The sequence below is a fragment of the Sebastes fasciatus genome, chromosome 14 (assembly GCF_043250625.1).
Source record: "Sebastes fasciatus isolate fSebFas1 chromosome 14, fSebFas1.pri, whole genome shotgun sequence".
Taxonomy (NCBI): Eukaryota; Metazoa; Chordata; class Actinopteri; order Perciformes; family Sebastidae; genus Sebastes; species Sebastes fasciatus.
Window position 1 is genome coordinate 2,646,019 of NC_133808.1, and position 72,089 is coordinate 2,718,107.

Genomic DNA, 72,089 nt, shown 5'->3' on the forward strand with positions numbered 1-72,089 from the left:
TTGAAATAAAAGAGTCTACTTTTGGTGTTGAGTGTTCTCGTCTGTGGTTTCTAACAAAACACTCACTTAAAGCTGAAGTAGGCGAGATTGGAGCAAATATGATTAAAAAAACTTATTTTTTGTGTGTGTATAAAACTCTGCTCCGGTGCTCCTAACGGCATCTGCTAGATTTCACAGACCGGAGGAAAACAAGCAGTAAGAGCTGATCTGAGGTCTGCTGTCCAGCTGCCGTCTATGAGAGGCGGCTGTCAATCACTCACAAACTCCAACCAAACGGTCAAACTAGGCAGCGCTGATCAAATATGAATCAATATCATGTTACTGTAATGCCTATTTCTCTCCTCAGATGTTTTCAGAATCATCTTGTAGAGTACTGTTTAGCTGTAAAATGAGAAAGTTTGTGATGCCGCCGCCATTGTGAAATCTGTTGAAGGAACGCCAAGTTCTGGTCACATGACCAGAGCACAGCCAATAGGAACGCTCTCTCTCTCAAATGACCTGTGATTGCTCAAAGTCTCTCGTCACAGGCTAGATTTTCTAAAGCCTGAAAACAGAGCCATGAGGAGGAGCAGAAGTCTAGTTTTCTCTCAGAACACTTGAATTACAATATGCTGAAAGGTTATTATGGAATTTTTGCCCAATAATGCCAAAGATATTCTGCCTACTGCCACTTTAATGACAAAAACAAATCATTAGCCTTACTATGTGACAAATATTCAACAGAATAGGTCATGTGGTACAAAACTATTGATGTGGAAATCCTATTAATGTATCATTTTCACATCTATAACGTTATATCGACATTTCCAAAGTGTTTTAACTAAGGCATATTTACTCTTCAGAAAGACAAGTCATGTGACAGGTACAGATGGATCCTCTTTAAGCTTTACAAAGCACTTAAACATTAGTTTCCATTATATCATTAATAGGTTGACATAAGGCTTGTAGTGGTTAGCTGGCCTCAATAAACTGGGATTTTATTTTGAAAAGAAACCGGAAGCATCACTGCGTCGGTCAATCATATGTCGGCTAACTTGTCTGTAGCTCTGACCGCTAACGTTAGCTTCTCTACTATAAGAGGATCACGGTAGACATCAGCTCATTAATATCATCTTTCAATATACATCATGATTACCTTACTGCTCCTGAAGGAAGCGCTCTAGCTCAGCTCAGCTCAGAGGTTCACAGATGATCAGCAGGACACTGTAGAGCAGTTTATTCACAGCTAGTCAGCTAGTTAGCTATTGTAGAGTCAACACACGAGCTGCGACTATGCTGTTACCATGGAAACATGATATATCCGCCTACGTACAGGCTTAACCACTAGGGGAGGGGGGGGGGGGGGGGGGGGGGGGGGGGCATTTATAAACTCTCATTGAGGATAGTGATGGGAATTCCGTCTCTTTTTAGTGAGCCAGATCATTTGGCTCAGTTCACCAAGAAGAGCCGGCTCTTTCGGCTCCCAAACGGCTCTTCGTTTTACCACTTCTGCGTTTTATAATTTAGCCAAATTTAGCACTGTTTTAATTTTTGATCAGTATGTGTGCAAATATATCACTTAAATTATTTAATATATTATGTTTATACTAAACTTTATAATTTACAGAATACCATAATTTTACATGCTGCTTCGTTTTCGACTGTCACTCATCTTGTCTGCTATTCGCGCACCAAACTCCTCTCTCTCTTTCTCTCCTCCTCTCCCTCCTGCTCTGTACCTGTAGACCGTCAGCGCGCCGTCCCTCCCTGCCCCTCCCTGCTTGATGGTATGATCCATGTCTGTCATCACCTGATTGGTGGCACGGACATCATTAACACAACATTAAGTCACAGTCAGGGTATGGAGTGCCCGTGGCGCGGAGAAGATCATCCTATCATTCTGCCTTAAATTAATTAAAGAAAAGAAAAAAAAAAACGTCTCTCGGACGGGAGCGGGCTCTTATCGTTCACTTAAAAGAGCCGGCTCGTTCGCGACCGACACATCACTAGTGTTGTGTGTTGTAGCAAGAAGAGGAAAGCAGTGATGAAACATTAGCCAGGGAGGTTACCAACTTTCAAAAACCAGCTAGAGTGAGATTCTGATTTTTAAAGGAGGTAGCTAACCCTACTATATATATTTCAGGTGAGCTTGACCAGCTACAGCAGTAAAATGCTCAGGACATTAATGCATCAGAAATAATAATCCAATAACACTCACATGGGCCATTTTCTGAATTGAGTACTTTTACGTTCGGTACTTTTCCTATTGTGACATGTGAAAATGACGTCCTTCAAAAATGCCTGTGTGAATACTTCCCCCATCAGCACTGCCCTCACACAACTAGTCCATGCATTTATCTTCAGCCGACTTGACTACTGTAACGGCGTCTTTACTGGTCTTCCTCAACAATGGATCAGACAGCTGCAGTTGATCAGAACGCTGCTGCTAGAGTCTTCACTAAGACCAAGAAAGTGGATCATATCAGTCCAGTTCTGAGGTCTCTACACTGGCTCCCTGTCACTCAGAGTCCTCACTAAGACCAAGAAAGTGGATCATACCGGTCCAGTTCTGAGGTCTCTACACTGGCTCCCTGTCACTCAGAGTCCTCACTAAGACCAAGAAAGTGGATCATACCGGTCCAGTTCTGAGGTCTCTACACTGGCTCCCTGTCTCTCAGAGTCCTCACTAAGACCAAGAAAGTGGATCATACCGGTCCAGTTCTGAGGTCTCTACACTGGCTCCCTGTCTCTCAGAGTCCTCACTAAGACCAAGAAAGTGGATCATACCGGTCCAGTTCTGAGGTCTCTACACTGGCTCCCTGTCTCTCAGAGAATTGATTTCTAAATACTGCTGCTGGTTTACAAAGCACTAAATGGTTTAGGGTCAAAATACATTTCTGATCTTCTGCTATGTTCTGAACCATCCAGACCTCTCAGGGGGTCTGGATTAGGTCTGCTTAGTGTCCCCAGAGTCAGACCTAAACATGCAGAAGCAGCGTTCAGTTTTTATGCACCAAATATTTGGAACAAGCTCCCAGAAAACTGCAGGACCTCCAACTCTGAGTTCTTTTAAATCAAAGCTTAAAACTTTCCTGTTTGCTGCTGCCTTTTATTAAACCAGATAATGATCTTATACTGCACTATAACTTTTACTCTTGTGTGGTATACTCTATTTTAGCTTCTATTCTAGCTTTTATTTTTAGCTTGTTTTTATTTTCTAATCTTTAACATTTTTATGACTGTTTTAATTATGTCTAAATGTTATTTTGCACTTTGTCACAATGTTCTTGAATGTTTATGTAAAGCACTTTGAATTGCCCTGTTGCTGAAATGTGCTATACAAATAAAGCTGCCTTGCCTCGCCTCGCCTCGCCTCGCCTCGCCTCGCCTCGCCTCACAGGTATTTATTCTGGCTAATTAGACCTCTGCTCAGGTTATAGTTGCTGGAGCTCTGTAGCAAATTACCTGATGGCACCAATCTCTGTGCCTATTAGAAAATGTAAGTTGTCCCACCCTAACAAGTTCAATGATTGAATGATTTGGTGGAAAACAGCTCCATCTTCTGGCGAGAAGGGCCTTATGTCTAATGATATGGGATGGCCTCATCTCATTTAAAGTGGAAATGAAACGTTGAACCAAGTTAAGCTGGTTTACTAAATGGATTTCCACTCTAATGAACCATTTTAAAACAAACATGACAAATGTCAGCATTTAAGAGAAAAAAGAAGATCTGTTTCATCTTTCCTGCAGCTTTCGTGACAATAGCGCCGCCATGTTGCAGTGGCCTGGCCTGTGACGTCACCAGGTCGGTTGGCTCAGCTGAGTTACACAAATACAACGGTAGAGACCATGAAAGACGAGGACTGAGGAGATACAGAACAGAAGAAAATAAAAAAGGGGACACTATTGTGTTGTTCCTGGATCTAAAGATGAGTTTTACAATGTTAAAAACCAAGGACAAAACAATTAATTTCATAACCTGCTGCTGAAACACAGATCAGTAACGTTATTGCAGCGCTGGCTAGTGGCACTGAAAGAGTCCTCCAACAGGTACTGAGTCCAGCTGCAGCTGACTGTCTCTCCATCTCCCGTCCTCTCCCCTCCATGATCACCTGTCTCTGTCTCCCCATCTCCCGTCCTCTCCCCTCTCTGATCACCTGTCTCTGTCTCCCCGTCTCCCGTCCTCTCCCCTCTCTGATCACTTGTCTCTGTCTCCCCTTCTCCCGTCCTCTCCCCTCTCTGATCACCTGTCTCTGTCTCCCCGTCTCCCGTCCTCTCCCCTCTCTGATCACTTGTCTCTGTCTCCCCGTCTCCCGTCCTCTCCCCTCTCTGATCACCTGTCTCTGTCTCCCCATCTCCCGTCCTCTCCCCTCTCAGATCACCTGTCTCTGTCTCCCTGTCTCCCGTCCTCTCCCCTCTCTGATCACTTGTCTCTGTCTCCCCGTCTCCCGTCCTCTCCCCTCTCTGATCACCTGTCTCTGTCTCCCCGTCTCCCGTCCTCTCCCCTCTCAGATCACCTGTCTCTGTTTCCGACTGAGGAAAGACCACACATGGTTTAGGGTTTAAGGATTTATTCTAATCCAAGCATAAATCTACATTTCATCTGCTTTTACAACCAGTACTATTTTTTGCACTACCAAGCCATTTCTATAAGAGTTCCATACTGTATATTAGATAAATGGGAATTTGTAAGTACACTACACATACATGTTGGGTTATATATCTTAAAAATTGCATTTCAGCATAACTGAACACTGAACTATTAGAAATCACTCAGAAAAGTAGGCTTTATTAAACTTGTTGTTTTAATGAGTTTTGCAGAAACAGCAGAGCATAACAGAATAATGATTCATATGATTAGACAATAACATTCCACCCCTTCCATGTAATTTGTTTCACAATCATGACAACTGCACAATTTCTCATGAAGAAACCCTTCTTCTCTGTTATATCAACCACAGAGCCACCCACATGCACACACACCATAGCCACACATAGCCTACTACCTGCACATGACAACATACCCATGTGATCGGATAAGCATATATCTTGCATTTGTAAGAAAAAAGTTGCTGGACAGTGAGAAAAAGCAGTCATCAAAGAGACAATCACTACCTGGTTTTTGAAATCCGAAAGCTGATTTCACCACTTCTTCCTGTTTGAAAGATTGAGATGTCTGATTATGAAAAAAATACTTTTGTTTTCACTTCTGTCTGGCGTAAGGACAAAAACAAGAAGTTGTTAACTTCTTTTTCTTTTTGTTCGAATTAAAAGATTGCAAAATAAGAAGATGGCTCTCCAGTGATGTCCACAATGTCTCAGAATCCAAAAATTATATTATTAAAAGACTCAAAGGGCTTTCTTTTCATGAAAAACTACACAAATGTACGTGTACGTGTACACGTGGTGGGCCACATCTTCCTCCATTGACAACTGATTTATATTTTTGAGGATGAACAACCAGGTTTTCTTTTTCTGGAGTGCAAACTTGCTGGACTCAATAATTACACTTCAAACATGGTTAAATCACTCAGCATCAAAAGACATCAAGGCAAGGTTCTTTCTTAAAAAAAATACCCTCTTGAGCTAAAGGGTACACATCTGGGTTGTGACCGGATCCTAAAGCAAGCAGACATCCAGCTAAAGCTTTGAAGCGACGATCCACTTTTAAAGGGGACATATCATGCTCATTTCCAGGTTCGTACTTTTATTTTGGGTTTTTACTAGAACATGTTTGCATGCTTTAATGTTCAAAAAACACATTATTTTTCTCATCTGTCTCTCTGAATTGACCTGTATTCACCCTCTGTCTGAAATGCTCCGTTTTAGCGCCTGTCTCTTTAAGCCCCCCTCCCAAAATACCCAGTCTGCTCTGATTGGCTTGCAAGAAAAATATGGAAAGGTAGTTCTCAAGCCATGGGTGGGGATCAAGCCCCCAGGAAGAGTGCCGGGCATTGAAGCAAAATTTTGTAGTGGCCAAACGGTGGTACTACAACTTCCGTGTTCATCATGTGATGCCTTTGGGCCCAAAAATACTTTTTCCCATAGACTTACATTGGGAAAGACACATCTGCAAGTCGGCGGATAACTTTTTTGAGGTAAATCAACTTGAGCCCTCATTTTAAATCATTAGGTCCTAAAAGTTGCAAAATGCATTAATTGCTGAAACCAGAGTTATTTCCCTTCCTCCGTTCATGTGAATGAGACTGAGGCTGGAGTGAGGGCTGGGAGGCGGAGTTAAAGAAAAACACTACTGCTCCTGCTCTATGGGCCCAATGGATGTGGAAGATCGCCGGAAGATCCGGGTACTTTATCACTCGGCAGTCGAGCCATTTTGGCTTCATGCGCCACTGAGCAACTCTCATAGGAATGAATGGGAGCCCGCTTCCAACGCTGTATCCAGTTAGTGGAGATACTCAGATGGAGAGCGGTATATTCTAATGAGCCTGCATGTGACATAAGAAGGGGAGCCACATATGAATGTCTTGTTGAATCACATGTTTTCTGATCTAGACAGCCCACAAAAAACTGACTGGGTTGTCTTATGTCACAGTTTGTGGGTTGGTAGACGCTCCAGATACCCAAATGTATGTGCACAAGCACTGAAAAAGAGTTTTTCATGATATATCCCCTTTTTACTTTAGAACCAGCCATGTGAACCATGTACATCCTTGGTATTATTAGTTAAGGCAATAAAACATTAGGGGATGGCATGGTTTAGTTTGACATTTTGGGAAATAAGCGTATTCAATTTTGAAGAGTTGTTTGAGAAAATACTCCTCTCATGTCTGTCTATTCAACATAAGGCTATACAGCCAGCAGCCAGTTAGATTAGCTTAGCTTAGCTTAGCATAAAGACTGGAAACAGAAGGAAACAGCTACCCTGGCTCGGTCTGAAGGCCCTGACACACCAAGCCAATGGAACAGTTTGGGGCCGTCGGTGAGCATTCGTCGGCCTAGTCTAGAATTCACTCCGATTGTTGATTCAGCTCAAACTAATCAGTGCTCGAGAAGAGAAACAGAAGTGAGGAACGCTGCTTATTTCATGTACGTATCGTAACAACGGCTTGTATATCTGCAGTCCTCGGTCTTCCGGTTTCCCTTTTTGAATGACAAATACAGACTACCGCCACCTGTTGTTGTGGAGAGTTATTTCATGTCACGCAGGAGCAGAACGTACGTGGTAGTTGGCCTTCGGCTGCTGTCTTTGCGGTGTGTTCGAGTGAAACTTTATAGCCGAGACAAAAGGTGACGCAACTGGTGGCCTTTATCGCCGCTTGTTCTTTGATGTCGGGTTGGTGTGTCTGGGCCTTAATGGGAACAAAATCTACCTACCAGCACCTCTAAAGTCAAAGGATGTTACTGCTCCAGGCCAAGAAATACTTTGGTACATAAACACCTGTAAAACAGCAATTTGCCATTTTTAAACTTAGGTTTTTGTACGGATTAAACACAGGAGATATAACTTGCTAATTAGTGACCTTTAGAGGTGTTGGTAGGTGGAGTTTGTTACCTTTGGACAGAGCCAGGCTAACCCTGTTATTTACATGGTAGCAGAGGTGTTTCTAGATCTGGTGCTCCCTGCACTGTTGACAGATCCCTTCCTGTAAGCCATCTGGAGCCTCTTGCTGATGAGCCCTTGTTTGTGAAGAGCTGAGAGCAGCTGGTTACGGAACTTCTCCCCAATGAAGGCGTACAGCACTGGATTCACTGCACAATGCATGAAGGCCAACACTTGGGTCACCTTTAGCACCACTTCCACCGTGTAGACAGTTTCACATGTCTTCACTGCAAGTGAGCTGCCTCGTATGAGTGTGTCGATCAGTACGGTGATGTTATAAGGCAGCCAGCACAGAACGAATGCAAACACCACCGCCAGGATGACGCGTATGGCCTTACGCTTTTGTTGATTACGTGTGTGAAACAGCGTCACCACGATCCAGCCGTAGCAGACCGCCATCACCACAAGTGGCAGGAAAAAGCCCATCGTATGGTGCAGAACACGCATGCCCACACGCCAGTGGTCGCTGCTCTCGCCAGTTAGGTTTTCGTAGCAAATGGTCTGGCCCAGGTCTACATAATGCAAGCTCTCCCTCTGGATTGCCGTGGGTAAGGAAAACAATCCCGCCACCAGCCAAGCCACACTGCACACCCCTTTTACCACCCAGTGATGGGAGGGCAAGACACGTGTAGCTCTCACAATGGCAAAGTGACGGTCTACACTGATGCATGCCAGCAGGAAGACCCCACTGTATACCGACGCCTCCTGGAAGCCTGAAAGGAGTTTGCACGGGAAGTTGCCGAAGATCCAACCAGAATGAGCGTAGACGGCCCAGAACGGGAGGGTAAGACAGAAGAGAAGGTCCGCCACCGCCAGGTGCATCAAGTAGATATCTGTGCTGGATCTGCCTTTCTTCATTTGACAAACCACATAGACAACTACACTGTTGCCCACCACGGCGACGACGAACACGACGATGTAGGCGATCATCAGGCCAAAGTTGTTAAATCCAGGCACAGTTGTACTGCAAGGAGCAGATGGTTCATCCTCATACTCGTATGTAGAATTGTTAATGGGATTGAAGAAATATTCAAGGCCAGGTTCCTCTGTTGACAGCAGCTAAATAAAAACAAAATCATTACAGTTTGTACAGTTTGTAGCGGTAGAAGAAGTAGCATACAGTTCAGTGTTGCCACAGTGGCAATAGAGAATAAAAAAACACTGTTAAAGCAGCACTTGGCAACAGGTAATGGATCTTATAAGCCTAAATCACCAAAAAAGCGACTTACCAAATTGAGATAGTTAAGTTTTACCCTATAGAGCTCAACAGTGAGGTCCCGGAAGTGAAAATCCCATCCATATTCTGATTTGATTATTAGCCATAATGTTGTAACCATCCAAGGTAGCTTTAACACGAGCTACGAGATCGTGGAACAATGGTATATGCTCCTGTAGAAGCCACATGTCCGTATGATATCAACCTTGTTTTCAGAAAAACATGTTTTATTTGCGACGTCATGGACAATTACTACACTACCCATGATCCTAAGTGTAACAGCGATATCTCTAATTGGTGGAGCTCACTATTACCATGGAAATGTTTACTGCACCTGCAAACGGCTACGGTAGGGGAGAGTGGGGTAAGATGAGCCAATTTTTACTTATGCTGTCCTCGAGGTTAGGAAAAATGAGACAGAAGCAGAATGAAAACTTGAACCTTAAATTCAGGATCTCTCCTATCAAATGAAATGATCAGCATGCATCCATCACAAAGTTGTCTGGAAAAAATGACCTTCCCAAAAAAAGTGCTCCTGTGGCTCAACTTGCCCCAGGTAAGGGGTAAGTTGATCCGAGTCAGTGGGTAAGTTGAGCCATCGTGGGGTAAACTGAACATCTGAGTTTTTAAGTTTAAACCTCAGCATAAGTGTGTTAACAAACAGTTTCACAGTTATGAACTTGTGAGAACAAACCACCTGTGAGTTTCAAGACCATTGAACAATCAAAATATCATTCAATATTCGACAATATTCCAGTCGTCAAGGTTGCAGTGAAATATGAACTGTTGCTCCCTCCTTGCAGTTCCTCCAGCCTTTTGAGGTTGAGGTAGCTCCTTCAGCACATCACTCAGTGGAAAAGATGCCTCATCCTTTTCCTTGAATACAAAGGTGGGCTTCTCACGTCAAGTGTTCCCCCGGATTCTTCTGAGAAATCTTGCACTCACTTCGTTGCCCTCCAGGCTCTCAACCAAGCCAATGTAATGGTAGCTTCTGCCTTTGGATACAAAGTTTACTATGACAAAGTCACCAACTGACAGATCTGAGATGTCTGATTCACTTCTCTCATCATTAGAACTCTCATGCTCAGAAGTGTCATCAAATGGGATGGCATCACACTCTCCTCAGAACTGCTGTACGCTGTGATTTTCGTCTTGGTCTTTGGTTTGACCTAGGCCTACCTGCTAAACCCTGCTCTTTCCAGTTGTTGGGGACAGGAAGGTTGTTCTTTCTGCCAATTCCAATGCCAGTTCACAGCATTTCTTTGGAGTAAGGCCGTGAAACTGTTCAGCCAGCTTCTTGATATGGTCTGCAAGCTCCTTCTCTACCTCCTCTGTGAGGACCCTCTTTGCCTCTGCTGTTCCACTATAACCAACTGTTTTTACTTCCTTTATCTCCCTCTTCTATAAAGGTTAACACATTAAAAAATCAAACCAAGTTGTGTAACACTCAACAGTAATACCATTTTATACATCAGAGAATTAATTTGGTTAATTTATGGTGGGGTAAATTGAGCCAGTGGCTCGGAATAATAGTAGAATATTAGTGAGCCAGTGGCTCAACTTACCCCATAACCTTTGGCTCACTTTGCCCCATAGCTACCATTTTGTTAAAAAATGGCCCAGTTTAGCAATTCAGGCTAATCTTTAGCGAAGGGATTAACATGGTGTTATATCTTAGTAAATCACCAACATGTATAATATATTTTTTTAGACCTGGATAAATTTGCTTTGACCTAACATTCATTATTCCTGACATGCAGAACATTTATTTTGATAGGGAAAAAACTGTTTTTGGTGTAAAAAAGTACTTACTACTTCTCCCATGTGCTTCACTTCATCACAGCAAGATAGAAATGATGGGTACTTCCTGAATTTATGGTCACATGACAAAACATAATCACAGTTGCCAAGATACAGGGGGTGGGTCAACTTACCCACTGGCTCATTTTACCCCACTCTCCCCTACATGCTCATATGTGCTGCTCCGTTGTCTGCTCCCGGATTTCAAACCGGGCCACCACGGTGGCTCGTTTGGAAACTTTCTCTTATAACAAAATTAGTTCACCGAAATGTGTTTCTGAAAATATTTGAGGCGAGAAATAAGGCCTGCAGTGACTGAATCTGTCTTCATTTAAGATCGACAGGTTTAGTTTAAATGTTTTTTGGGAGTTTCCAGGGGCGGTGAGTTGTCATTCGCAATGGTTTATGGAAAGAGTAGTTTTTTCATTCTTAAAATAATTATGTACACAGTCTTATACCTGTGCCTTTTTTTTTTTCGTTTTCCAATTATTATTATTTTTTTGCTCTGATTCAAATGTTTTATGGTAACAATTCATCTCGTAGCTGGTTGGCTTGGTTCCATGCTTAAAAGTCCTTATATAAGGATTTTCTGAAACGTTAATGGAGTCAATGAATGGGAGGCATTCAAAAAGTGGACAGTCATTGTTGAGCTGTATTTGCACAAATTATTATTATTATTATTAGTAGTAGTAGTAGTAGTATTTTAGTAAGGTATGGTCACTTGTGAGGTATCTTCTTGATACAGTATCAGAATGAAAGTTAGCTGCTGTAAAGGAATGGTTTGCCACTTTGGGAAATACACTCACTGCACTTTATTTTTCTTTAGAGTTAGCTGTTTCCGTCTTTGTGTGAAGCTAAGATAAGCTAAGCTAAGCTAAGCTAAGCTAAGCTAATCGACTGCTGGCTGTAGGCTTATCATGAATGGCTAGACATGAAAGTGGTATATTCTCATCTAACTCTCAGTAAGAAAGTGAATAAGCGTACTTCCCAAAATTTAAAACATTCCTGCAACTTTCCATTGTAAAAAAAGAAATGTATATACAATTTCACGCCTGACTGATGTATGAAATTGCAAAATGCAGCTTTAATTGTTTAAGATTTGACAAACTTATTTGGAAAAAGCTGAATATTTGAGTTTGAATTAGAATGAGCTTAATATCACCACTTTAGACGACAGAATTACACATCACTGTATCATAATAGCATATATTTACCATACAATTGTACTGAAAGTCAAAACAAACAATTTCTTAGCCTTATGTGTGTAGGTCTTATATCATTTGCTTGTTTACAACAAAAGTGAATGAAAAATTTGAATTTGAATGACAGTTCAATACCTTAACTACAACCTGACAATAACACAAACTCAGAAAGAATCATTGTTTACCTGTTTTTCCTCTTCTTGACTGATTACAACCAAAACACTGATGATCAAAAGTTGCAGCTTCATCTCTCCTATCTTGTTGCACACAGCTTAACAAGAATGAAACTATTTGGCAAGGACTGTTGTCTATACTAAGAGATGTGGTAACATGTGTGCTGGTGTTGGTATTGCTGATGATCTATTTGCAATTTCCTTTAAGGGAAGTAAGCAAACCATAGATATTATCTGTCTTTCAAAACATAAATGCTTGATCTCACAGTTAGATGTTGGACGTGACAGGATGTTGATAAGTTGAACCTGCAGAACAGACGTGATAATTGGATAACAAAGAACTTGTTATGATCTGATGGTGTGTGAAAATTTCTTCTAACACTGTGTAAGATGCCCAGCTAGGAAATAAAGCAATTTACCTAGTAGAATATATCCATGTTGCTATACCATAATCACAAGAGTCCAACACAGTTACATCCATTTGTAATACACTATAGAGTAAGGCTGTCAATCGAGGCGCTCTAGACGCCCGTATGACATGTGTGGCTTGTTTGTAATAAACTCTATTTTACCAGCAAGAACAGTGTCCTCGGAGCATCCTTCATCATCACTTCAACAGCACTGTCGCAGAAAAGATACGACACGTCCAAACATAGACAGAGTGTGCACCTTTCTAGATGTGTTTTTGAACAGTATTAGTCATCATATCTGAAGCAAAAAAAGTCAAATGTCAAATGTTCTGCTTTTTGAAGTCTGTCACAATAGTATTCAGTCGTAGAGAAACATCATGAAGAAAAAAGACGAGGCTCTATGAAAAAGTCTTAAAGTTTGTTCACTAACACCATGTGATACATTGGCATAAAATACTAGATATACCTTCATACTGTCTGATTGCACAAGTACATTTCCAAATGACAATGTTTTGTGATTACGGAGCCCCCCTAGACCCCTAGGAGAATATTTTCATTAAGTCGTGCCCTCAAGTTAGTAACTCTTTCCCTCACTCGAGGCAACGAGTTACTTCTTACTACTTCTTACTACCACGACCACTCGTCTCACAGCCTACTGCAGCCATTCTCAACCAGTGGGCCGCGGCCCACCGGTGGGCCTCAGAGCGCCATCTAGTGGGCCGCGGAGGCAGTGGTACTAGATTATTTTTTTATTATTATTTAGCAAAGTGAACAGGTAAAACCTAAAGGAGGTAAGATGCCAGCTGCCGTAAAACCAAAGCCTATTGAAGGAGGCTGAGACACGGGCGGACACGGGTCTTGTATTGGGTATAACACATGCGCAGTGTAACTGGAGCAGTAGTAAGAAGTAACCCGTTGCCTCGAGTGAGGGAAAGAGTTACTAACTTGAGGGCACGACTTAATGAAAATATTCTCCTAGGGGTCTAGGGGGGCTCCGTAATCACAAAACATTGTCATCTGGAAATGTACTTGTGCAATCAGACAGTATGAAGGTATATCTAGTATTTTATGCCAATGTATCACATGGTGTTAGTGAACAAACTTTAAGACTTTTTCATAGAGCCTTGTCTTTTTTCTTCATGATGTTTCTCTACGACTGAATACTGTTGTGACAGACTTCAAAAAGCAGAACATTTGACATTTGACTTTTGTTGCTTCAGATATGATGACGAATACTGTTCAAAAACACATCTAGAAAGGTGCACACTCTGTCTATGTTTGGACGTCATAGGACCTCAGAAGGCTCCCCCTAACCAACCAGACACCTCCAGAGCTCTCTGAAATTTAAACCTGGCTTAAGTCAAAAGAAAGAGGATTAACACTTTGTATTCTTAAAGGGACTGTTTGTAACTTTCAGAAATGCTTGTTAACAGCGACACCTGTGGCCGTTAAGTCAACTAAAGTCAGTGTCGGGCTCGCGCTTGTGCTCGCTCTACATAGACGTGAACGAGCATCGCTCAAAACAGTGAGGCGACACACGTCAGCTAAAACCACAATATCACTCTATATTTCAGCTGCTTGGCAGTAATGTTAGCTGACCAGACGAAGGTCTCTCCATGAATCACTGCTGATACTAGTGTTGGCTTTCCTGCTTCAGCCTCCGGGGCTGAAGCAGGAAAGCCAACACTAGTCCGTGGCTGAAGCAGGAAGAGAAACGTTATTGTCTCCGGACTGCGCCCGCAGGGAGACACCGGCACCCGGTCGGAGATGATAACGTTTCTCTCTGCGGAGCCCCGTCACTTCACAAGACACGGGAAACCTCTGTTGGTCTGGAGGAGCTACAGCAGTTATTTCTACACAAACGTCACCTGTACATTCACTAGATATTCTCAGAGCTAAACTAACTCTTCTGCAGTGTGTAGTGTGCGCGCGTTCACGTGTAGAGGTGGAGCGAGACAGCGAGAACGTGCATACGGAGCGTGCATACACGAGCGCGCATGGGATCCTGACCCGGTAGATTTATACGTGTAAAAAGTTACCAACAGTCCCTTTAAATGTGTGAGTAGCAGTAAAAGTGAGGGATTTTAAACGTCATCTTTTATCTTTCACTCCACTTTTAGCAGTTTGATGAATACAGACCTTGATTCTTGGAACTGACCCAGATTCTCGCAATCGACTTAATGCAATCAATATTTCTGAGGTTGTAGCGGGCTCAGTTTTTAAAGTTACAGTGAAGATACCAACAAGTCTCCCTTTTACAGACATGCCCACTTTATGATAATCACATGCAGTTTGGGGCAAGTCATAGTCAAGTCAGCACACTGACACACTGACAGCTGTTGCTGCCTGTTGGGCTGCAGTTTGCCATGTTATGATTTGAGCATATTTTTTATGCTAAATGCAGTACCTGTGAGGGTTTCTGGACAATATCTGTCATTGTTTTGTGTTGTTTATTGATTTCCAATAATAAATATATACATACATTTGCATAAAGCAGCATATTTGCCCACTCCCATGTTGATAAGAGGATTAAATACTCCCTTTAAGGTACATTTTGAAAAGATACAAAATGTGCGATTGATTTGCAATTAATCGTGATTAACTACGGACAATCATCGCGATTAAGAATTTGAATCGATTGAAAGCCCTAATTCTTACATATTCTTCCCTTAATTTTTTTTTTGTATTGCTGTGTTTGACTATTTGTCCAGTGGAGGGCAGCAGCAGTCCTGATCCGATGTGTTCACTGCAGACCTTCTCTGTGACTTACTGGAATAAGAATAATAAAAACAAAATAGTTGTAAATGTCCTGTCTGCTTAACAAACTGGAGGTTTTGGGGTTTGAAATAACTGGGAATTTATGAGGCAGGTTCTACCCAAAGATGTAATAGAGTTGCAATATGGGAAATGTAGGATCCAATGTTTCTGGAGCTTTACCCGTGACAGGGACTTTTTATCTGTCTCTTTTTTTTTTTTTTTAACTTAATTTTTATTGCAGTTACAGCAACTTACACAATCATAATAACATTCTATACCACTGTATTTTCATTTTGATAGCTGTCTCATAGTTTTAACACAAAATCTTACAGCTTAAAACAAGGGGGAGAGAGAGAACACAAAAAAGACAATCCAAATAATTAAAATAGAGTAAAGTCAAATAAATAAATAAATAAATTTAAATAATGATAACTGTGGTAAGGGGTCGGAGGTAAGGGAGGGGGAGTGTGTTGTATGGGTGTGTGCTGTATGAATGCGTGCACGTGCCCAGAGAGGTGACCTGGGTCAGGAAGACAAAGACACAAGCATGATCCAGGATATACAAGAACACTCAGATCACCGAACTAGTACAATCATGGCAGGGCTCCACCTTTTAACAAATGTGTCTTTTTGGAGTCTTAGGGAATAGGTTATTTGTTCCATGTGGTAGATTTCCCATACCTTCTCGATCCATAAATTGTATGTTGGGGGCTCAGGTTTTAACCACGTAATTGTGATACATTTAATTGCTGCTGTAAGCAATATTTGTAAGAGATATTTTTTGGCTCTTCCATCAATGCCTTCTGGTATTGCTCCCAGCAGTGCCATTTTTGGATCTTTGGTGAAATTTTGGTCGAATACATCTTCGAGTGCCCGAAATACCTCTTCCCAAAATGTTTTTAATTTGGGGCATGTCCAAAATATGTGATTATGGTTGCCAATATGTGTACCACAATTTCTCCAACATTTATTCGAGTGTTTAGGGCCCATTTTAGCCACTATTTCTGGTGTACGAAAGAATCTTGAAATTACTTTCCATTTGAATTCCCTCCAGCTATTAGAGTTGGTCACTAGATGTGCTTCGGTGCATATTTCTTCCCATATGTCCTGTGGTATGTCTGTATTCATTTCAATTTCCCATCTACCTTTTATTTGAAGCGTATTGTTCAAATTCATGCCTAAAAATATTTGGTAAAAATGGCCTATAATTTTCTTATCCTCATTTCCTGTTTGTAATTTCATCAGGAACTCTTCAATTGGAGTGGGCACCAGAAATTTATCCCATTCCTTGTGTTTCGTTAGGAAGTCCCTTAATTGTAGATATCGGAAAAAATCGGTATTGGGAAGTTTAAATTCCTCTCTCAACTGCTGGAATGACTTAAGTCTGCCATCCTTCAGGAGTTGGTGTAGGTTAACGAGTCCCTGTTCTGACCATTTTCTAAATCCTGTATCTAAACTGGAGGGAACAAAATCCTTTATGAATCCAATATTGGTTAATGCTGAAATTGCTTTGGGCAATCCAAATGCTAGTTTGATTTTTCTCCCGATTGTTAGTGTGACTTTAGTCCATTCGCCCATTTGAGTTTCTCGTAAGGGGACATCTAAGAAAGGCAAGATCTGTAGGGGCCTCGCACAAAGGCTTTTTTCTATGTTAAGCCAACGTGTATGTGTACAATCCTCGGTCCATATTGTCAAAGGTTTTAACTGTGCAGCCCAGAAGTAATATCTTAGGTTTGGAAGTTTGAGCCCTCCCTTTGGTTTAGATAGCTGCAATGTTTTTAGTCTGATTCTTGGCCGCTTTCCTTGCCATATGAATTTTGCAATTAACCTGTCCAATTTATCAAATGTGGGTTTAGGAATATCAATAGGCAACATCTGAAATGGATAGAGAAGCTTAGGCAGCACATTCATTCGTACACTCTCAATTCGGCCTAAAAAAGATAGGGGGAGCGTTGCCCATCGGTCCAAATCCTTACCAACATTATCAATCAAACTTTTGTAATTTGCATCGAATAAATTTCTTAATGATGGGGGTATTTGGATGCCGAGGTGTTTGATGCCATCTTTAGGCCATCTGAAACCACTCTGGAGTTTCACAGATTGTGAAATTCCACCACTTATATCCATAGCCATTGTTTTATCCACATTAACTTTATAACCCGAAAAGTACCCATATACGGAGATGAGATCCTTTAAGTGTGGGATTGTTGTTGCAGGTTCCGCTAAATATAAAAACACATCATCTGCGTACAGTGATAATTTATGCTGTTCTCCATTTATTGTCAGTCCTTTTATGTTATCGTTGTCCCTGATAAGCTGTGCCAAAGGTTCAATACTAATATCAAACAGAAGGGGCGAAAGAGGGCAACCCTGTCTGCAGCCGCGCTCTAGGACAAATCGGTCTGATAAAAACCCATTCACTTTAACAGTCGCCTGCGGATTGGAATATATTGTTTGTATCCACTTAATGAAATTGGGGCCAAATTGGAATCGTCTCAGTGTTTGAAATAAGTATTGCCAGGACACTCGATCGAATGCCTTCTGGGCGTCGAGGGATAATATCATTGCTTCGTCTTCTTTTACTTTTGGATGTGTCATTAGATTTAGTAACCTTCTAATATTGTCTCCATAATATCTTCCGGTAATGAACCCGGTTTGATCCGGATGAATAATTTTCGTGATAATTTTATTGACACGTTTTGAAAGAATAGCAGTTAATATCCGCAGGTCTGTGTTGAGTAGCGATATGGGCCTATATGATTGGCATTTGGTCGAGTCTTTGCCCTCTTTATGTATAACTACTATTGTTGCGTCCCTCCAAGAGGGGGCCATAGTACCAGATTGTAACGCATGGTGATAAGCTTTTAACAGTAAAGGTGATACTTCCTCTTTAAACATTTTATAAAATTCATTTATGTACCCATCTGGCCCAGGGCTTTTATTGTTTTTCAATGTAGAGATTACCTGCTGTATTTCCCATTCATTGATTGGTTCATCTAGCTCTTTTGCCATAGGCTCAGATAACTCTCTTAATTTAATGTCAGTAGTATAGGACTGGTGGCTTTGCGCGTGCATGTGAAATGCGCGTGCACGTGAGCATGCGCGTGTGTGTGTGTGGGGATACAGGTGAACCCTTGGTGACCCTGGTGTCCTTTTTGTAACCCTAGGGCTGATGTTAATTATTGGTAGTTGTCCAAAGGTGTCTGCTGTAAGGTGTTATCAGTTGCTCCACAACAAAAAAAGAAAGACCCCATCCTGTGGATCCTGATGCAGATAAAAAATACAGTTGTATCCCAATATGTGTCTTTTATTACAGTATCATTAAAAGTTCAAACAAACCCCTGGTCCCTGTGACCAAATGTTTTTGCTTTTTGGTGTTTCCACAGAAGACCCATACTGTTGATCCTGAGTCAGATAAAAAAAAAAGTAGGTTGTATCCAAGATGTTATCAGTTGCTCAGTAAACAAAAGAAGACCCCCTCCTGTTGATACTGGTTCAGTGAACAAAACACAGTTGTATCCCTATATGTGAACTCCGTTGTATCCAAGAGGTGTCTTTTTTATTACAGTATCATTAAAAGTTCAAACAAAGCCTAGTGTGCTGTGGTCAAAATGTTTATGGCTTTTGATGCTGTGGTGGTTGGTACTGTTTGCAGGCTATAGCAGCATGGATCCTGTAACCATATGTTTGTTTGTGAGAGGGTGTATGGATTAGCGTTGTTCGTAGTCGATATTAACATGTATCCAGGACAAATGGTGTGAGAAGGGAAGTATGTCATCTCCTTCATGTCATCTCCTAAAATTCTTTATGAGATGTATCTGTGAGAGGGGGTGGGGTATGGGGTGGTATTGTTTGTAATAGATATCAGCATGTATCCAGGGACAAATGGGGTGGATGTGAGCGGGATGGGGGTCATCTCTTGTATGCCATCTCCTAAAATTCTTTAGGAGATGTATCTGTGCTGTAATGATTTGTTAACATTTTAAATTGGTAGATGTGTGTTAGTACACCACTAATTTTGCTTGTAGTCATCTCCCAAAAAAAAAAAAGCGGTGCAATGTCGGTAGAGTTACAATATAGTGGGTTTTTAAAAAAAAAAAAAAAAAAAAAAATGTATGTAGTGTGAATGGGGCAACCTCAAGGCCTGTCAACCATGCGTATTCATGAGATGTCACTAGCTCCATCTTTTACCTACACTTTGTGTATATAGTCAGCATTCAGCTGAGGTCGTGTTTACCAAACTTCACAACTTTTGAAGAGGACGCTTTTCCTAACGCCACTCTTGCATTTTGCACATTAGGTACAGTGTTCTTTTCTTTGGATGCTTCATTTTTGGCGTCTGTGAACATAGAGCTGATGTGACTGGCCAAAAAGCCCCAGTTTTGTCTCATCTGTCCAAAAGACATTCTCCAAGAAGCTTTGTGGCTTGTCAATATGCATTTTGGCATATTCCAGTCTCACTTTTTTATGATTTGGTGTCCTCCGGGGTTGTCTGCCATTAAGTCCACTTTGGCTCAAACAGGAGAAAATGGCTCATGGACTACTACTAAAACACTATGAATACTATAGAACTAACTAGCATTGTTAGAAAAATAATTATTAATGGGACAAATTTCTTGGGTATTTTAGCGTGCGATCAACTGCCTAAACACATCAGGCTGCTTGGAGATGGTCTTATAGCTTTTACCTTTAACATGCTTGTCTATAATTTTCTTTCTAATCTCCTGAGACAACTCTCTCCTTAGCTTTCTGCGGTCCATGTTCAGTGTGGTACACACCATGATACCAATGTTTAATGTGTCCCTATGGTCAAATTATTTTCAATCTTTTCTAGGGGTACCATCATTTTTGTCCAGGCCAGCTTCATTAGTTTGTTTTTTTAAATGATTCTGAACCAAAATTCAAAAACATTAGCTGATTTTCATTAGTTCATTTTCAATACATTTTTATTTATTATTACTTTTTTGTCAGTTTCAAGTTATTTCAGTGACCATTGTTTTTTTTTATTCTTTCTTTAACGGAAGGGTACCAACAATTTTGACTATGTGTGTAGATACACACACACACACACACACACACACACACACACACATACAGTATATACATATGTCTATATCCACACCCGCTTACATATAGATATCCACTTAGACACAGCCAATGTTTAATGTGCCCCTATGGTCAAATTATTTTCAATCTTTTCTAGGGGTACCATCATTTTGTCCAGGCCAGCTTCATTAGTTTTTTTTTTTTTAAATGATTCTGAACCAAAATTCAAAAACATTAGCTGATTTTCATTAGTTCATTTTCAATACATTTTTATTTATTATTACTTTTTTGTCAGTTTCAAGTTATTTCAGTGACCATTGTTTTTTTTTATTCTTTCTTTAACGGAAGGGTACCAACAATTTTGACTATGTGTGTAGATACACACACACACACACACACATACAGTATATACATATGTCTATATCCACACCCGCTTACATATAGATATCCACTTAGACACATTCGCTTACACAGTTATCTATTCTATTTTACACACAAAAAAAAAAAAAAAGGACATATTTACATCCCTTTAGTTGACCTTTTTGTCGACATTACTTATTAATTAATTTTGTTTAACTCCAATCCTCACCCTGACTCAAAGTAGCCCACCCATGATCAAAAATTATATTCTGTTCTTTTATTTCTATTAACATCCCTCTCAAGAACCCACTGATGTTTCAAAAACATTTTGAAATGTTCAGTGTTTAACTGTTGTCTTTTTATAGCTTTAAATATAAATGCTTTCCCCATCGTAATGATGATGTTGTTCAGGTCTTTTCCTTTTTTTTTTTTCATCACCCCTTAAATCACCAAACATTATAGATAAAGGACAACTATAGAAATTTGATTTGTAGACTGAGATCCACTTTTTTTCAACGTTAATCCAAAATAATGTAACTTCCTTACAATACCAAAAATAAATGAATGTCTGACTCCTCTTCCTCCTCACACAATCTACATATGTCACCTTGTTGGATGCCCCATTTTAATTTTTTTTAGCATTCTCTTAGTAGGCAAGAATTTGTAGATTAGTTTTAGTTGTAAAATTCTAATGGAGACATCAAAAGAAGTTGTGTAAATACATGCATATACTTTCCTCCATGGGATACATTTGTCTAACAAATACCCCCATTTTTGACTGGATAGCTACTGGTGTAGCAGAAATGTGTTTAAGTTGCATGTATAACTGATATATTTTCTTGTTTATTTTTGTCTTATTCATCCATGTTGTGTCCTTAATGTAGGGGTAACATGCCACTTGTTTTGTACATAATAATAGCTTCCTTTTCCAGATCTGAGGTATAGCTGCACAGAGTTGATTAAATGTAAAAAGGTCACAAACATTACCGTATACTATTTTAAATTCATCATAAGTCTTGATTTCGCCCCCACTATTCAAGAGGTCATTTATAAATAATATTCCTTTTTTCAAACATTGATTCAATAAAGATACGGTGATCATTAATCAAAATATTTCTATTATACCACAACACTTGGCTCTGGATTTCATAACTTCACACTGGTTGATGATATTGGTATTGAAACCAACTGACTATGGCCTCGTCCAAAAAGCCGGATAAGTATGGAAATGACTTTCTCTTTAATATAGTGAACTGAAAAGCAGTTAACTGGAGGTAAGGATAGAGTTCTTTGTGGAACAGAGGATGAGCAGACCTCAATCATTTTGCTGAAAACCACTGCGGATTTAAGATACATTTTGGTATAAGGGATGCTTTTAGTGCAAAGTTGAGTGCCTTAAGGTTTAACAATTTAAGTCCACAGTGTTTGTAATCATTATACAGATAAGCTCTTTTAATTTTGTCAGGCTTCCAACCCCATATGAAATTGAACACATTTTTGCTCATATTTTTTAAACAGCTCCTCTCCTGGGGTAGGTAATGACATGAGGATATAGATAAACTGAGGAATCACTAAGGAATTTATCACGGTTATTTTTTTTTCCATATAAAGTTAAGTTAGTCATTCCCCAAACTTTTTAATTTTCTGTCTACTGTATGTAGCTTTCTATCAAAGTTTTCCTTCGTGATAAGGTCCATGTCTTTAGGGATATGTATACCAATGACATCTATTGGGCCATCTGACCATTTTAGTGGGCAGATTACTATAGATATTAAAATTTGTACCTTTCAGAGATCCAATTCGCAGCACAGTACATTTATCATAGTTAGGTTTTAGTCAGGAAATTACTGAGAAGTTATTCAACTCTTTAACTAATGCAGTAAAGGATGCAACATTTGGTTGATTTTGAAAGTTTACATCGTCCGCATACATTGATATTTTTGATTCCAAACTATTTATTCTCAAACCTTCTATGTTGTTATTCATTCTTACTTTTTGTGCTAAGATTTCTATAGCTATAATAAATAGATACGCAGACAGTGGACATCCTTCTTTCAATCTTCTATATTGCTTAATTGTTTCAGAAAAAAAAACATTGTTTATTATTTTACACTTTGGATTACTATACATTACTTTTTATCCAACTAATTAAAGAGTCTCCAAAGTTAAAATATTCTAAACATTTATAAATAAAATCCAAACGTACTTTATCGAAAGCTTTCTCAAAGGCAGCAAAAAAAAAAAAAAAAAATGAAAGCAGAGGTTTTTGTTGAGTCATAATATTCAATTATTTCAATTATTTGTCTAATACTGTCACTGATAGATCGACACTGTAAGAAGCCACACTGATCTGGATGAATAATATTGGGCAGTACTAGTTTTAATCTGTTTGCAAGACATTTGGCTAATATTTTAGCATCGTTACATTGTAGTGTGATTGGCCTCCAATTCTTTAGAGTAGTGGGATCTTTATACCTTCCACCTGAATATTGTTTCAATAATAGTGAGATTAAACCTTCCTGTTGAGTTTCTGTAAGTTGTTTTTTGCTATATGACCAGTTGAAGGTGTTCAGCAAAGGTGTTTTAACAGACTCATAGAAGGTTTGATAAAAGTTTACAGGTATGCCATCGGCTCCTGGACTTTTTACCTTTTTCAAAGGAGTTAATGGCTTGATGTAATTCCATCCAGCGTAATAAGTCCCTCACAAGATTTTTTTCTTTCTCTGTTAACTTTACGGTATTATCGTCTTGAGAATTGGGGGTAGTATTTTGAGGCAATAAATCCTCTGGTGGGCTCTGTAAGGAGTACAATTTTGAAAAATAATTATGTTGTACCAGCAAAATTTCCCTTGGTTTTTTCAATGATTTTATTTCCTACTACAAGCTTCAAAACATTTTTCTTTACAGTGTTTTTATACTGCAGATTTAAAAAATATTTGGTTGATCTCTCCCGATTTTTCCAGCCATTCTATTCTATTTCGCAAATATGATACGTTGGCTTTCTCTGCACATAGTCTTTCTAACTCTCTTTCCTCGTGCTCAAGATTGTCCAGTAGAGCTTGTGACACATTTGTATTATTGTCTACCCGTTCTGTTAAATCTTCTATCTCAGCTATCAATATTTTTTCTGTCTCCAAACGATTTTTATTTTTCCTTGAGCTGTATTGAATGCAGTGTCCCCTTAAGGTGTATTTTAAAAGCATCCCATATAATCAAAGGATCCGCTGTATCATTATTCACTACAAAGAAATCTTTTATGAATTTGTTTGTTGTATCTATAAACTCTTTATCCTTCAATAGCTTCTGATTTAATTTCCAGTATCCTGGACCCCTATGAAACGTTGTGGTACAAATGCTCAAGGTTATAAGATGATGATCTGACCTAAATCTCTCTTTAATCTCGACTTTATTCATTTTTGGAGTCAAAGAAAATGATGTTAAGAAATAATCTATTCTGCTAGCCTGATTTCCTCGTCTCCATGTATATCTTGTTTGCTTTGGATTTTGCAATCGCCATATGTCAATTAAATCTAGTGAGGTCATGATGCCAGAAATAGCATTATATGCTCTAGAATGATAATTCTTAGTTTGTATGCCTTTTCGATCCAGATCTACATCCAACACAGTGTTGTAGTCTCCTGTCATTATCAAATTTTTTATCATGTAGTTTTTCTTTTCTTGCAACATGTTGAATATATCTTGAAAGAAGAGTGGATCATCAGAATGAGGTGCATACAGATTTACTAATACAAATTCTAGGCTATCCACCAATATATCTTGTATAATATATCTACCTGCTTGATGTATTATTGTATCTTTGACCACAATATCTACTTCCTTTTTATACATTATCATTACAACTTTAGAATTTGAGCATCCGTGTGAAAAGTATATGTTATCCCCTCCACTCTGTTTTCCATTTAATCTCATACAGTTGGGTAGAGTGAGTCTCTTGTAAACAAAATATATCATAGTTTTTATCCGTAAGCCAACTAATAAAGTGTCCCCTTTTCTTCCTATCAGCTAAACCGTTACAGTTGAAGCTTGATATTACTAACTTAGACATATTTGATCTTCAGTGGATTCTATACTTTCATGATTCTTGAAAAAAAAAAAGGATGGAAATAATAATAGTGACACCAAAACAACGGGAAGGGGCTGAAAATATTTCCTGTTTCTTCCATCCTCTGATGATATATTTTCTATTGTCATATTTCTCTCCCTTTTTAAATAGCGTCTAAGAGAAACATTTTACTATAACAAAACATCCAATCCAAATTTATGAGCGCAAAACTAAGAACAAAAGATCATCATTAATGATGATCTTTTGTTCTTAGTTTTGCGCTCATAAATTTGCACTCATAAATTTTGCGCCCAATTTATGAGCGCAAAACTAAGAACAAAAGATCATCATTAATGATGATCTTTTGTTCTTAGTTTTGCGCTCATAAATTTGGATTGGATGTTTTGTTATAGTAAAATGTTTCTCTTAGACGCTATTTAAAAAGGGAGAGAAATATGACAATAGAAAATATATCATCAGAGGATGGAAGAAACAGGAAATATTTTCAGCCCCTTCCCGTTGTTTTGGTGTCACTATTATTATTTCCATCCTTTTTTTTTTTCAAGAATCATGAAAGTATAGAATCCACTGAAGATCAAATATGTCTAAGTTAGTAATATCAAGCTTCAACTGTAACGGTTTAGCTGATAGGAAGAAAAGGGGACACTTTATTAGTTGGCTTACGGATAAAAACTATGATATATTTTGTTTACAAGAGACTCACTCTACCCAACTGTATGAGATTAAATGGAAAACAGAGTGGAGGGGATAACATATACTTTTCACACGGATGCTCAAATTCTAAAGTTGTAATGATAATGTATAAAAAGGAAGTAGATATTGTGGTCAAAGATACAATAATACATCAAGCAGGTAGATATATTATACAAGATATATTGGTGGATAGCCTAGAATTTGTATTAGTAAATCTGTATGCACCTCATTCTGATGATCCACTCTTCTTTCAAGATATATTCAACATGTTGCAAGAAAAGAAAAACTACATGATAAAAAATTTGATAATGACAGGAGACTACAACACTGTGTTGGATGTAGATCTGGATCGAAAAGGCATACAAACTAAGAATTATCATTCTAGAGCATATAATGCTATTTCTGGCATCATGACCTCACTAGATTTAATTGACATATGGCGATTGCAAAATCCAAAGCAAACAAGATATACATGGAGACGAGGAAATCAGGCTAGCAGAATAGATTATTTCTTAACATCATTTTCTTTGACTCCAAAAATGAATAAAGTCGAGATTAAAGAGAGATTTAGGTCAGATCATCATCTTATAACCTTGAGCATTTGTACCACAATGTTTCATAGGGGTCCAGGATACTGGAAATTAAATCAGAAGCTATTGAAGGATAAAGAGTTTATAGATACAACAAACAAATTCATAAAAGATTTCTTTGTAGTGAATAATGATACAGCGGATCCTTTGATTATATGGGATGCTTTTAAAATACACCTTAAGGGGACACTGCATTCAATACAGCTCAAGGAAAAATAAAAATCGTTTGGAGACAGAAAAAATATTGATAGCTGAGATAGAAGATTTAACAGAACGGGTAGACAATAATACAAATGTGTCACAAGCTCTACTGGACAATCTTGAGCACGAGGAAAGAGAGTTAGAAAGACTATGTGCAGAGAAAGCCAACGTATCATATTTGCGAAATAGAATAGAATGGCTGGAAAAATCGGGAGAGATCAACCAAATATTTTTTAAATCTGCAGTATAAAAACACTGTAAAGAAAAATGTTTTGAAGCTTGTAGTAGGAAATAAAATCATTGAAAAAACCAAGGGAAATTTTGCTGGTACAACATAATTATTTTTCAAAATTGTACTCCTTACAGAGCCCACCAGAGGATTTATTGCCTCAAAATACTACCCCCAATTCTCAAGACGATAATACCGTAAAGTTAACAGAGAAAGAAAAAAATCTTGTGAGGGACTTATTACGCTGGATGGAATTACATCAAGCCATTAACTCCTTTGAAAAAGGTAAAAAGTCCAGGAGCCGATGGCATACCTGTAAACTTTTATCAAACCTTCTATGAGTCTGTTAAAACACCTTTGCTGAACACCTTCAACTGGTCATATAGCAAAAAACAACTTACAGAAACTCAACAGGAAGGTTTAATCTCACTATTATTGAAACAATATTCAGGTGGAAGGTATAAAGATCCCACTACTCTAAAGAATTGGAGGCCAATCACACTACAATGTAACGATGCTAAAATATTAGCCAAATGTCTTGCAAACAGATTAAAACTAGTACTGCCCAATATTATTCATCCAGATCAGTGTGGCTTCTTACAGTGTCGATCTATCAGTGACAGTATTAGACAAATAATTGAAATAATTGAATATTATGACTCAACAAAAACCTCTGCTTTCATTTTTTTTTTTTTTTTTTGCTGCCTTTGAGAAAGCTTTCGATAAAGTACGTTTGGATTTTATTTATAAATGTTTAGAATATTTTAACTTTGGAGACTCTTTAATTAGTTGGATAAAAAGTAATGTATAGTAATCCAAAGTGTAAAATAATAAACAATGTTTTTTTTTCTGAAACAATTAAGCAATATAGAAGATTGAAAGAAGGATGTCCACTGTCTGCGTATCTATTTATTATAGCTATAGAAATCTTAGCACAAAAAGTAAGAATGAATAACAACATAGAAGGTTTGAGAATAAATAGTTTGGAATCAAAAATATCAATGTATGCGGACGATGTAAACTTTCAAAATCAACCAAATGTTGCATCCTTTACTGCATTAGTTAAAGAGTTGAATAACTTCTCAGTAATTTCCTGACTAAAACCTAACTATGATAAATGTACTGTGCTGCGAATTGGATCTCTGAAAGGTACAAATTTTAATATCTATAGTAATCTGCCCACTAAAATGGTCAGATGGCCCAATAGATGTCATTGGTATACATATCCCTAAAGACATGGACCTTATCACGAAGGAAAACTTTGATAGAAAGCTACATACAGTAGACAGAAAATTAAAAAGTTTGGGGAATGACTAACTTAACTTTATATGGAAAAAAAAATAACCGTGATAAATTCCTTAGTGATTCCTCAGTTTATCTATATCCTCATGTCATTACCTACCCCAGGAGAGGAGCTGTTTAAAAAATATGAGCAAAAATGTGTTCAATTTCATATGGGGTTGGAAGCCTGACAAAATTAAAAGAGCTTATCTGTATAATGATTACAAACACTGTGGACTTAAATTGTTAAACCTTAAGGCACTCAACTTTGCACTAAAAGCATCCCTTATACCAAAATGTATCTTAAATCCGCAGTGGTTTTCAGCAAAATGATTGAGGTCTGCTCATCCTCTGTTCCACAAAGAACTCTATCCTTACCTCCAGTTAACTGCTTTTCAGTTCACTATATTAAAGAGAAAGTCATTTCCATACTTATCCGGCTTTTTGGACGAGGCCATAGTCAGTTGGTTTCAATACCAATATCATCAACCAGTGTGAAGTTATGAAATCCAGAGCCAAGTGTTGTGGTATAATAGAAATATTTTGATTAATGATCACCGTATCTTTATTGAATCAATGTTTGAAAAAAGGAATATTATTTATAAATGACCTCTTGAATAGTGGGGGCGAAATCAAGACTTATGATGAATTTAAAATAGTATACGGTAATGTTTGTGACCTTTTTACATTTAATCAACTCTGTGCAGCTATACCTCAGATCTGGAAAAGGAAGCTATTATTATGTACAAAACAAGTGGCATGTTACCCCTACATTAAGGACACAACATGGATGAATAAGACAAAAATAAACAAGAAAATATATCAGTTATACATGCAACTTAAACACATTTCTGCTACACCAGTAGCTATCCAGTCAAAAATGGGGGTATTTGTTAGACAAATGTATCCCATGGAGGAAAGTATATGCATGTATTTACACAACTTCTTTTGATGTCTCCATTAGAATTTTACAACTAAAACTAATCTACAAATTCTTGCCTACTAAGAGAATGCTAAAAAAAATTAAAATGGGGCATCCAACAAGGTGACATATGTAGATTGTGTGAGGAGGAAGAGGAGTCAGACATTCATTTATTTTTGGTATTGTAAGGAAGTTACATTATTTTGGATTAACGTTGAAAAAAAGTGGATCTCAGTCTACAAATCAAATTTCTATAGTTGTCCTTTATCTATAATGTTTGGTGATTTAAGGGGTGATGAAAAAAAAAAAAGGAAAAGACCTGAACAACATCATCATTACGATGGGGAAAGCATTTATATTTAAAGCTATAAAAAGACAACAGTTAAACACTGAACATTTCAAAATGTTTTTGAAACATCAGTGGGTTCTTGAGAGGGATGTTAATAGAAATAAAAGAACAGAATATAATTTTTGATCATGGGTGGGCTACTTTGAGTCAGGGTGAGGATTGGAGTTAAACAAAATTAATTAATAAGTAATGTCGACAAAAAGGTCAACTAAAGGGATGTAAATATGTCCTTTTTTTTTTTTTTTTGTGTGTAAAATAGAATAGATAACTGTGTAAGCGAATGTGTCTAAGTGGATATCTATATGTAAGCGGGTGTGGATATAGACATATGTATATACTGTATGTGTGTGTGTGTGTGTGTGTATCTACACACATAGTCAAAATTGTTGGTACCCTTCCGTTAAAGAAAGAATAAAAAAAAACAATGGTCACTGAAATAACTTGAAACTGACAAAAAAGTAATAATAAATAAAAATGTATTGAAAATGAACTAATGAAAATCAGCTAATGTTTTTGAATTTTGGTTCAGAATCATTTAAAAAAAAAACAACTAATGAAGCTGGCCTGGACAAAATGATGGTACCCCTAGAAAAGATTGAAAATAATTTGACCATAGAGGCACATTAAACATTGGCTGTGTCTAAGTGGATATCTATATGTAAGCGGGTGTGGATATAGACATATGTATATACTGTATGTGTGTGTGTGTGTGTGTGTGTGTGTGTGTGTGTATCTACACACATAGTCAAAATTGTTGGTACCCTTCCGTTAAAGAAAGAATAAAAAAAAACAATGGTCACTGAAATAACTTGAAACTGACAAAAAAGTAATAATAAATAAAAATGTATTGAAAATGAACTAATGAAAATCAGCTAATGTTTTTGAATTTTGGTTCAGAATCATTTAAAAAAACAAACTAATGAAGCTGGCCTGGACAAAAATGATGGTACCCCTAGAAAAGATTGAAAATAATTTGACCATAGGGACACATTAAACATTGGTATCATGGTGTGTACCACACTGAACATGGACCACAGAAAGCTAAGGAGAGAGTTGTCTCAGGAGATTAGAAAGAAAATTATAGACAAGCATGTTAAAGGTAAAAGCTATAAGACCATCTCCAAGCAGCCTGATGTGTTTAGGCAGTTGATCGCACGCTAAAATACGCAAGAAATTTGTCCCATTAATAATTATTTTTCTAACAATGCTAGTTAGTTCTATAGTATTCATAGTGTTTTAGTAGTAGTCCATGAGCCATTTTCTCCTGTTTGAGCCAAAGTGGACTTAATGGTAGACAACCCCGGAGGACACCAAATCATAAAAAAGTGAGACTGGAATATGCCAAAATGCATATTGACAAGCCACAAAGCTTCTTGGAGAATGTCTTTTGGACAGATGAGACAAAACTGGGGCTTTTTGGCCAGTCACATCAGCTCTATGTTCACAGACGCCAAAAATGAAGCATCCAAAGAAAAGAACACTGTACCTAATGTGCAAAATGCAAGAGTGGCGTTAGGAAAAGCGTCCTCTTCAAAAGTTGTGAAGTTTGGTAAACACGACCTCAGCTGAATGCTGACTATATACACAAAGTGTAGGTAAAAGATGGAGCTAGTGACATCTCATGAATACGCATGGTTGACAGGCCTTGAGGTTGCCCCATTCACACTACATACATTTTTTTTTTTTTTTTTTTTTTAAAAACCCACTATATTGTAACTCTACCGACATTGCACCGCTTTTTTTTTTTTGGGAGATGACTACAAGCAAAATTAGTGGTGTACTAACACACATCTACCAATTTAAAATGTTAACAAATCATTACAGCACAGATACATCTCCTAAAGAATTTTAGGAGATGGCATACAAGAGATGACCCCCATCCCGCTCACATCCACCCCATTTGTCCCTGGATACATGCTGATATCTATTACAAACAATACCACCCCATACCCCACCCCCTCTCACAGATACATCTCATAAAGAATTTTAGGAGATGACATGAAGGAGATGACATACTTCCCTTCTCACACCATTTGTCCTGGATACATGTTAATATCGACTACGAACAACGCTAATCCATACACCCTCTCACAAACAAACATATGGTTACAGGATCCATGCTGCTATAGCCGGCAAACAGTACCAACCACCACAGCATCAAAAGCCATAAACACTTTGACCACAGCACACTAGGCTTTGTTTGAACTTTTAATGATACTGTAATAAAAAAGACACCTCTTGGATACAACGGAGTTCACATATAGGGATACAACTGTGTTTTGTTCACTGAACCAGTATCAACAGGAGGGGGTCTTCTTTTGTTTACTGAGCAACTGATAACATCTTGGATACAACCTACTTTTTTTTTTATCTGACTCAGGATCAACAGTATGGGTCTTCTGTGGAAACACCAAAAAGCAAAAACATTTGGTCACAGGGACCAGGGGTTTGTTTGAACTTTTAATGATACTGTAATAAAAGACACATATTGGGATACAACTGTATTTTTTATCTGCATCAGGATCCACAGGATGGGGTCTTTCTTTTTTTGTTGTGGAGCAACTGATAACACCTTACAGCAGACACCTTTGGACAACTACCAATAATTAACATCAGCCCTAGGGTTACAAAAAGGACACCAGGGTCACCAAGGGTTCACCTGTATCCCCACACACGCACACACACGCGCATGCTCACGTGCACGCACATTTCACATGCACGCGCAAAGCCACCAGTCCTATACTACTAATGTCCCTTAAAAATTGCGCCAATTCTTTGTCGTCAGTGCAGGTGTCCGTGTTTTTGTATAGGGATTTATAAAATTCAGCAAAGGACTGTGAAATTTCATCCGGTTTCGTGAGTGTTGTATTATTAGACACTAACTTCTGTACTATATTGGATGATTGCTGTTTTTTTAGTCTTAATGCCAATAATCTACTTGCTCTGTTACCGTTTTCGTAATATTTTTGATTTGTAAACCTTAAATTGCCCTCGGTCTTTTCTGTAATTAGGGTGTTTAGATCTCTACGTGCTTGTTTAAGAGTATTAAGTATGCTAGGGGATGACGATCCTTTATGCTGTTGTTCAAGCTGCCTTATTTTGTATTCTAATTCGCGTTGTGTTGCTTCCCTTCTCTTTTTTTTTGCACTTGCAAACGAGATAATACGACCTCTAATATATGCTTTGGCACAGTCCCATAAAATGAGAGGTGATATTTCAGGTGAAGCATTTGTATCTAGATAAGTACTTAATTCAATTTTGACAAATGGAATGAATTCCTTGTCGTTTAGGAGTGATGCATTTAATCTCCATTGTTTGGCTGATGGTGTGTGACCTATGTCCCAGGACACCACAAGAGGAGAGTGATCAGATATTGTAATCGGTAAGATCTTTATGTCTTCTATCCTGTGTAACTCTACCGTGGGGGTAAAAAAATAATCGATTCTGGAATAGGATGAATGTCTATGTGAAAAGAAGGTAAAATCCCTCCCCTTAGGAAATTTGCTTCTCCAAACATCTGCTAGACCTGACTCTGTTGATAAATGTTTAAGCCTTTTACTCATTTGAGAAGTGGGGGATTTTGAAGGAGGTTGTCTATCCATAAATTGAGATACAACACAGTTGAAATCCCCACCCAACAGCAGAATCCCAGAGCTGTGCTGCAGTATAGTGTTAAAGGTTGTATTAATGAAGCCTGGCTCATCTTCATTTGGGGCATATATGTTCATGAGAGAGACTTGTATTCCATCAATACAGCCATTTATCAGAATAAATCTACCCTCAGAGTCTTTGTGAATTTTAGTTGTTGTGAAATTAATCTGTCTATGTATCAGAATACAGACTCCTCTTCTTCTGCCTGAGTGGTGTGATGAGTAAAACACCTTGTCTGCCCAGGATTTTTTTAGCTTTTCATGCTCCGAGTCTGATAGATGGGTCTCCTGCAAAAACGCTATCTGGCAATTGGCTCTCCTCAGCTGATTAAGGATTTTCTTCCTCTTTATGGGACTATGGAGACCTCTGACGTTATAGCTTATGACCTTAAGTGATCCCATGACTTGGGGTTAGGAGAATTAGGTAGGAAACAAATTTTGCAATGGCATAAAGTGATGGATCGAGAAGGCTGGTACAGCACAGAAGGCTATAAGTGGCACGTAGTATAAAGTATCTATGTGTATGATTGTGTGAATGTGGGTGAGTGGGTATAAGAAGATAAGTATTTGTAACAGGTAGGGGTGGAGAGGATGGGGTAAGGGGGGTATTTAAACCAAAAAAATAACAGAATATACAAAAGTAAAATACATAAATAAATAGAAGTGTAGACAGGGTTGAAACATTAACATGAGACATTTGTATTGGAATAGAGGAAAAAAACACTTTCCTTGTTGCTTTAAATCTCACAGTGAGATCCCTGGGGAACATTGGGATCAACTCAAACTGAACTGAACATAAAGTTAGATAAACCGTAAACTCGGTCAACACAATGTCCAACACACTTTTGGGACAAGGTCCCAGGCTGCAGGTCAGGACGGCAGCTATGCGAACAATCCTAGAGAGTGCTCGCCTTTGCTTGGGTGAAAAACCAAACAGAACTAAAGAACTAAAGCTATTATTCTCGGTTCAGGCTCTTGCAGAACCCCGAGATAAAATTGGAAAAGATAACGACATTTCAATGTGAGTGTCACAATTTTTTTAAGTAATTCTATATATAAAACTTATTGTGAAACTTAGGAATTATCAAAACCAAAGGAAATTAGATAAAATGAGTGAAAGTTTCCTGAGAGCTTATGCTCATTCATTACAGCCTGTATGCACACGGGTATTTAGATCACATATCCTTCTACTATACACATCCATACACAAGCACACACCCTCACACCCAAACACACCCCTACCAACATCCACACCCACCCACACATCCACAGCACACACACACCCACAACCGCACACCCACACATCCACACAGGCAATCTCAGGGGATATTTATGTTTTGTTTAACCTATGCTAATATCCTAATGATAGACAGCCTCTCAGGTAGTAAGCAATTAAGTAAATAATAACAAAAAAACAAAACAAAACAAAAAACAACAACACTCAAATAGTCCTTCTGGATAAACATTTAGGAAGTTGTCCCAGGCAACAGTTAGAATTGTTTATATGTCACTTCCCATGTGAAATAAGGATACCTTCAGTTAGTCTTCCATCTCAGATCTGGGGATGACTTCTTTCTTTACATAGTCCATGGCTTTGGCAGCATCCAGGAACTCCTTCTCTTCATTGTTGTGGGAAATGCGGAATCTGGCCGGGAAGAGTATTCCATAACGAACTCCTGATCTCCCGCGGAGCATCTTCCTGACGTCCGTGAACGCGGACCTGGCTTTGGCCACGGCGGCCGTGTAGTCGGGGAATATGGCGATCGGGCTGCCGTTGTAGCGGAGCTGACCACCGCGGTCCCGGGCCCTCCTCAGGATGTTTTCGGCATCTCCCTCGTTCTGTAGTTTTGCGATGATGGCGCGTGGCTTGTCTCCCGGTCTCCTCTGTGTTAGCCCGCGATGTGCGCGCTCCACCCGCACCTCTTTATCCATCTGTAGCACCGCTTTAAGAAGTTTAGAAACCTCCGTAGGTGAGCTTGATCCAGGTTCTTCAGCTACTCCGATGATCCGAATGTTACCTCTTCTCATCCTCCCCTCCATATCTTCACATTTTACTTTTAATTCTTCCACTTGCTTATTGAGGTCTCTGACATATGTTTGAACTGAAACTACCTCGTCCGACCAAGTGCATAGTCCTGCCTCCATCTCTGTTACGTTAGCTTTAACATGCTCGAGATCTGAGCGGAGCACCGCGGTGTTGTTGGCTATTTCAGTTTTCAATGCTCTCATTTCCGTCTGTAGCGAGTCAAAAAACTCCGCCAGAGAACTCTTCAGCTGTTCACTTATCACAGCGGTTATGTCCTTTCTTATGGAGGAGAGGATATCCGCTTTCACCGAGGCGATGTCCATGGTCAGTTCAGCCGCGGGTGCGGGTGAAGCCTGGTCGGTGTTAGTTGAACTCTTCGCCAAGGATGTGTTGGGCCTTGTGGTGGATGAGCCCTCGTACTTATATTTGCGCAGATTAGACGCCATCCACGTCGATTTTACCGACCTTTAACTACACCTTGATTAGTTGAGGGTAGATTCTAAGCTTTTTGTGTGCTTTTTTAAAATGAAAATGTCGTTTAAATACGAAATTAGTCGGGATTCTGCAGGAGCTCTGAAAAGTACGTCTTACTCCATTTGCGTCTGGCCACGCCCCCCTTATCTGTCTCTTTTGAGTGTAACATTAAATTTCTGAAGTACTCCTTTAAACATGTTCAGAAAATACGAAGTAAAATGATGAAATCAAAGAATAAGGAAAGCAAATGATAATGTGAAATAATTCAATAACAATAGCAACAACAAAAACACAGAAACAGAGATTACAAAAATATAAGGAGAGAGACAGCAATGGGACACACAATAAGCATGGTAAAAAAAAATTTCCAAATGCTATCATATCTGTAAAAACACCTACAATGTAGAAACAATAGTGAGGGAAAGGTCAGGCTCTCTAGACGGTTTCAGACGGATGCACTGAAGACATTCAACATGGGAAGCATGCGGCACAATGGACCTAATTTTTATGTGCCTATTGGAACAACCCACAACTTTTTAATCTTAATCACTTACTCATTGAAAACTAGAAGCCACAATTCTTGAGTTCATGAGTGATAGACGGCAGCTGGGCGGCAGACTCCAGATCAGCTCTGATTGGTTATTTTCCTCCGGTCTGTGAAATATTGTAGATACCGTTAGGAGCACCGGAGGACACAGAGGCACATGATTTTTTTCAGATTACCTGTCTCATGAACTACTGTCACGATATAGTGACCGTTTTATAAAAATAACTTTTTGAAAATCACATTTGCTCCAATTCTACCACTGCAGCTTTAAAGACTGTTGTCTGTTTCCCATCTGTCGGACCACAGGCTGCTCTAATCAGCACATTGTAGCCTCAAGGATTGGGCAGAGGTCAAATGTCATTCCTTGTCCCATACATACATACATACATACATACAACTATTTCAAAAGTTGTAAAATTAGATAACCAAGAAATCAAATCAAGTAAATGAATCTTGATTGTTTGTGGAGGAAGTGAGAGTATTAAACCTCTGGGTCCGAGGCTGTTTAGTCCTATGTGGATATTAAACTGTATAGCTCCATAGAAATGAATTACTTCTGCAAGACCTTAACACACGACTGTGCAAAGGACAGTAGACGACAAGGCCTCTCTCTCTTCCATCTAACACTCTAACACTTAATGTTTCCTGGCATTCCTTGCCACAATAACTTTATATATAAGTCACAGTTCAGAACACACCACACATTATATTGAGTGTCCGTATGATATCATATCATTTTTCAGTGAACGTCTGGTGACTTGGTGCAGTGTGTCGATGCAACAGAGTGACGCCGCCAGCTGATTGTGAGCCACATCACAAGAGCATCACCAGTGGGACTCGGATGCTTGAGCTTCCCACAAATAACACTCCGACTCTCACAAATTGATGCAACATATACAGTATGTGTGATTAAAATACACTCAGCATGAGCAGCTGTCAATCACTCACAAACTCTAACCGGTCAAACTAGGCAGAGCTGATCAAATATGAATCAATATTCTCTTACTGTAATGCCTATTTCTCACATAAAATGTTTTCATAAAAACATCTTGTAGCAGCCATGTTGAAATACGTTGAGGATATACAAAACACCGCCCACCACCAGCCGGTGCAAATTTAGTCATTTCAGACCTTCCTGCTATTTTAACACCCCAATCTAAAGTTGCAAAAAGATAATCCAGCACATAGAGCTGCCTATTTGCCTTATGAGCTGTCAGTTTGAAATGGGACCACCCAGACCCCCCTCCTATCTACCCGGCCTGCTCTGTTTGCTTTTGTTTTTGTCTGCTCGATGGCTGGAGATTAGGTTGTGAACACACCACTGAAAGGTCCTGTCCATTTCTATGGGTGTTGAGTTGGATGAGAAAACAGTAGCCAGTGTACACTCCTGCTCGTCAGTAAAGGTCTTTATTGTTGTGTCAGTGACATGTTTGGCCTGTGCTACCTGACATTTCAAATGCAGGTCAGCAGCTGTATTTTAGGAATTCAGTATTGCAATCAAACTTCCTGTCTTTTCCTTTACTTCCTCATATCTCTATCTGACATTGGTGCACAAGGACAGAGTCGTCTTAAAAAACGTGTTTTATAGTTCACAAGCTATATGCTTACAGTTACAGTTGCACAGCACATTCACAAGGACAAGTCCATTTTTAAAAATGACGTCTGGATCCTTGAACGTATAAAAACTCTGACTCAGCACTTTCTTTAATGTCCCTACTGTGCAAAAGAGTCAGTCACATCCCTATTTATCTGCTTTTTATTGACCAGGAGCCAGTGAGAAACTTCATATAGACCTCAGCCTTCACCGGCAGCCCGGCCTGCTAGAGTGCTGTGTTGTATGGCTGTTGCATGTTTTGTTGTTCTCTGTAACACTTTAGTAATATAATCGGTTTACATAACCTGTTTCATGGAAATACACCTAGTAATAATAATAATAATAATATATTAGATTTATATAGCGCTTTATAATATTCTCAAAGACGCTTTAACATAGTCGGGGGGGAAAACGGTGTGAGACAGACAGACAGGAGACGAACGACAAAAAGCGACATACACAGGCACAATCACATCCAGACACACGGACTGATGGGTAGGGGGAGGGAGGGGGCTACGGGTAAGCAGATGAAAAAAGATGTGTTTTGAGGCGGGACTGGAATGTGGTGAGGGAATCAGAGTCTCTGATGAGATTGGGGAGTGAGTTCCAGAGCTTGGGAGCTGCCCTGGAGAATGCTCTGTCCCCAAAGCTGCGGAGTTTGGACGTGGGGGTGGAGAGTAAACCAGCTGAGGTGGATCTGAGGGACCGTTGAGGTTGGTAGGGGGAGAGGAGTTCAGAGAGATAGGGGGGTGCAAGTTGGTGGAGGGCTTTGTAGTTAAGGGTCAGGATTTTGTAGGAGATCCGGTGGGAGACGGGGAGCCAGTGAAGGTCTTTCAGGACTGGGGTGATATGATGCCATGATTTGGTGTGGGTGAGGAGTCGGGCAGCTGCATTCTGGACCAGTTGTAATTTATTTATGGAGGTGTTGCTGATGCCATAGAGGAGTGAGTTGCAATAGTCAAGGCGGGAGGAGATGAAGGCGTGGATGAGTTTCTCTGCTGTAGGGGGTGTGAGGGACGGACGGATTTTTGCGATATTGCGAAGGTGGAAGAAGGATATTTTGACCAGTTGGCGGATGTGGGGCTCAAGGGAGAGGGTGGAGTCGAAGATCACGCCAAGGTTACGTGCCTGGGGGGAGGGGGAAACAGAAGTGCCATCGATGTTGAGTGTGAGGTTGTTGGTTTTGGTGAGGGTGGATTTGGAGCCGATGAGGAGGAGTTGTGTTTTGTCGCTGTTGAGTTTTAAAAAGTTCTGTTGCATCCAGGCTTTAATTGCAGAGAGGCAGGAGTTGATGTGGGAGAGCGGTGGGTTGTGAGGGGTGTTGGTGCTGAGGTAGATCTGAGTGTCGTCAGCATAGCAGTGGAAGTCCAGGTTGAAGTGGCGTAGGATCTGACCGAGGGGGAATAAGTAGATTATGAACAGGAGTGGACCGAGTACAGAGCCTTGGGGGACACCTTGTGTGACTGTGGATGTGGCAGAGGAGTTGTTGTGAAGGGAGATGAAGTGCGATCTGTTGGTGAGGTATGACTGGAGCCAGCTGAGTGCAGTACCTTCGATACCGAGGTCTTGGAGTCTGGTGAGAAGAATGTTGTGACTCACGGTATCGAAGGCTGCACTCAGGTCCAGGAGGATGAGGATGTTGAGGGCTCCGGTGTCAGCAGAGGTGAGGAGGTTATTGAGGACTTGGAGGAGTGCAGTTTCTGTGCTGTGGAGGGGGCGAAAGCCAGATTGGAGGGGTTCAAGCAGGTTGTTGGAATGCAGGTGGGATTGGAGCTGGGTGGAGACGAGGCGTTCGAGGGTTTTGGAGAGGAAGGGGAGGTTGGAGATAGGGCGGTAATGATTGAGACAGGAGGGGTCCAGACCAGGTTTCTTGAGTGTGGGGGTGACAGCAGCAGTTTTGAAGGCTGAGGGGACAGTTCCATGGGACAGTGAGGAGTTGAAGAGGTCGGTGAGGTAGGGGCATAGGACAGGGAGGCAGGACTTCAGCAGGGGGGTCGGGAGGGGGTCCAGGGAGCAGGTGGTGGGTTTGGATGTGCTGATGAGTTTGGCAATGGTTGCTGAGTCAACAGGGTCGAACCGGGAGAGGCGGTGCTGGGGGGGAGGGGTCAGGGGGTCCAGAGGGATGGAGAGAAAAGGGGTCGGTGTGGTTGCTGCTGGGTCAGACACGGGGAGCAGTGAGTTGTTGATGGTGGTGATTTTGTCGCTGAAGAACTGAAGGAATGAGTTACATAGATCGGGTGAGGGGTCAGAGAGGGTGTTGGCACGAGGCTTGAGGAGAGTGTTGACAGTGGAGAAGAGGGTTCGGGGGTTACGGGTGGGGTCATTGATGATGGTGGAGAAGTAGTCAGATTTGGCAGCAGTGATGGCGTCTTTGTAGGTGATGAGGTGAGATTTGTAGGCTTCGAGGTGAACAGTGAGTGATGATTTTCTCCAGAGGCGTTCAAGTTGGCGGCCGGTCTGTTTGAGTTTTCTGAGGTGGGGTGGGAACCAGGGGGAGGAGGTGTTGAATGAAACAGTTTTGGTTCTCAGGGGGGCCAGTGAGTTGAGGGAGGCAGACAGGGTGGCGTTGAGGTGGTTGGTGAGATCATCGGGCGAGGTGGGGGGTGGGTCCAGGTGGAGGGCAGCAGATAGCAGGTCGGAGAGATGGAGGGGATCAATGGACTTGATGTTGCGGAATGAGATGACTCTGGGGAGTTTCAGACGGGGTGATGGGGAAGGGATTGTGAATTGGATGAGTTTGTGATCAGATAGGGGAAAGGGGGATGGTTGGATGTTCAGAACCGGGACGTTGGCAGAGCAGACGAGATCCAGAATATGGCCTTTATTGTGTGTGGGGAAGGTGATGTGCTGGGTGAGGTTGAAGTTGTCCAGTAGAGTGGAGAAATCAGAGGCAAGTTTACAGGTGGGGGAGTCCATGTGGATGTTGAAGTCGCCCAGTAGCAGTAGGGGTAAGGGGAGGGATGATGCTAGGATGAGGAGTTCAGACAGATCGGAGAGGAAGGATGAATTTGGTTTAGGTGGGCGGTAAATGAGAATGACTGTGTTGGAGCAGGTTTTGAAGGCAAGGGATTCGAATGATGTGACTGTAGGGAAAGTGAGTTCGGTGGTCCTGAGGTTCTTGTTGAATAAGACTGCGAGGCCCCCTCCACGCCGGGAGGGGCGGGGTTTGCAGAGGTAGCCGAAGTTGGGGGGGATGCTTGGTTGAGGGAGAAGAAGTCATTGGGTTGTTGCCAGGTTTCAGTGAGCAGGAGGAAGTCCAGTGAATTGTCCAGGATGAGTTCATGGAGGATGGGGGCTTTGTTGTTAAGTGAACGGGTGTTGAGGAGGGCAAAGTTGGATGAGTGGGAGGGTGGTGTGATGGGGGCACGCTGGAGCGGTTTGAGGTTGGCCAGGTTCACAGTGCGGCGGGGTCCAGTGGAGGGGGGGCGGCGGGGGTGAGTGGTTTGGATGTTGTAAGTCGGGGTGGTGGGGGTAATGGAGGACTGGAGATGACGGTTGTGTTTGGGGCCACGGTGAAGGTAGCGTTTAGAGATGAGGATTCCAGCAGATTGAGCAGAGGAGAGAGCAGTGGAGGATAGCCGGTAGTTTTTCCTGAGGCGGAGGAGTTGACAGCGAGAGTAGGGGAGGGGAGGGGAGGAGGTAATGGGGGGACAAAACAACTGTGGGAACCAGGGGGGTCCTTTGAATAACAGGGGAGGTAGTGTAAGCAGCAACAGGAGAGGGGTGAGTAGGGTTGATGGTTCCATGGTTTAGCAGACGGGTTACCGGTTAGCAGGTGGTGAGAGGGACGGTAGAGGCAGCACAGGGTAGCGTTAGACAGGGCGGGGGGGGGGGGGGGGGGCGGTGGTACTCACGATACAGATGGTTACAGATGATGAGGAGAACAGCCAGATGATTAATGTAATTCCAGTGGTGGAGTGTTCGAGAGGAGTTGAGGGGGACAGAGAAACATGCAGAGCAGCTCCGCTAGCGAGTTAGCAGCTAACCGGCGAGGAGAGTGCAGCGAACGGGAGCAGAGGGAAAACAAAAAACAAAAAAACAAAAGACGGAGAACAAGAGTGGGAACGAGACGGAACACAACAAAACTCAGGAGAACAGTGAAGAAACAGGACAAAACGAGAGGAAAGACAGCTGACAGAGGGAGAAGCGGCAGTCAGGAGACGCCAGCAGTGCTCACCCACCGGCACAAACAAAAACAAACACACGCGTACGGAGGCAGCGAATGCTGCTAGTTGTACAATCTTACCAAGGACAGCATGTGCTGCTAACTTAACTTCTTTTTATTTTAAAGGTAGGGTTGGTAGTACTCTTCAAATACATTTTTTTGTTATATTTGTTGAAATTATCATTACATCCCGACAGCAATCAATAAATCAAGTGCTCTGAAAAAAAAAGAAAAGAAAATGTGGTATCTATGGCTGTCGCAGGACTGACAATGAAGGCATATGTATGTGTAAATGGACAATAAAATGCACTGTTATCTATGTTTATCTGTTTAAAAAAGGGTCCATCTTCCCTATTAGACTAGGTTCAACTAGCCTACAAGGAATTTGACTTGCTGTGGCTGTAAAAGGCAGACTCACAGTGAGTCAGCATCTGGGTTTCAGAAAACTTTGTGGTGATTCTCTTTGGGACTCCTCTTTATCTTATGGCCTCTGAGTTCAGTGTCTTTTTATCTTTCTTCAACAATATCTATTTTCAAATAATTTTTTGTTGTTGTTTTACCGAGTGTAGGTGCATAGTCATATTAGCCTTGTTTCTATGTCCAAAAGTTTGGAAAGCTTGTTTTTTTGTTTCGCTTTTTTCTGTTGTAAGGCAGAAGTACAGCAAATTATACAGCTAAGTAGTTCACATGACTTTCTTTTCTCTACTCTGTGGTATCCGTTACTGTTCCTCTGTGGGCTCTGCAGTTGCACCACATACCCATGCCAGTTTTGGCTGAGTAAAAGCACAAACTGTGTGGACCGAGGATCTGGTTTTATAAGATGACATCAGATGGTCTTATTTTAGATTCCAAACTCTGTTTCATTCAGTGGAAGGCGTGTCTATTGGCCTTCACATAAGGAACCAGAGCCTTTGAGTTGGATTTCCAGGTTTGTATTACACTCAGCGTTATTCACAGCAACCCAAGCCACAGCATATATATTCCAAAAACCAAGTCTTAATCAAGTTCAACCGCTGTGCCATTTAGGATATTTTCGAGCATTCGAGTCAAGCTTAAAATAACAGGCCTGTTCTCTCACAGAGCAGAAAGGAGCCATGAAAATGTTATGCCAACCCACACACTGGTGGTGTGTGTGTGTGTTTTTTGTTGCCTGAAACAGAAGTGAGTCTGTGTGTTTAAGTGGCGGAGAAAGGCTGAAGCTAACTGTGTTTCTCTCCTTGAGATTTTGGCTGCATTTTCCCCAAAAAGTACACTTTTAAAGTATGAGTTTTGTTCACAAAGTGACAAGTTCAGGTGACCTTAAACGCAAACCCAACAGTGTTTCAAACATTAAAGCAGCAGTAGGTCGAATTGGAGCAAATATGATTTTAAAAAGTTATTTCTATAAAACGATCAGTATATCCTGACAGTAGTGCATGAGACAGGTAATCTGAAAACAATCATGTACCTCTGTGTCCTCCGGTGCTCCTAATGGCATTTCACAGACTGGAGGAAAGGACCAATCGGAGCCGAGCTGGGGCCTTGCCGTCTCTGAGCAGCTGTCAATCACTCACAAACTCCGATCAAACGGTCAAACTAGGCAGCGCTGATCAAATATGAATCAATATTCTGTTACGTCTTCTTCTGTTATTTCTCGCGTAAAATGTTCTCAGAAACATCTTGTAGTGTACTGTTTAGCTGTAAAATGAGAAAGTTTGTGACCCAGCCGCCATACTGAGATCAGTTGAGGAAATACCAAGCACCGCCCACCAGCCGGAGCAAACTTTCTAATTTTACAACTAAACAGTACACTACAAGATGTTTCTGAACACATTTGAGGAGATAAATACAGTAACAGAATATTGATTCATTTTTGATCAGCGCTGCCTAGTTTGACCGTTTGATCAGAGTTTGTGAGTGATTGACAGCGGTCTCCGTTGAATGAACAGCCAATAGGAACGCTCTCTCCCTGAAATGACCTGTGATTGGTCAAAGTCTCCCGTCACAACCTAGATTTTCTAAAGCCTGAAAACAGAGCCATGAGGAGGAGCAGAAGTATAATCATCTCTCAGATCACTTGAATTACAATATGCTGAAAGGTTATTATGGATTTTTTGCCCAATGATGCAAAAACATTCTGCAGCTTTAATGAACAGGCCCAGTTTATTTATTTGCCATGTACTCTTACACAAGAAACTTCATTTGAACCTTGTAAAGAGTTGATGAGACTGTACCCTTTACCTTTCAAAGAAGCCAATATCAGGTTTCCTTCCTTTGTCAGCAGTTATCTAAAAGGTATACCTGAAGTGTCAGGTGACAGAAAAAAGGGTGTACCTCCCACGTGCCCCTTGCCAAACTCATAAATAACAAGCAGGTTGGATTTTGTGTGAAGGGAGGAGCGTCAGTGTTTGAAACAGGTTCTGTCTGAAAGCTTCAGGATGAGAAGGCTGACTTTGCAAATGCGTAATTGACCTTATAAGGACCACATTGCACACAACTGGAGATTATCATGCTAGGTGGGGCTGTGTGTGGACGCCAATGAACTGAGTGCACAGCAACCTGACAGGCCACAAGAAATGTCTATAAGTTGAAAATATTCAGTATGCCTATGGCCAAGTATGTTCAACGATGATCGTGATACTGACAGAGCACCAAAGTCAGCCAAGTGGTTGGCTTTTCAGGTTTGTTTCCCAGAGAATAAATCACGCATAGAACAGATTCACAGCAATGACATCCCATAAGGCAACAGTCCAATGTGCCCGGGGGCACAGAGAAAGAAAAGGGCCGTCTGATAAACACCAGGATTCATTCAGTGACCCGGGAACTGAATTCTTCTTCATCCAGTGGAACCAGTTCAGCTCCCCTCCTTCATAAAAACAAATATTGACCTTTTTATAAGAAGAATGAGCATCAAACTATACACCAGGCATAACAAACGAGCAGGACTTACAATGGTATGCTATTTACACAGTGACAATAGGAGGGTTACACACTACATAGCATGTATTCACCATTCAGTTAGTATCGGCTCTCAGTGAATGTTCAGTATTTAGTGACTCAACAGCAGCGTTTGTTCGGAGTGCCCATGCCTGCGCTCGATGACGTTGCATAGAATACCTGTTTAACAAGAGGCTGTTGAAGAAACAGTGTGTTATCACCTCTTCGTTTGTTAGGGCTGTTGTTGCATATAACACCAATATCTTTGTTCCTCCACAGCTTAACTAACAACCCTGCAAAACAGGAGATGTACTCGTGCACACCGGCATTCAAGAGGCACATGCTGCTCACAAACCGCTTGCTTTGTAACAGCCTCAGGCTTTTCTTGTGCAAGTCATGAGTGTGTGCAGTGCTGCCTGCTGTACATAGAGTGCTGCAGGAATGAGTCCTAAAACCCAGAAATGAGTTAGTATTTTAACACTTCCGGTTCTCTCGTATCTAAGTCAATGTTTTTTTTTTAAATGGGTTTTTAGACGCCTGAAATAAGGTCTGTGGTTAACACAAACTTAATAGATTTTAACGTTTTGTTCTACGATATAAAACACGTCAGTAAATATCCCACTCGTGAATTTTGACGCTTTTATGTGTCTTAAAAAGGCGGTAGCAGCAAATGAGACTGCTAAACGTCATCACGTCGACTCGTCCGCCTTTAGAGCCTCGTTGAGTATAGAGTGCTCCAGGGATGATGTATTTCTGTAGGCCAACCAGGAAGTTTGCATCGCCCTGGTTCCCTCGACAAAAGGCCAATGGGATTTTTCCATCGGTGTTTGGATTATTGCAGAAAATCAGCTCTGTGACAAACACACGTTCATGATATTTATCATTATTTCACAGAACATTAGCTTTCTACTTCTGGCGATTGCATTCACTTCAAAAATCATAAAAGTGGTGTTCGTTTGAGAAGATTATGTTGCTGAACAAATTGTTTAAGTATAATAAACTTGCGTTTCCCACAGAGTTTATTTTCTGCAATAATCCAAAACCGAATGGAAAAACCCCATTGGGCTTTTGTCGAGGGAACCCAGGGCGATGCTAACTTCCTTGTTGGCCTACAAAAATACATCATCCCTGGAGCACTCTATGGTTTTTGAAGCAGTGGATAGTCATTGTGGGTTCTTCAGTGGCTCTCTTTGGAGGAATAGGCCTGAGTCTTACACTTTAAAACCCTACAGCTGTGTTGTGGCTTGACTGGAAAAGAAGAAGCGGAAAGTTCTTAAATTCTTTTGGAGGAGAACACAGCTGTTGTTATAAATCTGCCACTATGTTTTTATGAACAACCACCCCCCCCCCCCCCTATTTTGGAATACAGTGGAAATTCACCACACAGATAAATAAACGGATGAATTAAGTCAAGTATGGACCCGCTGTGTTAGTCAGCTGGTGAGACATGGTTTGCTCATGTTTCTCACGCAGACTGAACTCTTTGTCATCTTTCGTGTTTTGGTCCTTGAGCCAAACCACCGGACCCTCCCTTGGATGGTGTCCAGAAGTGACGTAGCATCTTAGAGCTCTTCTGATGCGGTCGCAGTTCAACCCAAAGTTAAGCTCTTCAACATCAGAGCATCATTACATTCATCAATAAGACAACAATCACGCTCCATTACATTGAATTAATGAGATTACAGCAGTCATCATCACTGAACACTTGCTCTTTTATAATGTCAATGAGAGATATACTGTAGGCTACTTAGTCAATCACAAGTCATACACCTTCAAACTAAATCTGATAAATTGTTGAAGAAGTTCTTGTTCAAAATTAATTACAAAATCCTTTTCAATGAATGAGTAACTGGAAATCCATACTAATGTGTACCAAGTTTGATGTGTGCACTGGACTAACTGTTTGCCCTAGAGGCTATGTGGCAATACCAAATCCGTTAGGCCGATATATTTTTCAATTTGCTCCCTGTTAATGAAAGTTTGCTCCAAGTAAAAAAACAAAACCTTATTGCATTTAAAGTTAAGAAATGACTTTTGTACTACACTTTCAGGAAACCCCAGGCTTTTAATAGAAGCTTTTTAATGTTGCACCCATCATGATGGTCTATAAAAATAAATCTCACAGAAAAGCTGAAGACCCAGAGGGTGTTGACTATGGTCCAGACCACAGGTTTTTTTCCCCAACCATTTTGCCTCCAGCCTCAAACTTGTAAAGCTACTTATTAAAGTTTCGGAACAAATTAAATTTTCTGCGTTATATTGCATCCGTCAATCAAAAGCCAATAGAGGGTTGTTTGACCACTCTGAGCCACGGTCCGTGCAAGCGTCATCAACCAAAATAGCATCTGATAAACAATCACTTCGTCACCCGGCACAAAGCACTTTACGATAAATAGAATAAACAGAATACAGAGATGCAGAATTTTAAAGATAGATTGTGGAAGGTGATTGCAGAACAGCTTGGAATCAGAGATGGTTGCAAAACAAAGGATGTATGAAAGAGTAGACAGTAGTGATTGTGCTCTATAGGCAGCTGAACGATTGCTTCTTGCTAATGTCATTCATTCACTAGCTGGTTTGGGACTAGCGCTATCCATTGCACCCACGTAATTAATTCAGTTTTGTCTTGTATTGCAAATTTCCACAACAAATAGAATAATAGAACGCATCGGACTCAGTGTGCAAGGTTTCTGTGCGTAACGATTTTTATCGGATGACGGATTAAAAAACGCATATGGAAAATAGGGATTTGGAGTGCAAAGAAGATGTCATAGGGTCTAAAGTCTGGAGCTGCTCCATAGACAGTGAATGGGAGACTGATTTTATGGATCCACATAATGTTTGTTTTTTATACCCAAATGAGCTTTATTCTATCGTAGTGTTCTCAGTTGTGAAACAGGAAATGTTCCAATATACTCAGAACATTCCCCTGGGTGCTTAGTGTCATCTAGAACATCTCTCCCCATTCACTGTCTATGGAGCAGCTCCACACTTTATACCCTATGACATAACAAGTTTGAGTTTCAGCACTCTAGTTTTTGGATTTGGGAGAGAGTTGTTCATGTTTATTAATATTTTTTGGACTGTCTTAGACCATAGGAAGAACATGTATGAATTTTGAAAATGGGCGTAGTTCCCCTTTAAGAGCAAAGGCAGTCCTTTAAAGGGAGAAAATAGACACACTTCAAGGCACAGGAAATGTGGTTCTAGAGGATGGCCTCTGTGCCTCCCCCACCCCCCCACACCCCCGCTGCTTACAACACATCTCTGGATAGCAGACCCTTCTTTACATTTGCATTCCACGCACCCATAAAACTTCTTTGTGACATGTTTTTCTTCGAAAAATGACTGAGAAAAGTTGATGCATGGACTTAATTAAGTAGCACCAAAACACTTTATTCATGTTGGTTTTTGTAGCGGCATCTCCCAGAGCAGCAGCTGTGTGCAGTTCATGAGAACGTGTTGCTTAGAAATGTTTGAAACATTTCATATAAAATTATTAGCTGAAGTAATTGAGGGAAAACCCAAATGACAGCAAACTGTACGGAGTATAGACTCCCACACTTAGCTATCTCTGTGTGTGCATGTGGACGCTTTCCTTTAACAGACTCCACGTGTAACTCAGCTCTCCAGCTGCACACATCTGGTTTGGAGGTTTTGTAACTCTGTACTCACCCAAGCTCGTCTCCCTCTTCCAATGACTCCCAATCTTTGTCAAAAAGCAGCCTGCCTATGTTTTATCTGTCTATAGAGAGCGTTCTCTGTCTTCCAGAGATGCCATCTTATTAGCTTGATGAAGTACTAAGCCTCAAAGAAATGGCAAACTATCAAAGTAATTGTCCAGACTATTAAGCCCCTATGTCATAAACACGCTACTCTTTGGTGATGTCAGCATGACTGCGCCAAAGAGTCATAAATGCGTAAAAGACTTGGCAGCCATATTGCTAAGTCTTTGAGTGAAGTTGGACAGAGAGGAATTATGGGCTGAGTAAAACTGCTAAGATCACCATTGATTCAGTGCGTACAGCACCTCTCCTCCAGATGACAGGAAAATGAGATAATCTATCACAGCGACAGAGACTGCGGAGGAAAGGATGATTTGTGTGTTTGGAGTCATGAGAATACAGAGTGAAGGCTGAGCTTCAGTATCACTTCAGAGTGGAATCATTTGAATTCAATTTAGCGCAATTAAAAAAAGCTTAATTTTCTTATTTATATCAGGACCAGTTGTGAATCTTCAATCATCTCACAAAAAGGGTGGCTTTACCTTTTTTTTTCTTTGTAACCGATGGAATGACAAGGTATTAAGTTTCAAAACATGAGTTTGGGTGAAAGTACGTCCTCACACTTGGGAGCAGTGTTGCCAGATCCCACCAGAGAAACAAGGAACCATGTCTACAGAAACAAGCCCAAAAGATGCAACTCTCTCCCCCCCACAAAAGGCCAAAACAAGCGACCTTATCTACCTACCACAATATGAGAATGAGAGGCTGCCACTTGATCACTTCATATGAATATACTTGCATGCATTTCATGTCATTTTTGCATCCATTTTTGCTTGTAACTTTACTTTTTTTAACTAAACTTAAAGAATTTGAACATTTAATTACATTTTTGCATTTCACCAGATCGGCATGATGTGCTCGTATGACACACTTACAAAAACTGCAAACTGCCTTTGAATCGTCCCCCACTTGAGGGCGAATCCATCTTTAAGTCCACTCTCCTTTCACAGTCTCTGTTGTACTTTAATGCCATATTTCACCCACCGGCATTGTTAGCTAAACTCCATCAACCCCGCGAAGATTTGTATAACAACAACAGCAACGCTCTGAGTGGCGGTGAGCGACTGCAACAGGACATACTAGACAGGTATAGAGGAGAGGACAGGAGCAAGCCCAAATTAGCAACTACACTTTAGAAACAAGCCCAAAGTTGCCTATAATAAGCGGACTGTGAGAGCAGCAGCTTGGACATGGTTCTTGTCTTGCACATGTGTTTATTCCATCAGGCCCTGCCCTCTCATATCTGAGTGGTGATGTCATGACATGAGATGCTTTCGGGTCTACAGCTTCTTGTTACATCACAGTTTAGGTCAAAGTTAGAGTTTTGGGAGTGTGTGGGCTGGATGGGGCATATTACACACACTCTCTTCATGGTCAGACTGACTCTCCGTGGCTACAATGACGAGCTGTGACGCTTGTTTTAATAGTGAGATGACTTTCTTATACAAGGTGCATCATCCACATGGAAACAGTGTTACCACCAACCGTTTGAGGATATGAGTGGTTACCATAGAAATAGAATAAGAGTAGAACGGACATTGAACTGTTTTCCCTGGTTTGACTAGTACAAAAGAAAATGCTGATTGTTGTTAGTTGTTATCGTGACAACAGAACACTCGTCAGTGGGGCCGTAAAGTGTGGTCGCAGCCTGCCGGGAAGAGAACGGACGCAGCTTCAGAGATGGATGGCTGGCTAGTTAGATAGTAATCTGGCTCTATCTGTTTGGCATGGAGACGAGGTTGTGTTGCTCTTTCTCTATCTGTTTGGCATGGAGAGGAGGTCGTGTTGCTCTCTCTCTATCTATTTGGCGTGGACAGGAGGTTGTGTTGTTCTGTCTCTATCTATTTGGGGTGGACAGGAGGTTGTGTTGCTCTGCCTCTATCTGTTTGGTGTGGAGAGGGGGTCGTGTTGCTCTGTCTCTATCTATTTGGCGTGGACAGGAGGTTGTGTTGCTCTGTCTCTGCCTATCTGGCATGGACAGGAGGTTGTGTTGCTCTGGCTCTATCTATTTGGCGTGGAGAGGAGGTTATGTTGCTCTGCCTCTATCTGTTTGGCGTGGAGAGGAGGTTGTGTTGCTCTGTCTCTACCTATCTGGCGTGGACAGGAGGTTGTGTTGCTCTGCCTCTATCTGTTTGGTGTGGAGAGGAGGTCGTGTTGCTATATCTCTATCTATTTGGCGTGGACAGGAGGCTGTGTTGCTCTGTCTCTACCTACCTGGCGTGGACAGGAGGTTGTGTTGCTCTGCCTCTATCTGTTTGGCGTGGAGAGGAGGTTGTGTTGCTCTGCCTCTATCTGTTTGGCGTGGAGAGGAGGTTGTGTTGCTCTGTCTCTACCTATCTGGCGTGGACAGGAGGTTGTGTTGCTCTGCCTCTATCTGTTTGGTGTGGAGAGGAGGTCGTGTTGCTATATCTCTATCTATTTGGCGTGGACAGGAGGCTGTGTTGCTCTGTCTCTACCTACCTGGCGTGGACAGAAGGTTGTGTTGCTCTGCCTCTATCTGTTTGGCGTGGAGAGGAGGTTGTGTTGCTCTTTCTCTATCTGTTTGGCATGGAGAGGAGGTTGTGTTGCTCTCTCTCTATCTATTTGGCGTGGACAGGAGGTCGTGTTGTTCTGTCTCTATCTATTTGGCGTGGACAGGAGGTCGTGTTGCTCTGTCTCTACCTATCTGGCGTGGACAGGAGGTTGTGTTGCTCTGCCTCTATCTGTTTGGTGTGGAGAGGAGGTCGTGTTGCACTGTCTCTATCTATTTGGCGTGGACAGGAGGTTGTGTTGCTCTGTCTCTACCTATCTGGCGTGGACAGGAGGTTGTGTTGCTCTGTCTCTACCTATCTGGCATGGACAGGAGGTTGTGTTGCTCTGGATCTATCTATTTGGCGTGGAGAGGAGGTTGTGTTGCTCTGCCTCTATCTGTTTGGCGTGGAGAGGAGATTGTGTTGCTCTGTCTCTACCTATCTGGCGTGGACAGGAGGTTGTGTTGCTCTGCCTCTATCTGTTTGGTGTGGAGAGGAGGTTGTGTTGCTCTATCTCTATCTATTTGGTGTGGACAGGAGGCGGTGTTGCTCTGTCTCTACCTACCTGGCGTGGACAGGAGGTTGTGTTGCTCTGCCTCTATCTGTTTGGCGTGGAGAGGAGGTTGTGTTGCTCTGTCTCTACCTATCTGGCGTGGAGAGGAGGTTGTGTTGCTCTGACTCTATCTGTTTGGCGATGCCGGGAAGCTGCTTGACATCCTCCTGGATCCACCTTCTGACATATGTTCACATATGTATATATTGTATATATATATATATATGTATATATTTTTTGTCATATGGATTGTCTATGTTGTATTTTCATTATGTTGTTACTCTGTACACACGACATCTATTGCACATCTGTCCATTCTGGAAGGGGGATCCCTCTTCTGTTGCTCTTCCTGAGTTTTCTAAAAAAAAATCTTTTTTCCCTGTTAAAAGTTTTTTTTTAGCAGGGAGTGTTTCCTTATCCGATGAGAGGGTCGTACTGTAAAGGACTGAGGGTGTCGTATCCTGTACAGATTGTAAAGCCCCCTGAGGCAAATTTGTGATTTGTGATTTTGGGCTATACAAATAAAATTGACTTGACTTGACTAGCTTGGTTACTGAATCTATGTGTGCAGATTTGAATCCATGGGCTGATCAGCAATGGCAGCATAACAAAAGTTTCAAATGTAGAAACTTCTCAAATTTGAATACCAAATAGACGCTTACATTTCACACAAATACAGTAACGGGCCTGTTAGCTCCCCATTGCCACCTCATTGTTGCTTTGTACATGGAAATAAGAGAACAGGGTGCAAAGAGAGTAAGCCTATATATGCAAATGTCCTCATCGCATTGAGAGTAAAGTCTTGAAGGCGAGGTCACAAATAAGGGCATTGAAATGTATAGTTAGGTAACACTTCTTTTCCGAGCTTCTTCTCCAATTCAAAATGCCCAAAGCCCAAACACAAATACAAGAATGGGAGTTCATTCCTGAACTCCACCACGAGTTAAGATTATTTTGACAAGCAGAAATGCAAGGGCAGTGTGACATTGACTTGTAGACAAGGATGGGAAGTGTTTTAGGGTTTCTTTACAGACTGTTGTAAGCCCATTGTGTGACGGTGACATAAAAATGCTCCTGACTTTGCTCTTTTAAACTCACGTTGCGGACATTTTATGCCCTGACTGGAAGAAACTGCCTACAAACACATGTATATATATATATATATATATATATATATATATATATATATATCTTTTAGCTTGTGATATGAACTTCAGGACATCCAGTGGGCAGTTAAAAATAACACGTTACTCCAACTACGGATGTTCCACTGAGGAACAAAGTTTCGCAATTTCACAACTGCTTTTAACGGTAGTGCTCAGGGAACTGTCGTGCCTGTGTTCAGTCCTTCGGTGCATTTGTCAGTAGATTCAGTTTGATGACAGGAAACAACTGGACATGAAAGGAAACTGTCCAAGAGAGTTTTTGTCACTAAGCAGTGAAAAATCAGCAGTCCAACAGCTGAAACTAAGAACAACAAAGTTTAGGATGAACAGGTTCATGAAGTAAAAAAGATTTAATGACATGTCTGTTTCTATTTGACTTACACAATTTATCTTTGTTTGAAAGGATCAGTTCAGATTTGTTCATTCTACCGGCGTAATGAAGGGAGTGAGAGCCAGAAAAGACTGTAGGGAAACTTTGAAAGATGTTAAGTCAGTGTTTCTAAAACTTAAACCAAATTGTGTCGGGTTCTGTCTTCCCATTACACCGTAAAAATAATAAAGTGGAAGCAGCAATTCTGCTTTTACCATTCAGAGTTAAAATATTAGAATGTAATCTACTAATGGAAGGTAGTATCGGTTTTGTTTTCTACACGCAGGACACAATAGATAGTCCTTAAAACTGATGGATGACCAGAGGGAGAAATCTGTCACCACAAAAAAGATGATGTCGGAATTATGTAACATGTAACGTGCCGTTGTTGGTGGACAGTCAGTCGGTCAGTCAGTCGCAGTAGACTTTCCTGTGATGACATTTATCTGACAAATCAGCATTTTTATGAATGTGTGATTCATGTGAAATCTCCTCTTCTCTCAGAACGCTGTACAGTGAGCCAGTGTTGTATTCACCATTGTTTGAGATTTGAACAATTCCTTTATCACAAATGCTGGCATCTTCACATTTTCCTTAATGACAGAAGAAAGTTTCGAAGTCGGTAAACGTGATTGACACAACATGAGGTCGTATTTATTTCTAAACGTGCAACAATTTTGGACGAAAAATACAGACTTGGTGTGCAAAGACCTTTACTTCTCTGGTTTGTGGCTTGTAGAGAGAGGGGCTCATGTTCACAAATATTAACTGAACTTTCCTAGACCATGGAAATAACATGTTGGAATTCTCAATTTAGGTGGTGTTCCCCTTTAAGCATCAAGCACGTTTACTCCATCAAAGATTGCTCCTTTATAACCTGTGTGAAGCACATTTTTATTAATGTAACTCTGATCTAACTCTGAGGACAGAGAGCTGAAAACTCAGTCGCTCCTGTGAGAACGTGGACTTACACTGTAGGGTTTGGTTGAGATATTATAGACTTTCGGTACTGCTGAGCTGAGATGACACGAGGAGGGTAGCTCCCTGACTAACATTCAACGTATGCATTAAACCTGCAGTAGGCAGAATATTTTTGGCATCATTGGGCAAAAATTCCATAATAACCTTTCAGCCTATTGTAATTCAAGTGTTCTGAGAGAAAACTAGACTTCTGCTCCTCCTCATGGCTCTGTTTTCAGGCTTTAGAACATCACAGGTCCTTTCAGAGAGAGAGCGTTCCTATTGGCTGTGCTCCGGCTGGTGGGCGGTGCTTGGTATTTCCTCAACTGATCTCACCATGGCTGCCGGATCACAAACCTTCTCACTCTATAGCAGTACACAACAGTACACTACAACCCAGTTATCGGTGTGTCCTCGCTAAGCTGAGCTGGTAAAGTCACATCTTATGACGCAAGAGGTTCAGTCCTGCCCTGAAACAACACGGGGCTGCGTTGGTGGACAGGTGTTGCTTCAGATACCGGCAGGATGCAGGAAGTCCAGTTCCATGAGTGCTAAGGCTTATCAGATGGTGAAATACTGCACAGTGGTTTATTATTATAGTCTGACACAGGATTTTACAAGTCTTAAAAATTATCATTGCTGCAGTTTTTTATGTTTGGTTACAAGATATTTACTGTAGAAATACAACATTCACATTTACACTCTGCTGCGCCACTGGACTGGAGGTGGTGTTTTTGTTTTTTTGCGCATAGCTAAGTTTGGTCTGAATGCAGCTTCAGAGTTGGAAAGTTGTTCTGTATAAAAATGCATTCTAAAAATGCAAAGCTCATTAGCCAAATTAAGTAGATTTTTTCACATTATATTCTGTCTTTGTGCCACTAGCCCTCAAATGCAGCTAGGGAACACTGTCTGGGGAAACATGAAGACGGACTTTTGAATTAAAAATACCCCACACCAACAGTTTATCTTGATGTGCCCGACTCCTAATATTCACATAACAGATGCATTTTCTTTTGATGATTTTCTAGAAATTCTGTTTAAATTTGCGCCACAGTTGGATGGAGACCTGGATTTAGACTGTGAACCTAGAACTGGTGCTGTACCAGAGAATTTCAGAGCCAACAATTTCAGTGTTAAATTCAAACAAAAACTAAATTAAAGATTTTGATCAAGCTACAGCTCATTAAAATATAATGAAACAAGTGGTTGCAAATGTACAAAGGCTTTGAATTTGATCTGAGAGGTTACTCACATTAACAAACAATTGAACACCAACCTGCTGTAAGCCACCTGTTTAGTTAAGAAGACATACAGAAGCTGTTGTTTCAGGACAGATAATCATCTCTGGGTCCCGCCATCACTACACCCAGCCCCCGATACCCTCCCCACCACCATCTGCTACGGGGGTAGGGCCGTCGGTTTCCATGGTAACTCTGTACCCCTCCTCCCTATAAGCACTGGGGTTTCTTTTGTGTGTCCAACGCACATGCAGTCTGCACCAACTGTACCTCGTCCATGCTACTGAGCGGTGCTACTGGTTGCTGCATGACACACAGGGTGTTCACAACAGGATCTGCAGCCACAGATAATGTATATTTCCACCAGCATACAGTGAAACAAAGATGGTATTACAGTTAAGATGCTTTTGGGAACACAGGAAACCCTCTGGACAACTGTAAGAAACGTCACTGTTGAGAACATCAGTCCCCCTCCCCCATGCTAAAGAAGGTGACCTTGCAAATTAAGCCACCCACCCCCTTTTACCTCATTGCCTAGTCACCCTGTCCCCCTCTACGGACTGTCCCAGGAAGGAATAGGAAGGAAGAGCAAGCAGTAAACCAGCAAGGAAGGAGCAGTAACCAGAAAGTACAATTCAGAGACTGCACTGAAGAAAGATTTCATCCACTTACTGAGGATTAACCCCCCCCCCCCCCCCCCCTCCGCAAAAGCCCCTATTTCAAAACACAGAGAATTAACACCAGCCTAACTTTATCAATGACCCATAATCTTTATGTTAGCCATAGAAATAGAATAGGAGTAGAACGGACATTCCCATCAAATCAATGTAGCAGGATGTGTACCTTTGCCATTGTGACCGTTGTAGCGAGCTAACTTCCACATAAACTAATCCGACTTACGGCTGGGGATGCACCAATTCAACTTATTCAGTCCAGATACCGATAACCATATCCGGCCATTTATCAGGAATTCAAATTCAAGGTTATAATGTATATTTTATATAACATATAAATAATTGAATTTAATAGATTGGCCTCATTGTCCTCGATATCCGTTCCAGCTATTTTTCCTTCTTACGGCAAGTCGCGGACTCACTGAGGTGAGGTTTTGCACTAAAATGAGCAGTGGAGTAGTAACGTTACCAAACATAAAGAACCAGAGTAAATGAGTCAAATTGAACAACTTAATGCTTCATCCAAACACTCTTGTCACAGCGTAGGAAAGCACATTGCTATCGCCAGATGAGTGACAACTTATTCGGCTCATTCTATGCAACCAGTGTAGTGATAAAGCATGGTGGAATTAGCAAACTAGCTGGCAAGCTAACTTGCTAATTCTAGCGGACAGCTGGCTAGTTAGGTAGTTGGCTAACTTTTGCCATGCTTTAATGCTACACTGGTTACAGGAAATGAGCTGAACAGCGGCAGCGCTGGGTTGAAAGGCTGTGACACACCAGGCAGACGTCGGACAGTTTGGAGTCGTCTGTGAACGTCTGTCGGCCACTGTCGGCTCTAGTCGGCCCGTGGCTTTTCGGGGTGCTAATTCAGCATGTTGAATCGGCGGCGGAGCCCGTCGGTGAAAGAAATCACTCTGATTGGCGGTTCAGCTTAAGCGAATCAGTGCACTAGAAAAGAAACGGAAGTGAGGAAAGCAAGCCAACAAGTAAAGTCATGAGAAAAAACACAGAAGGCTCTTCTCAGTTTGCATCTCCATCTCATCTGATCATTCCAGTACACAGATATTTTCACAGTAACATCTGGAATGAAGCTAAGTGGTGAGTGAGAGTTTCATGCGCACACCAGAACAACAGTTTGTATTTCCGCAGTCCTCGGTCTTCCGGTTTCCCATCCGGTTTTTAAATGATGAATACAGACACCGCCTGCTGGTGTGCAGAGTTATTTCATCTCACGCAGGCGCAGAACGAACACGCTAACCGTCAAATGTACTCTTTGCAGTGTGTTCAATTGCAACTTTTTGGCCACGACAAGCGACGCAACAGTCGGCCTTCATCGCCGCTAGTTTTTTTATGTGGGCTTGGTGTGTCTCGGCTTTATCGCCCCCCCCACCCCACCCCAGAAGGAAGCTGCGACCGCACTTTATAGCCCCACTGACGTGTGTTGTCACCATGACAACTAACAACAATCGTCATTTTCTTTTGTACTAGTCAAATGACCACAGAAAAGAGGTTTTATGTCCATTCTACTCCTATTCTATCTCTATGGTGGTAGCAATCATCTAATCTTACTTTGAAATGAAGCTTCTCAAACATTACATCTTTAAACTGTAATCTTTCTCTGCTAAATTCAATACAGTATTAATATAGCTATAATATAAACTGAAGGTGACTGAAACACACAGACACATAAAGAATAAACGTCAGACTTTCAGTTGCTCTTGTGTGCAAAATACACTTCCAAAGTTCTTTTTTTTTTCATTCCAAAACCAGTTTCTGGCCACGGTTATTATATTGACTTTCCTTGGCATGCATAGCACGAACACCTCTGGCTATTGCTGTGATATATATATATATGGAGCTGTAGGTACCTCAGAGTACAGAACGTTTCATATTCTAGCCCTGTAAATTATCCATACTGTGTGATTCTGTTGGGATATAGGCCTTTAAGAGATCATGTTGTCCAAAACTCATCTCTATCACTGACAACAAGTCCAGTTCTTCTGTATCTGTTATATTGTGGGGTTAAACTGAGTCAGAGCAGAGCCTTATTAGGCACTATTTGGGATACACAGACTCCTAAACAACACACAGATGGAACACATTAGTCCTGCTGGCAGGAAACTCAACTTCCCCGTTGTACTGTGAATTAAAACGTAACAATGTGGGTTAGGTTTACTGCTGAACTTAATTATTCTGTGTCCAGCGAATAATTGCCAAAAAACTCACAGGTGCAGGTAGATTTGTGACCGTAGTATGGATGATTTGAAGAAATGAATTGCAAAGAATAAAAAAAGGGGAGGACAAATCAATAATAATAAAAAAAACTGTTTCTCAACTGACAGTCAGGCTGCAGGAGAAAGGAACTCCTTTCTGGCCCACAGCGAAGACACGGCTGGTCATTTTTCTAAAGTCATCTTGGGTGGTTGCCAGGTTAAACTTGTGCTAATGCCATTTAATAAAATGAGTCGCGCCCCTTGCACATTTTCCTGGGTGCGTTGGCAGGGAGACTGCCTCAAGAATGCAAGTTAAAAGATTAAAACCAGCAAGCATTTCTGCTAACTCAGACACCCTAATGTGACAGTCGCTGAACGTTTGTGGTTCATCTACTCTGCAAAGATGGTGTTAATATAGAGAGAAAGGGAATCCCTTCACAGTGTGTTTGTAAGTTGGTGATGAATACACACATCATCTACTACAAAGGGCAGTTGAGGAAACACAGTGCATATTTTTTTTCCCATCTTCCTGGCCCTCGCAAGCATTTCAGTTCCTTCTGCTGGCAAAAGAGCTGACGACAACTGTTTTAAGAGGGACATTATGGCTTTCCCACTTGCACAAGCATTTAGGCACAACACCAGTTGTAGGCTGACTCTTCCATCAAAAGTGTGTGGGGGGATGATTCACAGTGGGTCAGGTTCTGAAGAAAACAAGAGGGCAAGTCTTGAGCAAAGCCCTTTCACCTCTTAGGAAATGTTGCAACATCATATCTGTGGAGCTGTCAGCACAAAGGATAATTTGTCAGTTAGAAGGATTAAGGACGACCAGTACAGACAGGGACGAAAGCAGCATCGACAAGTAACAAACAAGTAGGGTTGGCCCATATCCTCACCAATGTGGATGAATCATAAAACGTGATTTGTGTTTTTAAAAACATTGACGCCCACGCTGAAACACCACAACCACAAGTGTCCTCCGTTGGGTAATCTCAGGCCATTGGAGCAGAGGGTATGTCATAAATCAGCATTTAAACAACAATCAGTTTTCCCATCATCACTGAAGAGTTGCTTCCAAATTTACTTACTTTGGAGGGTGTTTCTGAAAAGATCTGTTTTTGGTTTTGTCAGCTTATAGCTTGTGGATGGAAGATGGAGAAAAACAAATATTTTTTCCTAATAGTGTGGGGAACAATGGCTTCATTTTAACCCCTCCAGCCCGCTGTGTGCAAACTGCGTCAACATGTATTTGTCATAAAACATATCCTAACATGAATGGCACCATTCCCGTTCACAACATAGACTGTGTACAAGAAGTGGACGGAGTCACCGTGACGTCACCAACAGGTTTGTGGACTGTCGTTTTGAAGCCTTGATTTCGACATTTTGGCAGTCGCCATGTTGGTCTTTTTCAACCAGAAGAGACACGAGAGGGTGGAGCTAAGTACAACCGAACACTGAATAAGACATTTTTAGGTGACCAAAATTGACTTTGATGAACTGAAAACACACTGTGAAAGGGTTAAAGTTCTAAGACAAAAACACAGACGACTCCCAGACCGGACAACGCTGTTGTAGCGACCTGTCAATCACAAGGTAGCCATGCCCTAAAGCATGCCCTGCTTTATGGTCTATTTGACTCTAAATGGGACCATAATTGACTAAATGAGCATCATGCTGTATTGAAGAAGACTTGAAACTAGCGATTGAGACCCTAAACTCATGCTTACAATGTTTACTGAGGTAATAAATCAAGAGAGAAGTACGCTCATTTTCTCATGGACTTCTATACAATCAGACTTCTTTTTGCAACCAGAGGAGTTGCCCCCTGCTGGCTGTTAGAAAGAATGCAAGTTTAAGGCACTTCCGCATTGGCTTCACTTTTTTAGACCCTGGTTTACAATGTGGCATTTCTGAGTAGCCTGTCCTGCCCTGAAATGACTCCATTTGACACTGACTGCACCGTGAGTCAATACACCATGCCTCAAAATAAAGGAAGTGAAAAACAGCCTTGGGTTCAAGAGGCTATTACAGTACATTAACATTGGGAACAACTTTGCCCTGTATAAATATGGACATGCTAACTTAGATGTGTTTTACCCCTATGTATGTTCATAACTGATTGTTGATGTTCATCCGTATATCTTAATTCTAAAATATAAGAATATCAAGAATAACTGTATTAATACACATACATACATACAAATATATCCTGTGTTAGCAACCAGAAGAGCATATGGTCTAAAGGAACCACGAGGCCGGGCTGCTCAGTCTGCAGATTATCTCTCTCTGTCATTAGGACTGTGGTTTACCAGGGCACCCCACATTACACCCTATGAATACAAGCATGCTTGTGGTTCACAATAGAGCTCTGCCGCTCCCTGAGAAGGGGGAAGGGCTTTGCATTCCTCTACTGACCTCCTGTTTGCAGCAGATATTAACAATATCTGCTGCTTGTAATGTGCTTTCACCAGCCGCCGCCATGTTAACAAAAAGACGAGACGCCGGTCCCCGATCTTTGCAGCCCGTTGGCAACAAGCAATAGCGTGAAAGTAGAGTAGATCTGCTTTGTCTGCGTTTCTGCTTGGAGGTGGGTAAGCCAACGAAGACTGGCATTTCAGGGCAGAACAATGTGATCATTCAATTTGAGTGACTACCTCAGGAGGCTGATGCTGACTGGATGCCTGCGATATTTAATCTGGGTAGCCGCACATATCTCATTTAAGTCACTTCTATAGGGGAAAGTGCAGCGTAAGCCTGCTGGAAATTCAACTGCTTACAGGAAATCTCACCTTTGATAGAGTGTAAGGCTAACACCATACTGCAGATCGAAGATGCCACTTTTTTTTTCTCTGAATAGCAAATACCACAAACAGTATAGTGCTGAGTTAATACAACTGACTATTCACTTTGTGATTCATGACACTGCTGGTCCAGACCCCTTCAGGTCCTATAATGTGGGACATAAATCCTGGTTTAAAGTGCCATCAATGCTCCTTTGTCTTCTATTAAAGCTGCAGTTGGTAACTTTGAGCAAATATGATAAAAAGATTTAAATTTTTTTTAAATGATCACTATATCCTGACAGTAGTGTATGAGACGGATAATATGTGACCTCCTAGTGCTCCTAAAGGAATTTGCAAGATTTCCCCGCACCCGAAGGAAAACAACCAATCAGAGCCGAGGAGTCTCTACAGCAGCTGTCAATCACTGCTTGTGAAACTCGTGAACTCCGATCAAACTGTCAACCTAGGCAGCGCTGATCAAATATGAATCAATATTCTGTTACTGTAATGCCTATTTCTCTCCTCAGATGTTTTCAGAATCATCTTGTAGTGTACTGTTTAGCTGTAAAATGAGAAAGTTTGTGACCCGACAGCCATTTGAAAACAGTCGAGCCAAAACCAAGCACCGCCCACCAGCCAGAGCAAACTTTCTCAATTTTGTTTCAGTGTGACAGTTTGATCGCAAGTTTTGCGAGCAGTGATTGACAGCTGCCCAAAGACTGCTCGGCTCTAATTGGTTGTTTTCGTTCTTGCAAATGCCATAGAGAGTATAAGTCCCGCCACTTCCATTGGACCACCATCAGACTTTATTTCGGAAAAAAATATGAACGGTAGTCAACGGCGAGAGACAATTTTTTTTTGATCCTGTTTGAATTGCGCCATGAATCACACAGATGATGTTTGTCAATTTAAAATAACATTTTGCAAGTCAAGAAAGTCTCAGTTTGTTGTAACTGTTGAAGTATCAGACGGTGAAAATACGTAATTAGAAAGACTACACACCCAAAAGTCGAGTAAATGACGTCTCTCTCTCTCTGAAGCTACGATGTCTGTGTGTTTCCTACTGGGATGAACTCACCATCAACGGGTCTCGCTCGTTCTTTCTCTTCCCGTCTGATAAAAAGAGCAGGAGTCGCTGGATAAAACAAATCAGCTTAGATAACGTTACATTTGTGCCTGGAACATAGCTAAGTTAGCTAGCTGGCTAGTGTTGGTGACTGTAGTTCACTGAGCGGCTTCACACCAAACTAAATGATACTACGACAAACTGAGACTTTATTGACTTGCAAAATTATCTTTTAAATTGTTAAAATGGTAATTTACCATTTACCATTTTGAATTGACAAACATCATCTGTGTGATTCATGGCGCAATTCAAACAGGATCAAAAAATATTGGTCTCTAGCCGTTAAATAATGTTCCTATTTTTTTCCAAAATCAGGTCCCATGGTGGTCCACCGGAAGAGGAGGGACTTCGCCTTTCTATCAGGAGCACTAGGAGGACACACAGGCACATGATTTATTTTTACACTGTCTCATGCACTTCTGTCAGGATATAGCGACAGTTTTATAAAAATAACTTTTCATCATATTTGCTCAAAGTCTCCGACTGCAGCTATTAATGTTAAAGTGTAGGAAGTGGCTTCAAAGAGATGCTAAGGGGTGGAGGGGGGCTGAGGAAACGCACGTGCTGCCCTTGCCAAAGAAAGTGCGACATGGAGGAAGGGGCCTCATGATGGCAACAACTTCCGAACATCTGCATCGGCAGGAAGAGGAGCACTCGGTGGCCTATCAGTGGGTAGTAGGTTATACGTTGTTCCACATCCCAGCAGAAACAAAGGTTAGATGGTGATACAGCTGCTGCCTGACAGTAACTATCTTCACCTGCTGCTCCGAGCACTGTGGGAACATCATGCAGATAACAGATTAGAACATGAAGTCCCATGACAGGACTAGTTCTGCTGTTGGTAACAAGTAAAATACTTTGCATGGGTGGTAAGTTGTGTCTTTCAAGTAAGCACATTGTCTTTGTATATCCAACAACTTTATATATATATATTGCAATCCTTGCTTCCTGTCTTTTCTGCTAGAACTTTACCCTGGACCCAGAGACTGACAAGAAGGCAGAGCCACTGCAGCCTATATGGCACCGCAAGGGCTCAAAAAACAAAGAATAAACGACATATATTGTGTGAAATATATATATATATATATATATATATATATATTGTGTGAAATATATATATATATATATATATTGTGTGAAATATATATACAGTATATATATATATATATATATATATATATATATATATTGTGTGATATATATTTCACACAATATATGTCATTTATTCTTTGTTTTTGGAGCCCTTGTGGTGCCATATAGGCTGCAGTGGCTCTGAGTTCCTGTCAGTCTCTGGGTCCAGGGTAAAGTTCTAGCAGAAAAGACACGAAGCAAGGAGCAAGGATTGCATCAGGAATGCTGGCAGCTCATGGTTCTCCTCCACTGAGCTGCGCAGACAGGCAGGGGGGTGGGCTGAAACTGGGAGGAGAAAGGAGGAGGAGGAGGAGGAGGAGGATTGGGGGGGAGATTTGGGAATATTCTTTGTCCTCAGCCCGCAGATCAACACACAACTGGAGAAGAACTCGGGCTCCTCGCACACTCAGAGAGGAAACATTGGACGGCCTGATCTCAGAGCGGGACGGTTTGATTTGATTTGATTCTAATCAAGAGAAAACGAAGGAAAAAGATCCAGAAATAAGCGACAACTGTGAGGAGCCGTCTGGTTAAAGCAGGAGAACCCAGAAATCACGACTGAAGGTAAAATAACACACAAACACATCTGCGTTAACGCGGCAACATCACCACGGAGCTGTTGAGCTAACAATGGAGCTTCTTTAAGTTCTCTCTTTAACTTCAGCCTGTGAAGCTGTAATTAGCGTGATTTGGGTGTTTTAATACCCGGTGTCCATAAAGCCAGCAGGGTCCGTGAACGCACCGTTAACCGTTGTTTTAACACTACACTGAAGTTTAGGCTGGCAGGACTAACTAACTAACTAAAACTAGTCACATAACGGTGAATAATGTGTGTTTTCCGCTATATTGCCGCAGCATGTGTCGTCCAGAGCACCACATGGCCGTGTAATGATGCTGGTATGCAGAAAAACATTTGGGTGGTTTGAGCTATCGGAGCATCTCGACTCTGTGACTGGATGTGGTGATGTGGTGATGGAGGAACGCGCAGGGGTCATGTCTTGTTTTTTCCCTTCTCAACCCCCACCCGTCTACACAGTCTCATATTCTGGTCATATTTCTAGTTTAAAGCTCTCCTTTAAGCTCTTATTACTGACTTTATCTAAACAATGTGGCGCAGCTGTGTGAGCTCCACCGTGTAGCTCCACCGTGTGAGCTCCACCGTGTAGCTCCACCGTTAGCTTCATGAACCAGCGGTGGGCTCGTGGCGGTGGGAGCACACGGAGCAGCGCGGGGACGTTGTCCCGTTAGCCACGCGGAGCTTTTTGTTTTTTCATGTGCTCTGTGTAAACTGGATTAATTTAGCTCTCCATGTCACATTATAGTGTTTAAATAATCGGTGTTCTATCAGAGCTAGACCTACATCTGATTTTTATTTTATTTTTTACTCCAAACGCAGACTCACCAGCCTCAGGTTGTATGGTGTTATGGTTCATGGTTGTTATGGTGATGTGAAGGGCGGATTAACTGATTTTTTACCTGGTATCACCACCAGTGTAGTCACTCCCCAGTTTGACTCACATTTTTTGGCCTTTCCCTCCTCTAGCCCAGAGCCTCTTAGCCTCAGGGCTTTGGGAGAAGGAGAAGGGAGGGAGAACCGTAACTAGCCTCCCAGATGTGAGAGCCACAAAAGCTCCTCTGTTCTGCAGGGCTCGGCCAGAGACTCTCTCTGCTGCTCTACTCTGCTCCACAGCCTCCTCACAAACAGGCTGATCTGTCTCAAGTGCCACAGACAGACAGATAGCTGACACTGCCTCAGCAGATAGGACATGAAATGAACATTGAGAGCAAGAAGACTTATCAGGCTTGATTGGCAGGTTTTATCAGATTTTTTTTCTTGTATATCTAATGGACTCCGGACATTTTATTTGTGAATACTCAAGCTTAAAAATATTAACATTAAAGAAGCTCTTCAAAATTAAGTTTAAAATGTTTTTATAGATTTTACTTTATAGAATCGGTACAATAAATTCGCCAGGCTAATATCGACTCATTGCAAACATTAGCAACGCAATGATACAGATAACGGATCAGATATCGGGCCGATACTGACTCAAATACCCATACAGAAATCTGATTATGGCCATAGATGAACATGTATATCAAATACTGGTATATGTAACTTTACATATATCGGGATCGGGTATTGGTGACGATGGGGCCAATCTATTCAATTCTATGTTTATATACTATATACATTATATACTGGAATTTTAATTCCTGTTTAACTTTTGACCAATTTTTTGCTGCAATAAAAAGGTTTACACTTGAATTGTAATTCCTGTTAATTTTGAAGATTTTTTACCAAGTTGTACGATTTATTGTTTTAATAATAAATAACAATTAAGTAAATTTATGTCAATGTAGTTATTAGTTACATTTTGTTTTAAGTTAGGAAAGCAATGTTTAAGTCAAGCCTGACACATAACAGAATGGTCCCAGTCACTTCCACACAGTGAGGCATACAGTTTATTAATTAAACACTGGGATCGGTACTCGGTATCGGCCGATACCCAACGCCCAGGTATCGCTATCGGGACTGAAAAGGTTGCATCGGTGCATCCCTAGCAAACATTGGTACATATGTTAGACAGTAAGTGACAGACAGTGCAGTAAAGAAATTCAAAAATGTTTGGAGTAGTACATATATCAATCCTCATCAAAATATATCAACAATGTTGGCTAGTGTGAAAAAATAACAAACTAAATATTGGCCTTAAAGTCCAGTATCCGTTGGGCTACAGTATCCAAATTGTATGAAATTGCCTGGATGAGATGTATCTGTAGCTACTAAAGTTCTATCATTTGTTGTCTGGTGTGGTTAAGTGGGTGCTCTGAGACCAAACCCAGTATACACACAAACACAAATCCTGCTGCTTATTTGAGTCGGCCATTGATGAAACATAAGCATGGCTATTATCTGCCACCTCTGTTGTGTGAAACTACAAACAATGTTGTTACAGTTCATCTGTGACAGCTCAGGTTTGAACACACGTCAGCAAGAATTGTAGCAAGTTGCTGCCAGGAGCCATGAAACGGAATCGCTGCCCACATACAACAGGTCCAAGACGTGTGCCAGCCTTAAAATCTAACAAGAAATACAAGATGTTATTTAAGAGTTCCAGGCTTGAGCTTTAAATTTAGATTTAATGTGTCTGATTAGCTGGGTGTGTTTTTTGACACGCATTCCCTCACAGACGCCTTGCATGTGAGGCTGTGGTTTTGCTGGAGTATGGATGACAGCTCTGACAAAACAGCTTGGGGCAACTCGTAACCGTTAACCTAGATTACAAGCAGCAAAGTGCACTGTTCTATTCCTCACATGTCTCTTGCAGCCTGACAGAAGAGCAAAGTAGTTCATGTTTTAGGTCATTTGATGACCACTATGATGGCAGAATAAAGCAGAGATGCACCGATCTATCTTTTTCAGTCCCGGTACCAATAGGGGCTTTGGGTATCGGCCGATCCGATACCAGTGTTTCAATCAAATAAGATGTATTCCTCACTGTGTGGAAGTGTCTGGGATCATTCTGTTATGTGTAAGGCAATTGTCAATCTTCAGAATGAACAGGAATTACAATTCAAGTGTAAACCTTTTTTAATGCAGCAACAAATTGGTCAAAACTTAATAGGATGCAACGATCCGACTTTTTCCATCCTGATACCGATATGATACCTGGGTATCGGCCAATACCGAGTACCGATCCGGTACCAGTGTTTAATTAATAAGATGTATGAAGCACTGAGTGGCAGTTACTGGGATCATTCTGAAATGTGTCAGGACAACATCAGTCTTAACTTAAACACTGCTTTCCTAACTTTGTAAAACAAAATGTAACAAATAAATATATAAAAATAAATTTACTAAACTCATATTTATTATTAAAATAATAAATCGTACACTAACAACTTGGTAAAAAAAAATCTTAAAAATCAATAGGAATTATGATTCAAGTGTTAACATTTTTAATGCAGCAACAAATTGATCAGAACTTAAACAGAAATTAAAATTCCAGTATATTATGTATATAAACATAGAATTTAACTGAATAGATCTGCACCATTGTCACCACCTATATTTGAGTTGGTGCAAAATGTTCTTCTGTGTGTGTGTTTTCAGTTTGAAACCACATGCCCCCACATGCCTCTTCCACTGAATAGAGGGCTTGTCGGTTATCTTGATGTGCAAACCTAGCCCTGAAGTTGTCATACGTTCAGGTGTAGCTGCACGATGCAGCAGCATGCAGGCAGCACTGCAGAAAGCCACAGATGAAGGATAATGACAACGGTAGTCTTTGTGAGCAGTAAATAGGCTAACATCATAAAAGCAGTGAATAAACAGCTGTGCGTGGGGGGGCAGGCGTTTGTGGAGAAACGTGCAGGAATTAGCTTCACTGCATACTGACATTACTGGTGAAGACAGCAGGACCTTGGATGCAATCCATAACAGTAGACCTCATACTCTCGCTCTCTCTCTCTGTGTGTGTGCCTTTTACATGTAAACACACAGATTACAAGACAATTGTGAACCCTTAATCACCACAGATTAAAAATCAATGATCACTTCAAAGAGCCTGATAGAGCCCCGGGTCAATCATGAAAGTGAGTTCTCTCAAAGCTGACCTTTCATCAGATAGTACCTGCATTGCTGTTAAACAATGGATGCTTGTTTGTGCTTCATTCTAACTATTTATCTAAGGAGAGTTTTTCTCCACATTTAACATCAAAGGTCACATTCATACAGTACTCTCATTCACACCTGGGGGCGTCCAATACAAGCCGGTCTTATTAAGGATCTCTACTGGAGCACTCCGAGGTGATGTGTCATCTGTCATCTGTCATCAGTGCTAGTTTATGGGATTGTTGGACAGTAGTACATTGTCACTTTCTCCTTATTTAATTGAGTTATTGAGTTTTTCACTCCCTGCATTCCTTTTTAATCAAAGCTGCAAATTGACAAATTAAAGTTCGTAGCAGATCTGGGATGTACATAATCTTCTTCATTCACATTAATTTCGATGGTTAATTGAAATAATCTGTTTTAATTTGCATTAACTATCACATGTTGAAATATGTAACAGCCCTGCCATCACTCTAAGTGAGTGTTAGTGCAGTGAAGGCTGAAGTCGGTAACTTTGAGCAAATATGATAAAACGTTATTTTTATAAAACGGTAACTATATCCTTACAGTAGTGCATGAAACAGGTAATCTGTGAAAAATGATGTTCCTCTGCATCCTCCTAGTGCTCCTAATGGCATTTTGCAAGATTTCACAGCGCCTGAAGGAAAACAACCAATCAGATGCGAGCAGTCTATACAGCAGCTGTCAATCACTGCTCGCGAAACTCGTGAACTCCAAAGAAACTGTCAAACTAGGCAGCGCTGATCAGATATGAATCAATATTCTGTTACTGTAATGCCTATTTCTTTCCTCAGATGTTTTCACAAACATATTTTAGTGTACTGTTTAGCTGTAAAATGAGAACGTTTGGCCGGTGGGCGGTGCTTGGTTTTGGCTCGACTGTTTTCAACACGGCGGCCGGGTCACAAACTTTCTCATTTTATGCGAGAAATAGGCATTACAATAATAGAATACTGATTCGTATTTGATCAGCGCTGCCCAGTTTGACAGTTTAATCCGAGTTCACGAGTTTCACAAGCAGTGATTGACATCTGCTGTAGAGACTGCTCGCCTCTGATTGGTTGTTTTTGTTCTGGCGCTGTAGGATCTTGCAGGAGGAGCACTAGGAGGAGGCAGAGGAGCATGAGTTTTTTTCCACAGATTATCTGCACTCCTGTCAGCATATAGTGACCGTTTTATAAAAATATAATTTTTTCATATTTGCTCATAGTTACCGGCTGCAGCTTTAAGTGGAGGTGTAAATCTATATGAAATCATTTTTTCTAAACTGATGGAACTAGGGATGCTAATTTTGAAAAAAAGTCTTAACCGATAACCGACCCTCATTAACTGACAAAATTAGTGCCTTGCATGCAGCGGTGCGCCAGCTGCAGTGTAAGAGCACAACCGACATGAGTCCCCAGTTCACCATCAGGAGAGCTACTAGCAGCTACGATGCTGCGTGTAGTATCGCGGACATGCAGCCACTTTCCCAGTAAAAGTCTCCAACGCACATTTAGTTTAGTTTAGCAGGTTGTCAGCTGTGTGTCTGCCCGGCGTAACGATACTCTGTCTGCCCTGATTAACGATAGCGATTGTACGACAAAAACGGAGTGTGTTTTTGTGCTACGTTAGCAGCTCTAGCTCTGCTGGTAGCTTCGTGCTCGCTGCCGCTCTCATTATGACGTAACTTTTGCGAGTGTACGACAAACCGTAAGAGGTGTTACAGCGGGGAGTGTGAGGTTGTTGGTGGCATTCTAGCTGTGAACGTAGGTGTAGCAGTGTGTGTGCACTTTATTTGTCGGTAGAGAAATGCTACAGAACTACAACTCCTCCGCTCAAGCGAGCCAGAGACCGGAGCCAACTTCCTGTATCTTGCAACTCCGGCTCCGCCTCTTAAGGTGGGCTGTTAAGGTGGACCAGTTTTTCCCCTTAAAGAGACGAGCTGCTCCTCTGAGTTTTTCTCAGCTTTTTTAACCGATAACGTTAATCGGTTAAAGTTCTTAATGTCGGTTAACGGTTAATTATTAACATCCCTAGTAGATTTAATCAACTGATCTGTATGTCGTATCTGTATCTGATCTGTTTCTACACAAAGAATCGCACAAAATCACCACTTAAAATCTTGTGTTTACAAGAGATGTGCTCATAAGTTTCTCGGAAATAAGTCATTCAGCATGAAAAAAGCATTAGATTTGTTTTTTTTTATTTACTCCTCTTATTCAGATCCAACTAGTTTGTTTTGCAATTTTTAAGTATTGCGATTCTACAAGAATTGCGATTCAATATTACAATTTATTACGATTTTTGTTAACTTTAACACAAGACCATGGGGAAAAAGTTGAATCATACACTTCTAGGGACTTTTACTTTGGAAAATATCTAAATTAATCCAGTAAAAATGTTTGATCTTCAGTATGTATGTAGTCAGAGATGTCCTGAAGTGAAATATATCAGTCATTGTCAGGAATCATTTACGCTGCGGTTTGTTTTGGTTGACGGATACGGAACAGATATGACGTCACGTTACTCAAACTACAACAATAAAAGAAATAACTTCCTTCTACCTCCGCATAGACTCAAATGAAGCAAATATATCAATTTCAAAATCGTTAAAAAAAATCTCGATACATAGGTGAATAGATTTTTTTCCACCCCTTTTTACTAAGATTGTAATTTATTAATATTTTGGCTTACAACACAATTTAGAATTTAAAGAATGACACATTTGTTTTGGATATGGGTAGACAATCTGTGTCATTGCATAGTTTTTGCATAGCCATAGTGTCTGTATTTTGCATGTAGATGAAGCATTGTTGCTTTAGGTTTAGGATCCCGATCCTTTCCTGAGGTACTGACCAGACACAAGGCACCGAGAGCCAAGAATTCCTGAATTTACCGCTGGCTACTTATCTTGTGGTAATCTGAGTTCGGCCTGCAGCGTTTTGCTAGAGGGACAATGCAGATTCCAAGATTTGTGATTTCACCTCCATCTGATTACCTTCAACGCGGGGTGAGAGCAGCAAAAAAACAGAACATTCTGTACAGGCCTAAAGCAGATCTGTATGGCAGCATGCGCCTGGTTGGTCTAAAGGAAGACTCAAGATGTGAAAGTAGAGAAATGGGTCTGAGGCCCTGAGGTGGGAGATGGAATGGTATAATCCTCTGAGTCTCAAACACCCTGTTATAGCTCACCTACTTGGTACAAGCCTGCTCGTTTATGGCGGTGGTTAATTACGCAGCTGAAGTTGTTTATGAGGTTGGTCACAGAAGGTGTGAAACCAAACCACAGGAGCCCCTCATTTCCTCCTTCCAGCCTTTACTATCGGCTCTTTACCCTGTTTTGACACCCTTAAGTCAGACTAGACATTTCACACATTTGGTCACAACTTGAATGCTTGGTTTTCACTTTTTTCAGTGTGATGTGCCTCAAGCACCTTGCTTACATGATTTCACTTCAGTCTGGTTCTGGTTGCATGATCTGCATCTACTCAGACCTGTCTCTCCGTCATAGCAGTGATGGTTGGTTTGGGAGGTCTCAGCTTTGTAACAGTGACCCAATAGCTCCACCTTGTGGCTATCTGGTGCACAAACACGGGGAGTCGATGGCTCTGCTCACACCTGGCATTAGAATGCGTCTCCACATGCGTGTTGAGTGACTCTCACTTCCCCGCGTGACTCTCAGTTCCCCGCTCTATATGCAAATAAACACACGGTCTACCAGCGGTCCCCAGGGACCTTTGTGCCACTGACCGCACAAAGCTTCAGAGAGCCGGGGATGAGAGCAGACGGGTGTCAGATCTGTGCAGAGCACCGGAAAACAAACTATGAAGCAATATAACTATAGTAAGCTGTTTTGTTGAGTTGCCTCTTGATTAGGGCTGTCAATAAAATAAATATTTAATCGTGATTAATCGCATGAGTCTCCATAGTTTTTTTTTATCTGTTCAAAATGTACCTTAAAGGGAGATTTGTCAAGTATTTAATACTGTTCTCAACATGGGAGTGGGCAAATAATGCTGCTTTATGCAAATGTATGTATATATTATTGGAAATGAATTAGCAACACAAAACAATATTGTCCAGAAGCCCTCACAGGTACTGCATGTAGCATAACAAATATGCTCATATCATAACATGTCAAACTGCAGCCCAACAGGCAACAACAGCTGTCAGTGTGTCAGTGTGCTGACTTGACTATGACTTGCCCCAAACTGTCATAGTCACTATCATAAAGTGGGCATGTCTGTCAGAGGTCAAGGAACCCCTTTGAAAATGGTCATACCAGTTTTACCTCGTCAAAATTTTGCGCAAGTTTGGAGCGTTATTTAACCTCCTTCACGCTACTACCTATAAATCTCAAGCTGCGTTAAAGAAATTAGTGCCGTTTAAATGAATTTGTGTCTACGTGTTATCGCGTTAACTTTGACAGCCCTACTCTTGATGCAATTTATATGTCTAGGGCTTTTATTGTGAAAGGCCAGAACGGAATGAGTGGAGCTGTTATGCGCTGCTGTTGACAATGTGGGAGTAAGAAAGTGTTTGCCGTTTATTTTATTACCTTCATATAGTATAGGGCAACGCTCTGCTACACAGCCTGATGTGTGTGTGTGTCAGTTGAGTAGGCGGTCCTTAATGTGGCCCAGTACACATTTGCATACTGCTAAAAGCACGTGACCATATATGGCCCAGACCACCTCTGGATGTGGTCTGAGTGATCGGATCTCAATGCGT

At 41.0% G+C, this 72,089-nt stretch overlaps 2 protein-coding genes across 4 annotated transcripts in view; one reads left to right on the top strand and one right to left on the bottom strand.

The window, feature by feature from the left end:
- Positions 1-4,761: 4,761 nt before the first annotated feature.
- Positions 4,762-48,339, bottom strand: cxcr2 (chemokine (C-X-C motif) receptor 2). Of its 2 annotated transcripts, none has more exons than XM_074658145.1 (2): positions 47,901-48,339; positions 4,762-8,599 (listed from the first exon to the last, which is right to left on the bottom strand). In XM_074658145.1, the coding sequence occupies exon 2, from the start codon at positions 8,468-8,470 to the stop codon at positions 7,523-7,525; it is 948 nt and encodes a 315-aa protein (XP_074514246.1). In that variant the 5' UTR covers positions 8,471-8,599; positions 47,901-48,339; the 3' UTR covers positions 4,762-7,522. The 2 variants fall into 2 exon arrangements, with proteins under 2 accessions (XP_074514246.1, XP_074514245.1); XM_074658144.1 differs by lacking the exon at positions 47,901-48,339 and adding an exon at positions 11,944-12,319.
- A 14,745-nt stretch (positions 48,340-63,084) lies between these two features.
- Positions 63,085-72,089, top strand: part of gjc4b (gap junction protein gamma 4b) — a 12,346-nt gene continuing 3,341 nt past the window's right edge. For both annotated transcript variants that reach the window (XM_074658190.1, XM_074658191.1), the window contains exon 1: positions 63,085-63,301. The gene's annotated coding sequence lies outside the window, so the exon portion shown is untranslated. The remainder of the gene's footprint in view (positions 63,302-72,089) is intronic.

Coding starts and splice junctions, on each gene's coding strand:
- cxcr2 (XM_074658144.1), bottom strand. CDS start 12,006: ATGAAGCTGCAACTTTTGATCATCAGTGTTTTGGTTGTAATCAGTCAA. Junction 8,600..11,943: donor GTCAAGAAGAGGAAAAACAG/GTAAACAATGAT, acceptor GTTTTTATTTAG/CTGCTGTCAACAGAGGAACC.